At 41.1% G+C, this 60,948-nt stretch overlaps 3 protein-coding genes across 6 annotated transcripts in view; 2 read left to right on the forward strand and 1 right to left on the reverse strand.

Annotated features, from left to right (window-relative positions):
- LOC143280056 (sperm flagellar protein 2-like) overlaps nt 1–5,657 on the forward strand; it is a 79,374-nt gene extending 73,717 nt beyond the window's left edge. For both annotated transcript variants that reach the window (XM_076584545.1, XM_076584546.1), the window contains exons 40-42: nt 2,220–2,300; nt 3,572–3,700; nt 4,355–5,657. In XM_076584545.1, coding sequence (XP_076440660.1) covers nt 2,220–2,300; nt 3,572–3,700; nt 4,355–4,423 — 279 coding nt within the window. In that variant the 3' untranslated portion in view covers nt 4,424–5,657. The remainder of the gene's footprint in view (nt 1–2,219; nt 2,301–3,571; nt 3,701–4,354) is intronic.
- A 38-nt stretch (nt 5,658–5,695) lies between these two features.
- Nucleotides 5,696–25,000, reverse strand: LOC143280057 (putative histone deacetylase 1-B). Its single transcript, XM_076584547.1, has 15 exons — nt 24,769–25,000; nt 23,524–23,636; nt 22,309–22,432; nt 20,537–20,611; nt 20,182–20,320; nt 19,151–19,295; nt 17,136–17,228; nt 14,983–15,232; nt 13,376–13,487; nt 12,725–12,783; nt 12,039–12,110; nt 10,629–10,769; nt 9,990–10,031; nt 9,238–9,357; nt 5,696–7,230 (listed from the first exon to the last, which is right to left on the reverse strand). Exons 1-15 carry the CDS (start codon nt 24,815–24,817, stop codon nt 7,121–7,123), a joined length of 1,644 nt encoding a protein of 547 aa, XP_076440662.1. The 5' UTR covers nt 24,818–25,000; the 3' UTR covers nt 5,696–7,120.
- Nucleotides 25,001–28,544: 3,544 nt separating this feature from the next.
- LOC143280058 (L-threonine ammonia-lyase-like) lies at nt 28,545–57,835 on the forward strand. 3 transcript variants are annotated; one of them, XM_076584550.1, is made up of 14 exons: nt 28,545–28,671; nt 39,870–40,052; nt 40,944–41,014; nt 41,510–41,555; nt 41,964–42,149; nt 43,436–43,491; nt 43,937–44,099; nt 44,773–44,863; nt 46,167–46,190; nt 50,273–50,348; nt 50,929–51,054; nt 53,127–53,294; nt 54,102–54,159; nt 54,847–57,835. In XM_076584550.1, exons 2-14 carry the CDS (start codon nt 39,870–39,872, stop codon nt 54,967–54,969), a joined length of 1,371 nt encoding a protein of 456 aa, XP_076440665.1. In that variant the 5' UTR covers nt 28,545–28,671; the 3' UTR covers nt 54,970–57,835. The 3 variants fall into 3 exon arrangements, with proteins under 3 accessions (XP_076440665.1, XP_076440663.1, XP_076440664.1); XM_076584548.1 differs by lacking the exon at nt 28,545–28,671 and adding an exon at nt 37,684–37,799; XM_076584549.1 differs by lacking the exons at nt 28,545–28,671; nt 46,167–46,190 and adding an exon at nt 37,684–37,799.
- Nucleotides 57,836–60,948: the final 3,113 nt, after the last annotated feature.

Below are 60,948 nucleotides of genomic sequence, written 5' to 3' on the forward strand. Positions count from 1 at the left end.
GACACTCTCCCTCTCCACTTTAGATTTTGTACTCTATCTTTTCCACATTCTGTTTTCTCTCTCTGCCTGTCTGTCTGTCTCTCTCTTCCTTTCTTAGTCCCCTCCTCCTCAACCGCCCCCCTTTTCATTCAAATATACAGAAATGTCGATTTCTAATTAATAATAGCAATTATCATTATGATTGAAATGATAATAATCCAGATGATGATAATAATATCATTTATTTTCAGTCTAATATCATCATCTTAGATGACTATATATAAATAAACGAACGATAAACGAACGTTCCGTTCAGCTGCAGGCTTACAGCAGTGAGAGTCCCTGCAAACAAAGAGAGTCAGGGTGGAAGTGCCAGGAATGACCACTGCATTACAAAGAAAGGAGCATAGACAAAGAGGGAGTGGTGCTGTCAGCATGTGATGAGATGGTTGTTTACATACCTTGACCCGTGGTGCCAGAGTTATCTATAGAGTTGCTGCATTCACTTGTACTGGCTAAACTCCACAGTTAACGATGAAACGAAACTGGATCATTACAATGTTGCCAGTCAGTATGAATGACATACAGGTTTTCTTCCTCATTTGTGTTCAAGGCTTTTGAAAACGAGAGAAATTGCTACTTTATGAAATGAAAATATTGTATTCTGGTTCTGTTATTTATGCTTTTCTTGATTATTCATTTCATTGAGTTGTATTTTGGTCACATGATGCCCCTTTACTGAGACCTAATTGTGAACAAACCATCCTGATGTTCAGGCATTGACACAGAACATTGTAGTTGTATTATTATCATTATTATTATCATCATCATTATTGTTATTATTATCATTATCATCATCATTATTATTATTATTATCTTCTTCTTCTTCTTTTTTTTTTCTCAAGGCCTGACTAAGTGCGTTGGGTCACGCTGCTGGTCGGGCATCTGCTTGGCAGATGTGGTGTAGCGTATATGGATTTGTCCGAATGCAGTGACGCCTATTTGAGCTACTGATATTGATACTGATACTGTATTAGGCATCGTTAGAGACTCAGCATGGTTTGATAAGGCCTTTTTGACAATGGCAGTCTCTCCCACTTTGAGCAGACAAAGTCTGACACTGGTCTGTCTGTCAGACCCTGGGTCTTCCTTCTTTCTCTGCAATTTCATCTCTGCAGATGTTGTCATCAAAACACTGAGAGAGGGAGGGAGGTCTTTCTGCACTGTCTGCCTCTAATCCAGGATGATCATTCAGAGGCTACAGCTTCTCATCTGTCTGGATTGATGTCTAGGGTCTTCAGGTCTCTTTTTTTTTTGCAGACATCTTTGTGGCATGGTTTTTTGTTTGTTTTTTTTGGGGGGGGGGGTCTGCCTGCCGGGTGTTTTCCCTGAGCCAGGAGGACTCTGGATATTTGGCCTTTGTTCTTATGCATGAGGAAGAAGGTGGCAGAATGGTTAAGACGCTCAGCTGCCAATACAGAGAGTCCGTGAGGGTGTGGGTTCGAATCCCGCTCTCGCCCTTTCTCCTAAGTTTGACTGGAAAATCAAACTGAGCGTCTAGTCTTTCGGATGAGACGATAAACCGAGGTCCCGTGTGCAGCACGCACTTGGCGCACTGAAAAAGAACCCATGGCAACGAGAGTGTTGTCCTCTGGCGAAATTACGTAAAATGAAATCCACTTTCATAGGTACACAAATATGTAAGCATGCACTCAAGGCCTGACTAAGCGCGTTGGGTTATGCTGCTGGTCAGGCATCTGCTCAACAGATGTGGTGTAGCGTGTATGGATTTGTCCGAACGCAGTGACGCCTCCTTGAGAAAGTGAAACTGAAACGGATCTTATGCATGATGTGTCTGAGTCAGTGCATGCATCTTTCCTTCAGGTTGACATACTGTTGTTGTTGTTTTTTAAAGTGGTTCAGTTCATATCGCACACGTTTTGGCTTTAACGCAGAACTTTGGAAAATTATGGACAAAGCTTTTGCAGTTCTTGTATCTGTTATATTTGTTTTGTTGGAATGCATTGTCATAAAGCTTCCAGTGTTATGATGATTTCTTTACAGTGTTGTGTCTAAGGATTCTTGTGTCTAAAGGATTCTTGTTTTTTTGCAATCATTTCATGTCATGTTGTTTTGGTTTTAGTGTTTTGGATACTGTAATTTTCATGTGTTTAACTGATTATATGTGTTATTATCCATCTTGTTGACGCGTGACCTATTTTCTGTTTTTCCCTTTCAAGGTTTTCCATCACAGCGAAATATCCAGTGGAGACAGTCACCGTTTCAGTGTTTCTGTTGATCCAGAGGATGTCACGTCCAAGGTGATTCTTGTGTGCTTATCTCCCTTCCCTTGTTGTGTGTGTGTGTGTGTGTGTGTGTGTGTGTGTGTTTGTTTGTTTTGATCTGGGAAAACAGTGTCAGTGAACCTTCAGGCAAGAAGAAGAAAAAGATGTATGCAGAATTGTTGACCATATGCTGACGTTAAGTTTAGCAGTACCCTCATGGTAATGTGACTGACTAGAAGTATCCCAGGTTTAAGTCCCACCCATGGAAAAGGATGGGGTTTTTTTTTTACTCTCACCTTTGCTAGACCTTGAGTGGTGGTCTGGGTGCTAGTCATTCAGATGAGATGAGAAACGAGGCCCCATGTGCAGGGTGTACATGTACTTCGCACACATGTCATAGAACCCATGGCAACAAAATGGTTGTACCTGGCAAAGTTCTGTATAAAAACCCATTTGGATAGTAAAAAAAAAAACCCACAAAAATCTGGAGTGATACTGTACTGTGGTGACACACTATCTCCATGGACAGCAACCCAAAATTTTACACGGAGAAGTTTGTTGTGACTTAAAAAAAGTAAATTCCAATGCAATACAGCCACTGTCGCCCTATTGGACTCTTCTTCTTCTTCTTCTTCTTCGTTCGTGGGCTGCAACTCCCACATTCACTCGGATGTACACGAGTGGGCTTTTACGTGTATGGCCGTTTTTGCTCCGCCATGTAGGCAGCCATACTCCGATTTCGGGGGTAGACCCTTTTTCATTTGAGGAAAAAGCAAATATACAGATGGAGCGGCCACCTGAATGAAATGGAGATAATTTGTCTTGGTTCAATGATGCCATTCAGAAGGAAGTATGTTTAAGAAAAGCGTAAAAAGCGATTCTGGAATAACTTCTAAAAAATGCTCTGCATCTATCTAGGTTCTCAACATATTAGATTCAGTGTAGTGTAAAGCTGAGTGAGCAATAAGAAGCAATAAATTGTTCTCTGTTTTTGAAGTAGGAAATCATTCTTGTTTTTGATATTTTTTGCCCTCTAACATGTATTTGTTTTTGCCCAGTTTTTAGAGGGATATTTGTCTGGGCTTTTTTGTTGTTGTTGTTGTTGACATAAGTACTGAAGCAAGAATTTAAAAAGAAAGGGTTTTCATTTGTTTTGTTTTTAAAAAGGGTAAAAAACGTACATAAAATCATATATAAAATCTTCTTCTTTTTTTTTAAATACAGGAACTAAATCAAGCAATGGACGAGTGTTTTAACTGGAAATACCCTACCTAAAAATAAATCATAGTCATTTTCCCGATGTCCAGGAAAAGCTGGCGGCAGTGTACTTGGAGCTGAATGACGAAGAAAGCCTGAAGCCTGTGCTGTACAAAGTTCTGATCGAACATCCCCAGATCCAGGACATTGTGGTGGCCTGCAGGGTCTTCAAGGCTCTGGTGAGTCCTGCATCTTCCTGTAATAATGATAATAATAATAATAATGATAATGCTGTTGTTGTCGTTGTATGGTTTGTTCATTACATCCAGAGAACACTGTTTGTAATCTTTAACGTTCGCCGTACCTCTTGTGTGGTGTATGTGCATGGTGGTGGTGTGGTGTGAGTGTGTGTGTGTGTGCATGCATTGTACAAGTGTATGTTTGTGTACAACAGTACGTGTTTTGTGTGTGTATGTGCATGTGCACATGTGTGTGTGTGTGTAGGGGTGAGGGAGTGTGTGCGTGCATGTGTGTGTGCTTGTGAATATGCCCAAAATTAGTTGTGTGGAAGTTTATCAAGTTTTGTCCCTTCCGTAATTGTTTATACTTTGTTGAAAGGTTGAAAAACTATAGTGTAATGTATCAGGATTCGATGCCAAAGCAAAGAAAGAGGGAGTGAGGAAGACAGAGAGGGAGAGAAAAAGGAAGAAAGAGATCGAGCGAGAGAGAGATTGAGAGAGAGAAAACTTGACAATCAGCTGAAGGAGTTGGGGCAGGGGTGGGGGGTGCGTGAAAAGAATCATATGTTTCAAAGTAAGGCATGTAATCAGTACGACTGCAGCCAAATGTGACTGCCTGATAACTGATGTATTTTTTATCATGTTATTTCTCAGGACCTGAAGACCATTTTGTCCAACACCTCAGAGAACGCAGAGCTGAACAGCCTGAAAACAATGGACTGAGGTGGCTGAATGAGAGAACCTCTGTGATGTCCAGCACTCCTTGTCATCACCATCAAGTGCAAGGAAACATCAGAAGAGCGAGGGGCTTGCATTCTAACAAGACGCTAAAATAAGAAAGAAAACAAAAGAACAAATAAGAACAAAAGACTTCTGTTAGATTTGGATTTTTATCTCACCCACAATTTTTATATAAAGTTAAGTTTGTTAATTTTGAAAAAATAAAATGCAGTATATATTTTACTGTAATTTGTTATATGTTAGCTTTTCATAAAAACAGCAGATTTTCTTTTTTTTTTTTGGTTCTGTGAGAAGTGATATGAAGCAAGCGTTTTGTTTATGTGTCTGTCATGGGATGGAGTGGAGTGGATGGGCGAGCCTGAACCACACAGTAGATCTCTTTCAGCCAGCACACAGAACCTTGAAGCTGCTTTCCACCACTACAGGACAGTGTGGTAAACATCACACTACTGTACCGCTGTCATGTTCACACTGAATCCAGCGAAACCTCCAGCTCATTCAAGTTGAAAGAATTGTTTACTCGTGTTAGACATGTTTCTCCTTGTCCTTTCTCAACCTGTGTCTAACCCTCCACACCCCCCTTTTTTTCTTTTTAAACAGATTTTACACTATTCTTCCATCAGTTTATTGTCTGATTAAAATCAGTGTACTTACTTATACAATGATAATGCATGGCATTTATTGTGACTGAGATTCTGCTGATGTTTTGAAATGATGTTTCAGAAAATGACAGTGACAACCACAGCTCACATGACATACGAGTTGTTTTATGTTTTTTTTCAAAATGCTGGTGGTTGGAACAGTGCGACTGTCAGTGTGATCAGAACCTCAGCAGTGAACAAGAACATCACTGCCATTACAAACTCCACTCTGACAAGACCCTGTGAGAAATAGCATTCACTTGAAGGCAACATACTGTGCGAATGTCATTCTGTTGACCCCTGCCAATCCTTCAGTATGTATATGTGCATGAGGGAGATATTTCTTATGCGTACAACAAATATGATGATCTTCTGGCAGATATACAGAAATAACAGAATACACTGAGATCATTGATGTAATGGTCGATACATATTTATGTTAAGTGGGATACAAAACCCCTTCTAAGAATCACTTTGGTTGAGCCAGTGATAATTTCCTGTTGTTATTGAAAGTATGTTTCTGTTGTGGATATCTGTTGAAGATTGAAATGCATTGGAATAAAGTTGAGCTGCTATCACTTAAAGTGGAAGACGTTAAACTGAAGAAGTGTGTTCTGGAAGCAATGATATATCATAACACACTGCATTGACAGTTACCTCATGCATCCTGTTATAATCTAAGATAGAAAAGACTGGGAAAGACAGAAAACTCAAACAGCTCTAAAATACATGCACAAACATATGAACCATCCCAGGCAAGTAGACTTTCTTTTTCTTGCACACAAACCATCTCAGGCAAGTGGACTTTCTTTTTTTTCTTTTCTTATTTATTCTATTGCTTTAAAAATCAGTAAATCTCCTCAGGTCAGATGAATATACTTTCTTCTCTTCAAATAAAAAAAGGATAGATACTACTAAAATTATTGTGGTCACCATAAGGTATTGTAAGTCGTGTGTGTATATGTGTGTGTGTGTGTGTGCCCACCACAGACTATTTTCTTAAAAGAAGATACAGATGTACTGAACTGAAACTCTTCAGACAATTGTTTCAGGACCGGCACAGCAGTACACATTTACACAAACACTGGTGTGGTTATTGATCTGCTTCTCTGTTGTTCAGCAGAAACATTCATATAAAGACAAAGATGTTCATAATCTGTTACATCAAAGATTTTGAAACACATAGACAACCTTAAAACAAAAACAAAAGACACACACTGACATAATTTAAACAAAGAAAAAATATGATCACAGGCTAGAAAAAACACACAACTATTTCTTCTTTAGATTCTCCATAATATATCACTCAAAGTGGATTCAAAGTTGTGACACAGTCTGGGACAAGCAAGATTTGATGCTGAACAAACTGATGTCACTGAAAGAGACACCGCCCCTTGTATGTCTTCTCTAGTAAAAAGTTGCACTGATATGAACCATTCAATGGACATGAAAATATATACAGATCAGTCAGTTATCAGCAATGGACCTGGTGATGAAAACATAAAATACATTTGAAACTTAAAATTTTATGCAAATAATCCATCTGAAAGGATGGCTAGAAACCGAGCTTCAGAAAACCAAGTATTTGTTATCCAGGAAATGTTGTGGAGATCGTTAAAACCAATATGTTTAAAGGTAGCCACAGTATTCGTTATCCAGGAAATTTATTCAATAGAGTTAAACGCTGAAATCATTAAAAAGGCCACTATGTTTTTCAAACGGTATGCAAGAACAATACTGAGTGCATCCAGAGAGGTGAAAAACTTAATTTACACACTTCGTCTAAATTCTTCAAGAGCAACGTCTTGTAAAAAGGTTGAATGTAACTGAAATGAACATCAGTCAACATACAGTGAACCATTTTGTACATCAAGCACCATTGCAATGACAAGTGTGCCTGCTTTTCCTTTTTGAAGTGAAATGGTAGACAGCCTGTTTGTTACTTTTTAATGGAAGATTTAAACCTCTTTTTTTTTTCAAAGTTAAACTCTGTTGAAAGAAGCGTGTTTTACAGTCTCTCCCCTTTACTAGGCTCTGGTCAACTGAATGGTTGGGCTTTCTTGGGTGTAGAAGTGCAAGGGTATCGACCTCCATGATGTCCAGTTTCATCTTTTTCATCACCAACATATGTACTGCTCTCACCCTTCACTGAAAAATAAAAAGAAGATGATGATTTCAATTCCAGTTCCGCAATGACAAATCATGTCCTTTCATACAACAAACCATGCCAACATACGAAATACAATATAGTTGATTGAGGACACTGCACACACATGCTTGCACACAATGAGCAGTGAGTTATATTCAGAGCACAGGAAGGTGGGGCTCAATTCTCTCCTTATGCCATTTTAACCCTCACCTACCGATAACAAAACACAACAACATGCTGAGATGGGGCTTTGAACTCTGACCCCCAATCAACACTTGATCAGACGTCCAAATGCCTAACCAATTCTGACATGGTGCCTCTGACATGCACACACTAATAACTGCTAAATATTAGTCCACTGTCTACGTCTGATAAGTTATATGTACAACAATGTGCATTGCATTCATCTTTTTTTAATATTTTTTTAATCTTTTTTTTTTTCAAGTTTAAGTTTATAAAACAGAAGTCATTTAAACATGAAAAGAGGAACTTCACAATGACAAATTTTAGACAATGTATATATATATATATATATATATATATATATATAAAATAAAATTTTCTTCTCTTCAATTTCTATTCTTTTTCAGTTCGAAACAAGAGGTGTCCTTTAAATGTGAAAAGAGGAACATGGCAATTACACAATAAAAACAATTTCTATTTTGAATTTGTTCAAGTAAAAATATTCTTCCCTTTATAACATGTGCTAAATCCTGTCAGGGAACCACTCAACATCCCATTTGGGCCAGTCACACTCTCAGCATTTACATCACAGTTTCATTTCATGGAGTCGTCAAAGCATGTGGACTGATCATCGAGCTCCATAGGATGGAGGGGAAGAAGGGAGGCCGGCCGCACACCAGCAGGCCACCATCTTGCTGGAGGCTACTGCCTGCCGCAAATGCCTCTCCCTCTCCCTGTGAGTCTCTCTAAGCTGGCAATTCTGCTGTGGCTGGAAATTACCTTGGTTTTAATGTAGACAAACAACTGGACAAGAGAAAGAGAGGGAGACAGAAATTGGTTACTCAGCTGTAAAATGTTAACTGCGATGAAAACTTACAGGAGGGAGGGGGGCAAAGTACTTTTATATTCATTCACATTTTACAAATACTTATTCTTTATTTTTTCTTTTCTTTTTACCATTCACATAAACCTAGTACTTTACAGTACACATACAATGATTCGGCTCTTCCTCCTGTACATATCCTATCTGTCTAATATTTTTCAAAAATTATTTTTCTTATTTTATTTTATTTTATTTTATTTTATCTTATTTTTTTCTTCTCTTTTTTTTCCTCAAGGCCTGACTAAGCACGTTGGGGTTACACTGCTGGCAAGGCATCTGCTTTGACAGATTTGGTGTAGCGTGAGCAGATTTGTCAAAACACAGTAATGCCTTCTTGAGAAAGTGAAGTGAACTGAACTGAACTGCACTGCACTGCACTGCACTGCACTGAACTATACTGAACAAACTGAGCTGTACTGAATGAACTGACCTGGCCTGACCTGACCTGCCCTGCCCTGACCTGAACTGAGTTTCAGTTTCAGTAGCTCAAGGAGGCGTCACTGCGTTCGGACAAATCCATATACGCTACACCACGTCTGCCAAGCAGGTGCCTGACCAGCAGCGTAACCCAACGCACTTAGTCAGGCCTTGAGAAAAAAATAAAAATAAAAATAAGGGGTGAATAAATAACAGATAAATACATTAAAAAAAATAACTACTACCACTACTAATAATATGTATAAGGCGCAAAAACTTGATGAAGTCAACTATAAGCGTACATAAATAAATAAATAAACAAATAAATAAATATAATATAAAAAGTAGTAATAATAATAACAATAAGAAATAAATAAAAAAGACAACAATGATGATAAATAAGCAAATAAATGTAAAACACGGAGACACACATTCACACATACACCCACATATGCACCAAACATGCATAAGAAAGAAATAAAGAATACTACATTGGAACTGTACTGAACTGAACTGAACTGACCTCTCTGGGCTATGTCCTGAAAAGAAGGAAAGTGTTTGTATGCTTCGGGTGCAAAGTGACTGCAGTGCGCACTGTCAGAGTGTCCGGAGTTCCCTCCACCTTCATTCTCATTCCTCTTCACTGGTGCAAAAACAAAACAGTTTCAAAAGGTTCAAAGAATTTTTTTTTTTAATTGCTTTGCCCCCTTTTTGGGGCGTGGAGGATACACCAACAATATGTTTTCGCATTCAATCATGACCTCAGTTCAGCAATGTCAAATGTAATGAGCATAAGAATAGACCAAATAGTAGATTAAAACACACACGCACGTGTGAGCACACACACACACACACACACACACACACACACACACACACACACACACAATCAAACTTCAAATCTAAAACCTAATTTTTCCAATTTACATCTGTATAGCTTTTTTTTTTGTTTTGTTTTTTTGTGTGTCAAAATTATTCTCTTTCATGTATAAAACCATACTGACATAAATACAATGTGTAAAATAAGAACATTTACAGGTCTTAACACATGTGTGATGATACTTGCCCCCCCCCCCCCCCTGCACTTTCCCTCCCCTACTCTCTCTCTTTCTCTCTCTCTCTCTCTCTCACACACACACACACACACACACACACACACACAGCACATGAACAATGCTTGAGCAGACCTAACAAGCAGTCATACGGACGTACACTTATCTGCACATCTTGTTTCAGCAAAACTGTTATATAATTATCAGTAAACTCCAGTTTTACCTTCACCACCACCAAGAGATGTACTGCTCTCACCCCTCTTCACTGAAAAAAAAAAATCATACAACTCTCAAGAAATTCTGATTTTATTTACACATCAATTCATATTTCTGACATACCTAACACAAAGTAACAATTAGTACAGCTTTGCACACGTTTATATGCTCATGGAAGCACACATACTCATGCAAGCTGTAAATGTTTGTCAGAAAATGGATCTTGTGACAGCTCATATGTAAGATCAAACCCATGTCCTTGCTTCATATAAATCTAATGATGTTCTGTAAAAGCACACAAACAAACCTGCATTCCCTAAAAATGTTACACATAAAATGTTACACAGAAGCTGTCTGGAAGCTGGATCCATCTTTCCTGGCATGTTTTGATTTCAAAGTATAAAAAAAAATAACAAATGCAAGCAAATATCAGAATGGAATTCTTCTTAGGACTTTGTCCACACAGGACAGAGAAACCATGCTGACAGGAGCCGAGTCTGTCATTCTCAAAATATGACAACTGAATGTTTTCTCTAAATGATGTGAGATTAATGCACCAGTTCAAAGCAGGTGCATATGTAACTTTGTAAAAATATTTTTGAAGTTACCATTAAATTTTCCTACGTTCCTTGTTCACATTTCCCACCTCTCTTTTCTTGATTTTCATGTCTACATCCCGCTCTCTTCAGGCGAGGTTTAAAACTGGCATGATCACGCCGATTTCCATCTTCATCCTCACTGTCGGAGTATTCCCCATCATGAGCAATGCGACGGTCCCTGTCCTCTTCTGGATACCAAACAGACAAGGAAAAAGTGTTTGTTCATACACATGCATCAACTTTTCATTTTTCCGGTCTCCATGCATGACATGTGGAGTGATGGCCTAGAGGTAACGCGTCCGCCTAGGAAGCGAGAGAATCTGAGTGCGTTGGTTTGAATCACGGCTCGGCCGCCAATATTTTCTCCCCCTCCACTAGACCTTGAGTGGTGGTCTGGACGCTAGTCATTCGGATGAGACGATAAACCGAGGTCCTGTGAGCAGCATGCACTTAGCGCACGTAAAAGAACCCACGGCAACAAAAGGGTTGTTCCTGGCAAAATTCTGTAGAAAAATCCACTTGGATAGGAAAAACAAATAAAACTGCATGCAGGAAAAAATACAAAAAAATGGGTGGCGCTGTAGTGTAGTGACGCGCTCTCCCCGGGGAGAGCAGCCCAAATTACACACAGAGAAATCTGTTGTGATAAAAATAAATACAAATACAAATATTCCCCTGCAAAAGAACAATGATACATGTACAGTTTCAGTTTCTCAAGGAGGTGTCACTGTCTTGGAACAGCAGCATAACCCAACGTGCTGGTCAGGCTTTGAGTGCATGCATATGCATTTCTGTACCTGTCAGAGCGGATTTCTTCCTGTGAATTTTGCCAGAAGGCAACACTTTTTTTTTTTTTTTGCCATGGGTCTTTTTTTTTCAGTGTGCCAAGTACATGCTGTGCATGGAACATGAGTTCATCATCTTGTTGGAATGACTAGATGCTCGGTTTGATTTTCCAGTCAATCTTGGGACAAAGGGTGAGAGCAGAAACTGAAACCAGACCCTCATGGACGCTGTACTGGCAGATAAGCATCTGAACCTTTCTGCCACCTTCCTCCTGATGTATTTACATTGTGAGGTTGTTCCATGTCAACGTCTTTGGTGCCTTCTGATTTATGGAGGCTCAGAATGGGGATGACAAAGGGTGGTAACTCTGTGTCTGCATTTTGTAGTTTTAGCAATGTGAACAGATGGGAGAAGACACATATAATCCAATCATTACATGACAAATCACAAGAGGGGAACTAAACTTCATCAGATACCAAACGACAGTGCAATCCAGGATAAGTCTGAAAGATTAAATAGCAAAACAATACATTCTTTTTGAAGTATGAGAGATTAAACACTAGCAAAACAATTTTCTATTTGATTTTTCTTCTTTCACGGACTCAAGGTGGTTGTTTTATTCAGCACTGCTTTTCTGTAAACAATGTCTGCAGAATAACCAAGTCACTTACTTGAAATACGAACGTCTGGATTTTTCTTGTCTTCATCCTCGTTTCCAAACTCGATAGCATCCTCAGGTATAACTGCATATATTGACATTTTCATGGATTATTCAAATGTATTTAATGAATTACTGAAATGTACTACATAATAAAGTGGTCAATTTTACTAGCAATCAAACAATCAAATGATTACTACAGTAAGTTATTAATCAGAGGTAAGGCTTGCGGTGAACTCAGCCTTAACCTCATGTTTGAAAACAAACATATGAAAACTATTCCTGCCTTTCTTTTCAGCCTGTTATACTGACCTGATTATGGAACTTTATAGTATACTGCTAATCAGACAGCTGAAAATCCATTCTAAAAAAAAAAAAAAAACATAATGAAGATGTATGGTGCATGGCGCTCTTTCAATTGTTCACATTTTTGGTCTGTTGGTATGAGAAGCTTGTTACATATCTTTTTTAATATTCTGCTGAGATCCAGGTTGCAGTTGCACGTACAGAGCAGGAAACAGAGATGGTGAGCGAAAGAAGTAAATGTGGGAACATTGTGACTGCGTTACCTGATTTACTGGTGGGTTCCCAGGCTGAAACACACACTCCAATGAAATAATAAAGAAGAAAGTCTAACTATAGTGCTTCCATGCTGTTAACAGGACTGGAGACCCAAATTTCCAGAAAAAAAGTTCATACCTTGCATCTGGACCCCTGGTGCATGGGGTATTTCTTTAAGATTTTGATACAGTTTACATCTGAAAACAATTAAAAGTTAGATTCATTCAGTAATCAGTATCAGTCACAATATGTGAGCTCATTTATAAATGTATGCATATGCATTTATATGAAATAACAGATTCCTTCTATACACATGATCAAATACAACAGATTCCCAGTATACGAAATATCAGATCTGCACACGAAATATGCCATAATCTATATCTGTGTTCAACTAGGGATTAAAACATGAAATTACACTCCCTTAAAATTGGAGCATTGCTACTCAGATACTACGGTAAAACAAACACAAAAAAAGCCAAGCATGTAACAATTAAATAAAAAGACAAGCACAAAACAATCGCAGTCTAAGCTTATATGCCACAAAGCAAGGAAGCTCTGGCTCCAACTGGTGTTAGTGGTGCTTTGTAAATGCTTGCCAATTTTTTAAAAAATTTTTATATCATACCAAAGCTTTTGTACTGTGCCCTATCAGACATGCGACCTGCATCCCCCTTCATTATTATTTTTTTTCTCCAAACTTTCACCAAGCTAAAATGCCTGTCAATGCACGATATCAAGCCTGAATGGTTATGGTGAAAATGTATAAAAGTGAAGCAGCAGTCTTACTTGATTCCCTCCAAATATCCAGGTGTGTTCCAGTTTTGCACATGTGGCGAAGGCTCAATATGAAGTTTGTAGTATGGTGCAAAATATTCAAAGTAGTCAGTGAATGGCAGATCTGTAAACAGTAAAACAGGTAAACAAACAAACAAAACAAATTAATCAATCAAGTAATTAACTGACTGACTGATTGATTAAAACCAAAAAAATAAACAATGTTTTGGGGCTTCAAAAGCACACAACTTCTGGTTTTTTCTATTCTTTTGCATGTCTTCTGTTTTGGGAGAAAATAATAAGGTGGTAAAATAATCTATTTCTGTTCCATTCAGCATTTCATTTTGTCTCCGTTACTTGGATGGGCGCAATAGCCGAGTGGTTAAAGCGTTGGACTGTCAATCTGAGGGTCCCGGGTTCGAATCGCGGTGACGGCGCCTGGTGGGTGAAGGGTGGAGATTTTTACGATCTCCCAGGTCAACATATATGCAGACCTGCTAGTGCCTGAACCCCCTTCGTGTGTATACGCAAACAGAAGATCAAATATGCACGTTAAAGATCCTGTAATCCATGTCAGCATTTGGTGGGTTATGGAAACAAGAACATACCCAGCATACACCCCCCCGAAAATGGAGTATGGCTGCCTACATGGCGGGGTAAAAACGGTCATACATGTAAAAGCCCACTCGTGTGCATACGAGTGAACGTGGGAGTTGCAGCCCACGAATGCAGAAGAAGAAGAAGAAGTCTCCGTTACATGAAATGGTTGAAAGGCCTATGAGATGGAGTGACAGACAGTGAAATATTATCATTGTTGCTTCAGACCCAACTGACTACAGAGGGCCATATCAGGGCCAAAACACCATCAGTACTGATCCCAAAGAAGCTGAAAAAAAAACAAACCCACACACATGAAAAAACAAACAACTGGAAATGAATACCAAGCACAAGTACAGTCATGTTCATGTACATAAACATTGGACATGCCTCTGACATTTACCATTTCATCAATTTTCCTCCAGAGGATTAAAAAAAAAAGTACCTGAACACAAAGATAATCATACATAATGCACAATATCACATATAAAATCAAATCAAATAAAAAAAACTATAAAAAAAAACGCCAATGGGTAACTCACACTTTATACAGAAAAAAAAAAGAAGAAAAAAACAAACACATTTTAAGAACGACCAACTATCAAGTCCAGAAAAAAAATCCAAATAAAATACATATCCATGGCTTTCCAGAAAAAATACATATGTGAACAGACACACACACACACACACACACACACACACACTTGTCTAATATCACTTAACAGTGAAAAGGTGTTAAACTAAAAAAAGAAAGAAAAAAAAACACACAGACGCAGATACAGACACACACACACACGCACACACACTTATCCACATTATCTAAAACATGCACACACACACACACACACACACACACACCAATACACCTGTCCTCAAGCTCCCATACACATGACCATGCATGTGCAAGGTGAAATCAAGCATGTATACACAGAAATTTCCAGTCAAATACAGACTCATCCAGGTACACAAACACATAGCTAGGCAAAAACAAAAAAAAACTAAACAAACGAAAAGAAACTGACCATCTGATAAATCCATTCCAACAGCGATAGAGGTCTCGTATGTCCAGCATCGGGCAACATTCTTGGGGTTGTAGCCTCCACCTCCAAGGAGCAGCAGTGGCACGTTCAATGATTTCATGAACTCCACACACTTGCCATGGCCTTTCAAGGTCAGATTGAAGCAACCGATGCGGTCGTAAGCGAGGGAGTCTGCGCCACACTGCAAAACGACTGCTTCTGGCTGGTAGCTTTCCATCACTTTCTGTATGACCTGTATGAACCATCATTAACAACCCTAACTCAACACACTCAAAACGCATGATGGGCTGGGTGGAAAAAAGCTTATCTCATTATCCTGGTAAAATAATTTCATTTCATTTCCGTTTCGTTTTGTTTCATGCTTAAAAACTTCAGTATTTTTTTTCTGTGCTATAAAAACAACATCATCATTTTTCTGCTAGAAAAAAAGAAACCATCGTCCTGTAACATTTACATTGGTGACATATATATTACATGCTGCACATGTTAAACATAAATAAAAAAACAACAGTTTGAACGGGCGACACACAGAGAAAACACTGTATCCCTACTGAACATTACCCACAGGTCATTCAGAAGCCATACTTGTAGCCTCTAGGTCTGTGATTAGTCATATTTCAGACCATACCTTGACTGCCTGCAATGTTGAAGTCAACTTTCAAACATTTTTTTCAGAAACCCAGGTGCATATTTTGATTCAGCTCTGTCAATGTATGATCATGTAATTTATGTAAAGCTGCAACATTTCAATAAAAGCCTGTACCATTCTGACTGCATCTGACTGTTGAAGCAACCACTCAGCTTGTCTGTCTCTTGATCGTCAGTCACATTGACCACTGCAATTCACTACTTTCTGGTTTGCCTTCTGATCTGACATCATGCCTTCAGATGATCTTGAACAATGCTGCATGATGAGAGTTATTTACAAAAAAGAAAAAGAAAAAAAGAGCATGTTACCTCTATCGTGTGTCAAATTCATTGGCTGCCCATCCAGTTCGGAAGTGAGTATAAAATTGGCATATTGGCTCATCGCCATTTTGGAGGTTCACTCCCATCTTACTTATCTTCTGTCCTTCATATTTACACCCCTTCCTGCTCACTTCTGGAGAAAAGCTCCTTTGAGTCCCCAACGTCTCTTCAAAGACATTAATTTGGTTAAAGGGCCTTTCAGTATCAAGCACCTTCTGTCTGGAATTCTCTTTTTCTGGATCTCCATTACTCACCAACTGACCTCTTTCAAATCAAAATTAAAAACCTACCTGTTCAAAATGGCCTTTGGATGTGATGAAGCATAGTAATTTGTCTGTCTCACCCCACCCTCTAAAGCCTCCTTGACAGAACACTCAATTTTATTCAGCATTACAAAAAGGCAAGAACAACAAAAAAGAAAAGAAGGAGAAAAAAGAAAAAAAAATTGCCCAGCATAATTATAGCGAACACACAGCTGTTGTCAACTGGAAAGTTATAAACAGCTCTTCTTACACTGGGAAGTATACTGCTCTTGCTTTTCAGCTTTTTCCTCCAAGTTTCTTTCTTTTTTTTTCTTTTTTTTTTAATGCAGGAGAATAGACTGTTATACTGATTCTCTTATGGGTTCTCATTGAGAATTCAGTTCTTGATGAGTAGAGTACATTTTATAGAAGAATGGAGTTGGTGTAAGACTCTTACCCCTAAAATCATACATTCTGACAGTTATGGTGGATATGGGGGGAGGGCTGAATCAAAGCAACCCACCACCACATTGCATAATAATAATAATAATGGTACTTATATAGCTGCTGAATCTTGTGCATAGACAAATCTAAGTGCTTTCGCACCAGTCATTCTCACGCACGCATAACTCTAAAACTGGAGAAACTAAAGACAAGGAAGAGGCAGGGAAGGGAGGCTATTTTGGGAAGAGGTGGGTTTTAAGGCCAGACTTGAAAGAGCTGAGTGTGGAGACTTGACGAAGTGAAAGAGGAAGTTCATTCCAATTGCAAGGTCCAGAGACAGAGAAAGAACGGCGGCCAACAGTCGAGAGTTTGAATCTGGGTATGCGTAAGTGGAGTGGATCCGAAGCTGATCGTAGTGAGCGAGATGGAGTGTAGAGGTGCATCATTAAAAAAAAAACCCCAAGAACTCTCAATACTCACAGGCTTGAAAACAAATTCATAAGACGCGTCGTCCATTCCTTCACGAAGTGGGAAGTTCAGTGTATAGTGTTTGCCCTTTTCTGAGCCAGTCGCCTGGTCATGTACAAAAATAAAACAATGACACTCTTTCAACAACAAAAAAATCTTTCTCAAACAATATACTGTGTTATAAATTTTCTCGACATAAGTGCCCGACTCCTCCAAGCCGAAGAGAAAGGCAAGTAAAGAAACCAAAATACAGACTTCACAATGAGTTAAGGACCAATACATTCAAGCAGGTATGTTTTCATGGAAAAATTCTTTTTAAAGCATCACAAGATGACTCAAATCATGCAGGCTGCACATGGTCTACCACTGGTGTCTCACTGAATACACAAACAGCTGTTTCAGGAACATGTACACTAAGGGTAGCTTGGAAAATATGTTTGAAAAATCAATGTTTCAGCCATAAACTGACAGTTTTTCACTTTGATTTTTCATTATAAAAAAAAATAAATAAAAAAAAGGAAGAAAGGTTATGAGTGGTGCTTATCACACTGGCTGCATGTACCACTGGTCGCCAGAACTCCTGCATCATTTCACCATTCCCCTGATTTTTTTTTTTGTTTTTTTTTTTTGTTTAAATACTGAGCAAGTTCCTAGGTGGTCCTTAACATTTTGTGAACCCTTTAGATAACACGACACTACTGTTGACTGTCACAAATATCAATCAGTCCACCCCATTCTGCAGTCTTGTTAGCTTTCACGTCAAGTCTTTAGGCGACATTATTTTCATTTCTCTCATGCTTCTTCAAACTCTTGATTCATCACGTCCAAACCAAGCATCAGCTGATTCACATGACTTTTCAGAGAATCTCTGATTCAGGCAGAAAGCGCCTTCAGTCTGGCCCCATTATCTATCATTGTTAGATACCCATCCAGCTGATGACACAGGGCCATGTCAGGGCTGACAAAGTATAATGTACGTGTGGTAGTCAATCGTGTCTGACTATGACCATCAGACAGCAACAGCGAAGGCAATTGTTGTCCCCACTATCTGGACTAGAATTTGATTATAAGGAGAGAGTGTCTTGCCCAAGTTACATCCCCACTCTCTCAGGCCAGCTCTGGGATCAGTCCCAAAGGCCAGCTGGCCCCCAAGGCTGCAGCACTAAGAGCCAGTGCAATCTTGCCTCTAGTTTGAGAGTCACAGTCCTTCACAAAAGACAAAGCTGTAAATGACTTTCCACTGCAATGCAGAAGCCATTGCTTATACAGGCCTCACTTTGCTGTTGGCCCAACTGTAAGCTTACGTCAATCTGTGATATCAGTCCATTGCAACCTTGAAAAGAAAATCAGGCACAAGTACAGTCACATTCATGCCTCATAAACCTAGAACATGCCTCTGGTGTTGAACATTCTGTTGATTTTTCATCAAAGAAAAAACAACAACAAACAAACAAACAAAAAATGAACATAAAAGTGATGGGACTTTTACCCTTTTACAATTTTTTTTATTTATATATGGACAGGCATCCATCAGTCTCAGGAGACTATGGAGTTGCACACTGGATGATACAGTATCAGGTGTGGCTAAACAGGCTGATACTGGGGTGACAGTCCCTTCTACACACACACACACACACACACACAGGTGAAGTCTGATGGACGCTGGCCTGTCTGTCTAGATTTGGGCTATTCTCCTATCTATGCAGATAGACATATAGATAGATAGATAGATAGATAGAGAGAGAGAGAGAGAGAGAGAGAGAGAGAGAGAGAGGGAGAGGGAGAGGGTGAGAGAAAGGGAGAGAGAGATGCATTAAAATACCCAGCCTAAACTTGATGCAAGAAGACAAGCTAAGTTTTAGAGGAAACAATACAGAGGCAGAGTAAGAGACAGACAGAGAGAGGAACAGATAGAAAAAGAGAGAGACAGAGAGAAAGAGAGACAGACAGAGAAGGAGAGAAAGACACAAAGAGAGAGAAAGAGATAGAGAGAGGAAGAATGAGGAGTCTAATGACAAACGACTCACTGAGAGCGCCCCAGTGCCGGGGAAGAAGAAGCCATCATAGTTGTGAAAGGAGACGGTCATGACCCGGTCCGTGGTATAGAAAGCTTCCTCCACACCGTCACCATGATGGATGTCAATGTCGATATACAGCACACGGCTATGTTTTCTGCAAAAAAGGTTTATGGTCCCATAGCCCATGTCAACATACAGCACACGGCTATGTCTTCTGCAGAAAGGTTTATGGTCCCATAGCCCATGTCAACATACAGCACACGGCTATGTCTTCTGCAAAAAAGGGTTTATGGTCCCTTAGCCCATGTCAACATACAGCACACAGCTATGTCTTCTGCAGAAAGGTTTATGGTCCCATAGCTCTTGTTGACATACAGCACACAGCTATGTCTTCTGCAGAAAGGTTTATGGTCCCATAGCTCTTGTTGACATACAGGACATTGCTATTTCTTCTGCAGAAAGGTTCATGGTCCCATAGCTCTTGTTGACATACAGCACATTGCTATGTCTTCTGCTAAAAAAAAGGTTTATGGTCCCTTAGCCCATGTCAACATACAGCACACGGCTATGTCTTCTGCTAAAAAAGGTTTATGGTCCCATAGCCTATGTCAACATACAGCACACGGCTATTTCTTCTGCAGAAAGGTTCATGGTCCAATAGCTCTTGTTCACATACAGCACATTGCTATGTCTTCTGCAAAAAAGGGTTTATGGTCCCATAGCCTATGTTAACATACAGCACACGGCTATGTCTTCTGCAAAAAAAGGTTTATGGTCCCATAGCCTATGTCAACATACAGCACACGGCTATGTCTTCTGCAGAAAGGTTTATGGTCCCATAGCCTATGTTAACATACAGCACACAGCTATGTCTTCTGCAAAAAAAGGTTTATGGTCCCATAGCCTATGTCAACATACAGCACACGGCTATGTCTTCTGCAGAAAGGTCAAGCGGAAGACAAAGAAAGAGATGGACGGACAACATCACTGAGTGGGCGAGAAGGGACACAAATCTCATCAAAGAAAAATGAACCACTCACTTAAGCAGTTCCAGAATGGCCAGCACAGCATCATTCACATAACAGAAACCAGAAGCTTCAGACTTCTTGGCGTGGTGAAGTCCACCTGACCAGTTGATGCAAATGTCAGCTTTCTTGTGGTTAAGCTTGACCGCACTGGCTGAAAATTGATGATCACAATACAGAAACAACATGAATTTGTATAAAATCAAACATATACAACATGAATACAGGCAGGTTGCATGCATACATGCTTGCACACATGCGCACACAAACACACACACACTCCCCCCAGTGAGTGTGTGTGTGTGTGTGTGTGTGTGTATGTACATGTATGCGTACATGTGTGTGCATTCATGTTAAAAAGTGATCTCACCTATTGACCCCCCTGTGGTCAGCGTGCAAAAGTCATACAGGTTCCCAAATACTGGACAGTCATCTTTCAGGTGGTCTGGAAAAAAAAAGACAGTTCAGAGTCTGTTTTGTCTGCTTCAAGACATAAATACACACACACACACACATTGTTACATTGTTGTAGGTTAATACTTGTTGATATGCATATACATATTCTCCTTCCCATGACAACTCATTCAATACACACCACAACCTCTTTAGACTTTTTCTTATAATATACTTTTCCTTTGAACATAACATGAACTTACTTCTTTTTTTTTAAACACTAATATTCACATGCACTCCCTTTCCTTTATACACTACTTTACTCCTTTCTGTCTAAAAACACTTATAGTGAATAGACGTTAAACTGAAGAAAACACACACACACTTCACAGTCTGTTTTGTCTCCTTCAAGATATAAACACACACACACACACACACACACACACACACACACACACACAAATTACTTCACTGAAATACCTGGTATCTGTCAGGATATTAATGTTATTGTACCCTAAAAACTGTGTGTGGGTGGACGGGTTTGGGGTGAGGGTAGGAATCAAGTGTGCTAAGTGTTTATTCTCTCCCTGTCCGTCAAGCTCAGTGTTCCCATCTTTCTTCATCCATCTTCTTCTCCATGGTTCAGTGGGGCTTGTTATGCAAGATTTAACTGAGTATTTTTTTTCCAAAGCACACATGCAATCCCTTACCTCCAGTTCACCCATATTTTTCAATCAACAGGGGAGATCACACACGTTTCAGATTTTTAAGCGACAGGGGAGATCACTAATAAGACGAACTATGTTGAGCAGACTGCGGATGTGAATAGTACATCAATAATTATGTTGATATGCCCAAAAGCAGTAACTGCCAACAGGCTGTGGTTTTGTACAGTATCAGTAATGGAAAAGACAGCCTGTGTGCGTTACTGGTGTCAAACAGGAAGCAAGCCATGTTGATATGTTCATCACAAATGTGTCTGTTCTCCTTAATGTCCTGGGGAGTGAGTGGGATGAGAGGAGGGACTGGGGTTATTTTGATGAATGTGTGTGTATTCTTGTCCTCTAACAACAAATTACGAGTGACAATGGTTCCAGGATTCTAACTAACAGTAGCAGAAAATTGTCCAAACCTGTTGAAAGCCTTACACCTAGGAACACGTAATAATGTTAACCAACGCCTATGAAACCAGATTAACAGAACTTTGTGTGTACCATTGTAATAACCACCACACATTTCCAAACTGTATGTATTATTATGCATGTTGCATATCAATGAAATTCACTTGAGCATTGTGGTCAGTTAACAGAAAGAATGCATACCAACGAAGTGCACATACATTGAACTATAAGTAATAAGTACGCACATTAGGGAAATACAATTACACACTCTGAACAATAAGCGATAACTCAAACATGCATATTGATGAAGTGGACTTAAAAACTCTGAACTATAATAGGCAAAAAGTATGCATAATAATGAAATACACTTACACACTCTGAAATATAAGCAATATAATAACTTAAACATGCATATTAATGAAGCGTACTTACACACTCTGAACTACAGGCAAAAAGTTTGCAAAATAACTAAATGCACTTACATACTCTGAACCATAGGCAACAAGTTCACAAAATCCATGTGCACACTCTGAAACCTAAGCAATCAGGTAACGAAATGCACTTACACACTCTTGAGTTTAACACTGGGCGGTAAGTATGCATATTAATGAAACATAATTATACTCACACTCATCCAATTTGGGCATGATGCGTCTGTCACGTATGTCAAAAGGAGTAACAGCCTTCAGAAAGCGGATGTAATCCTCTGAGTGAAAACGGGTCAAGTCTTGCACACTGGATGGTTGTGGGCGCTGCACACACAATCATAGGGGCAACGTCCACATTTCTTCCCCTGCACTATTTCGTTTATAGGACGGAAAAAAGTTGTGAATTGGTTAACAACATTAAACTATAAATTATACTCTACAGTTCTTCCCCTCCACTCTTTGACTAGCCTTCTTTACATGTCATTCGACATGGGAAGAAATGCAGAGTATATATATATATATAACAATGTTATATAAACAACTTTACAATTTTTCCGTCTCCAAAATGAAACTGAATGGAAAGAACACAGGGGAAGAAATGTGGATATTGTCAACATATGGTGTACAAGGAAGATACATCAGTGTGTAATGGATCTCAGTGTTACATCGTTCCACTCTGTGTGATATCAGACCTTGATCAAGTTGGGGTGTGTGCGTGCGTGCGTGCGTGCATGCGTGCGTGCGTGCGTGTGTGTGTGTGTGTGTTTGTGTGTGTGTGTGTGTGTGTGTGTGTGTGTGTTTGTGTTTGTGTGTGTGTGTTTGTGTGTGTGTGTGATTGTGCGTGTGGTGATGATGATGATGATGTTCAATTAACATCTTCCTACTAAAAGTGATAAAATACAAAATTATGTGTATGTGTTCATATGTGTGTATATGTGTGCGTCTCTGTGTGCACACATGTGTATTTGTGTGTTTTTTGTATTGTGCACATATGTGTATGCAGGTTACTGAATGTGAGTGTGTGTGGTTATGCAACAATTAAACGTTCATATCCAAGTCTGCTTCTGTGCATGTAAGTGCATCTGCTTTCATTTCAACGCATAAGTGTTTTTGCTCATGTGCATGTCTGTTTGGATATGTTAACTCTCTCCATACGAACAGCGAAAGAGACGACATTAACAGCGTTTCACCCCAATTACCATCATCAAAATATTGCAAGCGGAAGGCTCTTATACTGAAGACGTGAATGTTGACAAAGAATACCACAATTCTGAAGACGGAAGCTAAAGGTTGGGTCTTTCAGACACCCACTGGACATCCGAGGGGTCTGTGTAGAAGAGAAGAGAGGACTGGCCGTACTGAGTGAGTTAATCTATGTCACATTGTGTAATAGATGTTAAAATGACAAAACTCACACAAATTTCCAGTTTTTCAAACAGCCGATAATTGTTGATAAGCGCATGGGCCAATCGTATCCTGTGTGGCTTCATTGGATGGCCTGGGCCATAGTAAATACAGCCCACTCTTTCTGCACATACACACAAATAATTCAATGTCCTCTGTCTGTCTCACTTCATGTTCACACACAGACACAAACACACAAGACAGAAAGGGAAATGGGACACAGTGAGAGAGCCAAAAAGAGACAGAGTAGACAGACAGACAGACCGACAGATCGACAGAGAGAGAGAGAGAGAGAGAGAGAGAGAGAGAGAGAGAAATAACGCTTGAATAAGCAATGCAGCAGGAATGTAATTAAAAAAAATGTCTCAGATCGATTCATGGAACAGTAAGGATTACTTTCTGACCCCCATCTCTTCTCCCCCTCCTCTCTCCCCGCCCCTCAGCCCCCCCACCCCCACACCCCTCCCCCGCCCTCGCGCTCTCCCTGTCTCTCCTCAGCACACCCCCCACGACCCTTCCGTCTTTTCTTCCAGTTTAAATTCCGAGCGTAAACAGGCAAACATATTGTCTACGGGCAATCACAGAGGCAGAAAACCACAGAGTTAAGATTCCGAACAAAAGTGAGTGGGGATGAAAAAATAAGACTGAATATCGTCTTCAACATCATCACCGCTACAACAGAAAAGTTCCGAGTCCCTGACAATCGCTTCATCATGACTGTTGAATGCCCGTGCATTCACACACCGAGTTAGAAAACCACACAGCTAAGTTCCGAACAAAAAAGAGGGGGGGGGGACAACAACAGAAGAAGATCGTCTTCAACGCCATCACAATATCGTATATTCGAATCCCTGGCAATCGCTTCATCATAACTCAGTGTTGAATGCCCGTGCATGCATCGTGCAACATGCCCAAGCTGCTTATTCGTCAAGTTGTGACAAGGACGCGATCGGACTGTGGGTTCAAGGCAACTGAAGAAATAACTCCCTGAAAAGGGGGAGAGATTATCTAGGTGGTGAGAAGAGGGGGTTTCAGAATCTCTAGATTTCCATCCACACCCCTTCATAGCCACCATGCTTATCGGTCAAACTTATCTCTACTATCTCTACCCCCTTATCGTTCAAACTAATCTCTACTATCAAAATGATCAGAACATGAACATGAAATGTCATTGTTAAATAAATGAGAAAAGCATTATGTTAAGTTGGATATGAGCACCAGAGGTAGACATCAAAGAAAGCTATGTTCGTAAATACCGTCATAGTAGTAGCAAACTCTCTTCTTGTATCCTGGATTGGATGCCATGGTTTGGTATCATTTCCGACCGTGCCTCAGTTCAATGACTGGTTATGAAAACTCTACGTCTGTCGTGTGAATGAATACACTGTGTGCGCCGAATCTCCCCAAGTAAAACCTTGAACATGAGCTGATGGTCAGTGACTGAACTGGAACTGGTTCAGAACCCAGCCTGGTTGTACGTTCCTTGCACACTTCTTTTTCATCCGATCGCCAGTGAACTGGGCCACTGAACTTGACTTCGACTGATTCCGTCGACTGTGCCAGCGGCGAACCGACATAACTCGGTCGAGTGTCAGGCTTGGTGACGTCAGGCTTTGAACTCATGTTGGACGTGTTTCTTTTCACGCGGCATTCAGTCATATCGTGTGATGATCAGATAAGATCGGCCGACATGATAACATCCAACTGTATTGTATGTTGATTTACATACCATTAACATATATTTGTCCTTTGGCTCAAGTACATGAAACACTAGACACATAATGTTTATAACTGGTCTATAGTTTTTCAGATTTTCGGGATCAAGACTAGCTTTCATCAAAAGGAGACACACCAGGGCATGCTTGAAGGATTGTGGGGCAACACCTGAGGTCAAGGATATATTCATGATATTGGTTATAGTTGGTAGTAATTCTTCTAAGCATTGGTAAAATGTAGAATGTGGAATAGGATCGAGACTGCATGATTTCTTTGGCATTTGAATTGAGGATGACATTTTTGACCTGTTCCTTGGTAACTGTCTGGAATGTAGTGAACTGTGTACCATTAAAAGTTTTATGAATTGTGTTTTTATAACATTATAACATTAATGATTCTGTTTTTATCTTTCTACTACTTTTTTTTAATATGCTTTCTTATTTCACTTTAGGTACCGGATTGTAAAGCGCTTAGAGCTTGCTTATGCTTGAATTATAGCGCTATATAAAAATAAATTATTATTAATATTATTAAAGCAATCTTATATAATCTTACCCCCAGCCCCGAAAACAGAGTATGACTGCCTACACTGGCGGGGGTAGTAAAAATGGTTACTGATACACGTAAAAGCTCACTCGTACGAACGTCGGAGCGGCAGCCCACGAACAATGAAGATCTAATCCCTGTTATCTTGTCCACGCACTCAGTGAAATACTTCACAGCTTATAGGCTGATAATACACTTGGATAGTTTAAAGTGTTCATGAATAATTAATGTCAGTTTATAACCGTGCACGACGCTGATGATGTGGCTACAGGCCTAGCTCAACAAGAAGCTTTCATACGTGGAAAGATGAAATCTTCTATCGACTACTGATAACCACCGACCAAAATTTTAAACCGTTTTTTATTTTCTTTTTTCCCCCTTTTTTTTCAACAATAGGGTAACTTATGTCAGGGAAGTGCAGGTAGTTTGAGCGTGTTGGAAACACGAGCACCCCGTTGTTCCAGCTACTCAATAGCATTTGTCGTACTTTGATGGACAGAGCAGGAATGTACTTCATCAAGTGTTCAGTGTTCCCCGTCAGAAAATTCCAGTCGATTCTTTGGGGGGGAAGTATACCTTCATGTTCCCATGTTTCATGAATTTCACCTTCTCTTAAATATGTGAAATCTAGTCATCAGAATAGTTGAGGCCTTCGCTGCATAAGGGAAATTAGTGGGGAACAATTGTTACCCACTAACAAAGCAATCTTTTATCAATCCAAGAAGCCAGCTGTTCAGTGCCAAAAGCACCTGCCATTTTCGTGGTATGACGAAACACAGAAAAAGAACACTGACGGATGTTAACTTGGGCACACTGTTGTTTGTAACTTGAGAAGGGTGTTCAAGTTTGCATGTAAGCGTGTTTGTGCGTCCGAGTTTTTGTCTGTGTGTACACGATATTATATGACAGACGATAACAACAAGTCAGTTATAGTCTCCCTGACATACCGAGACTATTTATAGCGGGTGATGTTTTCCGGTTTTTGGTTTTCTGGCTACGTACGTGTGTTGATGTATTCATGTAGCCACATCCCACTGTGTCGCCTGCATGTCTATTGTGGGGATGGCACGCACGCATTTATGTCATGTGTTATATATGTCTATGATCCCGGGTTCGAATCACGGTGACGGCGCCTGGTGGGTAAAGGGTGGAGATTTTTACGATCTCCCAGGTCAACACATGTGCAGACCTGCTAGTGCCTGAACCCCCTTCGTGTGTATATGCAAGCAGAAGATCAAATACGCACGTTAAAGATCCTGTAATCCATGTCAGCGTTCGGTGGGTTATGGAAACAAGAACATACCCAGCATGCACACCCCCGAAAACGGAGTATGGCTGCCTACATGGCGGGGTAAAAACGGTCATACACGTAAAAGCCCACTCGTGTGCATACGAGTGAACGCAGAAGAAGAATATGTCTATGAGACGGCGACACACGTACAACATTTATATGTTTTTTTCTGGTTTTTTTAAAGGGTGTTGTTTTCTCTCTCTCTCTCTCTCTCTCTCTCTCTCTCTCTCTCGTGTGTCTCTGTGTGTGTGCGCGCGCTACGTATGTGTGTTAGAATAGTTGGCTGTTGGGGATAGCACACAATATGTTGGGAGACAGACTGTGTAATGACGTCATAACAAGATCGTCACAGTGACATGACCTCAAAATGACGCCGCCTCTCACACCACGTTTTCTATCTTCAAGGGAGCCAAGTCATTTACAGTGCTGAAAATGTTGCTTCTTGATTTAGTGGTATCATTATAAATTTAAAAACTGCAAAATGTTTAGGATCTTAATTATGATAAAAGTTAACTTGAAGACTGCGTGGTGTCGCCTATCTATAAGTGTGTGTGTGTGTGTGTGTGTGTGTGTGTGTGTTCTCCACCTTCTAGCAGAACGGACTTCGTGTACATTTTAAAAACTAAACTCATCACTGAGTTGTTTGGACAACACCCCCCCCCCCCCTGTGTGTGTGTGTGTGTGTGTGTGTGTGAGTGTGTGTGTGTGTGTCGGCTCGTGACAAGCTCGTGTTTCTGCGCGTGATGCTGGGATGAAATCGCTGGACCGAAACATACGCTGAAAATGAAGACTGCATGCGTGCGACACTCCAGTTGACACCTCAGGTGGGTTGGCTTGGAAAAGAGCTGACAGGTGGTTTTACGGCTGAGTTCTAATGGCGTGTCCATGTCCTTGAGAGCAGAGATACAGCCGGTGTGTGTGTGTGTGTGTGTGTGTGTGTGTGTGCGCGCGTAGGTGCGTGCGTGCGTTTGTCAGTGTGCCACTGAGTGTGTGTTTGTGCGTGCGTATGTGTAGTGTGTGTGCGTGGCAGTGTGCGTAGGTGTGTGTGTGTGTGTGGAGAGATCAAGAGATAGAAAGGGGTGCAGGTGGAACACAAGCGTGAAGGTGTGTGTGTGTGTGTGTGCAAATAACATGACGAGGATTTGTACGAGGTCAGGTGACAGGGTTATTCCATGTTTGCCCGATTGTATAACATCATTTGCCAGCTCGTTGATAAGTAAATAAAATAAAATTGGACTGCAATTATCTCCTTGTGTGTGTGTGTGTGTGTGTGTGTGTGTGTGGAGAGAGAGAGAGAGAGAGAGAGAGAGAGAGAAAGGGGGTGCAGGGGGAACAAAAGCGTGAAGGTGTGGCGATGTTGAATTATGTTCAGAGAGTCGATCAGCTTAGTTGATAACGTTGGCACAGATACTGGCCAACCACAGCTGTCTGCGCAGTTTAAAGCGTTCGACATTTAGGCTACCTGTGGAGGACACGAAACTTGTACAGACGGTGTTAGATATAAACTCGAGCAGACCGGAAAAACAGAGAAAGGAAAAAAGAAGAAGAAGAAGAAAGGAACTGAGAGGAAAGAAGATAACCAGGATAGCGCGAGAAGACTTTGAAAGTGAGTAAGCATATAATGTAGTCTCGGTGGTCTAGAAAGGGCATTGTTGCGTTGGCCAGGGTTTTTATCTACTTTTTTAAATTTTTTATTTTATTTTTATTTTTTAGTTGATTGTTTTTCTTTCACATTTACCGTTTTTGTGTCTGCTTGCCAGTGAAATGAAAAATGATCGAGAAGAATATTAATTTATTTCATTTTCTTTTACTGTATGCCTGTGAAAACTATACTGCCATACTGACACTGCGAAAGATGTATATGGAAAGGATATATAGGTTACGTGTCATGTGAACAGCAACCAAATGTCACCATTATGCAATGGAATTGTCAAGTGTTAACTGTATGCAGGTATACATTTTTTCAGATGTGGCTGTTTAGTTTGACTCTATTGTGAATATTGTGGGACTGGTGAGGCGGGTGGCTAGACACCCTTATGGAGATCCATAAAAGGGCGTCGGCTCAGGAGAGCCACCGACGGCCATCTAGCTCCACTGTGCTGTGTGCATGCCACACGCAGTTGGCCTCCGGGGTGTGTCTACCCATGTATGCGAAGTCTGGATCCGGCAGAATCTGCGGAAGAAACCTATCGGTTCAACGGAGAGGAAGTAGATTACAGCAACGCACTGTGGAGTGCAGAGAGCAAGATGAGACACCGAAAGGATATCTTGGTCATCCACTGCATCCGTGCTCATCCTCCAGTCGTCTCGACTTAGTCTTGCCACTGGAAATTGGTGGACCCGGACGAGAGAGTGAGGTCGACGTTGCGCAACTCCTCTTCACTTTAAACAAACTCATCGCGCAAGTCATCAGTCATCCAAAATGACCTTTCATCCTTCATCATTTCATCACCCCCAATTCCTGTGGCGACAGGCGAGCGACGAAACGACAGGTGTGGGTACACTGGCAGTTGCAGCCGCAGACCTGCACGCAGGCGGCTCAGGCCATAGGGTCGTTCTTCGTCGACAGGAGCAGCGATGGAGCTCGGCAGCCGTCTGAGCGTCTGAGCAGCCCTCTTTAGGAATGCACTGCTCACCTCCCTGGCATGAGGAAGGGGCTAGAAAAGGTGCCCTAAAAATTGCCTGCTCCATATCACCCTGGCCAGCATACCGCGGCTGGTGGGGACCCTACATCAGCGGTCGAAACAAAGAGAAAGAAAAGAAAAAAACAAGGATCGTTCCTCTCACCATTGGTGCTTGGAACATAAGGACTCTCCTGGACAGAGATAACGCGGACAGACCCCAAAGAAGAACAGCACTAGTTGCATCTGAACTCGCCAGATACAACATCGACATCGCAGCCTTGAGTGAGACTCGGCTTGCAGGCGAAGGCGAGCTCTGTGAACGGGGATCTGGTTACACCTTCTGGAGTGGACGAGGAAGCGAAGAGCGACGTGAGGCTGGCGTTGGTTTTGCAGTAAAAACAGCACTTGTCAGCAAGCTAGCTGGAATCCCAAAGGGAGTCAACGATAGGCTTATCACCATGAAACTCCCACTGGCATCTGGCCAGAAGCACCTCACCATTGTCAGTGCCTACGCCCCAACCATGACCAACCCAGATGAAGTGAAGGCGAAGTTCTACGAGGACCTTCACTCTGTCATTGCTGCCATCCCTAAAGCAGACAAGCTCATCATTCTTGGGGACTTCAATGCTAGAGTTGGCTCTGACTACATCTCCTGGGATGGAGTGATTGGAAAGCACGGTGTGGGCCACTGCAACCCAAATGGATTGCTTTTGCTTCAGACCTGTGCAGAGCACGAACTGCTGATAACCAACACAGTTTTCTGCCTCCCTACCCGTAACAGGACGTCATGGATGCACCCTCGCTCAAAGCATTGGCATCTCATCGATTATGTCATCGTCAGGAAAAGGGATAGGCGAGATGTACGTGTAACAAAGACCATGTGCGGCGCCGAGTGTTGGACAGACCATCGCCTTGTAGTCTCGAAGCTGAATATTCGAATCCAACCCAAGAGACGCCCCCAAGGCCAGAAGGCTCCAAAACGGCTCAACATCGCTAAGCTGAAAAGCATCACCATCAAACAGTCCTTTGTGGAGCTGCTGGAAGATCGTCTGGAATCCGCCTCTCTGGACAACCAGAATGTGGAGTCTGACTGGAGGACCCTGCGTGAGCTGATCTGTAGTACAGCTTCAGAGACCCTGGGACCCATGACCAGAAAGCACAAAGACTGGTTTGATGAAAACTGTGATGAAATCAAGCAGCTTCTGGATGAGAAACGCCGTCTGCATCAAGCCCACCTGAGCAACCCAAAGTCCACATCAAAAAAGGATGCGTACAATGCCATCCGCAGGACTGTTCAGCAAAAGTTACGCCAGATGCAGGATAAGTGGCTGAATGACAAAGCTGATGAGATCCAGGGATATGCTGACAGGCACGATATGAAGAGGTTCTATGATGCCTTAAAAGAAGTCTACGGCCCCACATCCTCAGGATCATCCCCCCTCCTCAGTGCAGATGGGAATACCTTGATCACCGAGAAGGAGAACATTCTCGAACGATGGGCTGAGCACTTCAACAGTGTCTTAAATCGCCCTTCCTCCATAAATGATGAAGCCATAGACCGTCTCCCACAAGTCCCCACCAACGAAGCACTGGACGATCCGCCAACACTTCTTGAGACTCAGAAAGCAATCCGTCTGCTATCCAGTGGCACAGCACCTGGCTCAGACTCCATACCAGCAGAGGTCTACAAGGATGGAGGCACTGTGCTGACTGAGAAGCTTCATCAGCTGTACTCACTCATGTGGAAAGAAGAGACGATCCCCCAGGATTTCAAAGATGCATCTATCATTCACTTGTACAAGCAAAAGGGGAACCGGCAAGCCTGCGATAACCATCGGGGCATTTCCTTGCTCTCCATCGCAGGCAAGATACTTGCCAGGATCCTACTTAACCGCCTCACAGCACACCTTGACCAAGGTCATTTGCCTGAGAACCAATGTGGATTCCGGAAAGAGCGCGGAACCACTGACATGGTGTTTGCTGCAAGGCAGCTGCAAGAGAAATGTCAGGAGCAAAATGCTGATCTGTTCTCCACCTATGTCGACCTCACTAAGGCCTTCGACACCGTGAGTAGAGAGGGACTGTGGAAGATCATGGCCAAGTACGGATGCCCTCGGAAATTTATTTCCTTGGTCAGCCAGTTCCATGAAGGCATGCAGGCTCGAGTCCAGGACAATGGTGAAACATCTGCTCCTTTTGCTGTCACAAATGGTGTCAAGCAAGGCTGCGTCCTGGCTCCAACGCTGTTCAGCCTCATGTTCTCTGCAATGCTTACTGATGCCTTCAGAGATGGCGATGTTGGAATCGGCCTAAAGTACCGAACAGATGGCAAGCTGTTTAACCTCAGAAGGCTTCAAGCAAAAACGAAGGTCATGACAGACATCATCAGAGACTTTTTGTTTGCTGATGATTGTGCCCTCAACGCTGGATCTGAAGCTGACATGCAACTCGGCGTCGACAAGTTTGCCACTGCCAGCAGGAACTTCGGCCTTACCATCAGCACGAGGAAAACTGAAGTTCTCCATCAGCCAGCCCCAGGGAAACCCTACGTTGAGCCCAACATCACAGTCAACGGTCAGAGACTCAGTGCGGTGGAGCGGTTCACATACCTTGGCAGCACACTGTCACGAAATGCGACCATCGACGATGAAGTGAACGTCAGGATTGCAAGAGCAAGCGCAACTTTTGGTAGACTCAATGCAAATGTCTGGAACAGAAGAGGCATTAGTCTTGAGACCAAGCTAAAGGTCTACAGAGCAGTAGTTCTCCCCACACTACTGTACGCCTGCGAAACTTGGACAGTGTACCAACGACATGCCAAGAAGCTGAACCACTTCCACACAACATGCCTCAGGAAGCTACTGAACATCAAGTGGCAAGACAAGACCCCAGACACAGAGGTGCTCGCAAAAGCCACCCTTCCCAGCATCTTCACCATCCTGATGCAGTCCCAGCTTCGCTGGGCTGGACACGTGGCACGCATGCCAGACCATCGGCTGCCCAAAAGGCTCTTCTATGGCGAGCTGCAACAAGGGAAGAGATCACACGGAGGTCAGAAGAAGCGCTTCAGAGATACTCTGAAAGTCTCTCTGAAAGCGTTTGATATCAACCCTGACTCCTGGGAGGAATCTGCAGTGGACCGTGACAAATGGCGCGCTGCTGTGCACAAAGGCGCCAAGTTGTGCGAGGCCAACAGGACTGCTGCAGCTGTTGAGAAGAGGCAGGCCAGAAAGTCACGGGCAAACAAGCTCCCTGACAATGATATGCCCGTCTTTGTCTGCCCCAACTGTCAGCGAACATTTCGTGCGCAGATTGGACTATTCAGCCATCTGCGCACTCACAGATAGATTCATGAGCATCCTTCCCCCCACCACACCACCACCCTCCCCCCATCCCCCATCCCCCATCTGGATGACAACGATGGTCATCATCGATCTCGATGGACACACCACCATTGTGAATAACGGCCGCTAACTCAGCTTAACTGGTTGTTGCACAGTCCAAAATTAATCGGCAATGAAGCTGGAAGCTTCTTTTTTGTTTTGTTTCGCTCTCTCTGTATGTGCGCATGCAATCTTTATGAAAACGAGATTTTTTAAAAAAAAGTGATTCAAGTCGTTCTCTGAGAAACTGAGCAGGTTTTTGTCAGAACTTGATGTGAAATGCTAATTATTTAAAGCTACATCTTTATTCAGTCGACAAAGGGACTGATTCCCAACTGAGTGCTGTCTTGCAAGTTGGTCAAGTTTTGCAACTACTGATTTGGTAGGTAGTTATCATTTATCATGATTTTGCTGACCGTACATTTTCGCCGCGGTCGAAATACTTTGTTTTGTCGGTCCTTTGTCTACTTTGTTTTGTCGGTCCTTTGTCCCAGCTGGGAAATGACACACAAAGAACACCGGCACGACATAGAATGCTATCATGAACAACAGCAACATTAACGAACAGTAAGTATCATCGCCTTTTCTGCGGAAAGGTGCCTCAGTTCAGCGAAGTCTCTGATAATACTATTAATAGCCGCGTTATCATGTGATGGTTCCACTTGTAAATAGGCTATTGGTTTGTTCATATAAACCCAAATACTTATGGCTCTTTGAATTCAGCGAAGTCTCCATAACGACTACATTACACTGCATGGTCGCCTGTGCCGTGCGTCAGGCCTGCTCTTCCTCTGACTTTTGAGCTAATTTACATTAATATTCTAACAAAATGTCTTCAGTCACCGTGTGACGGGACATTAAACAAAATTCTTCTTCCTCCTCCTTTTGACCTAAAATCATTACTGATGATGTTGTGGACACTGAGACCGCGTTAGCCTGAACATGAAGAACGAATTCGGTAGTTTTGTTCAACTACAGGCAGTGAGCTGAATGAGTTAAAATACTCTGCGACACTCGTGGTGGTTCCGAGTTCACACACACACACACACACACACACACACGAATCCTTGAACACGGTCCAACACAGGATTATAACCTATACTGAACAACGTGACCTCATACGAACTTGATCGATACAATCTGCAAACACTACATGTATACTTACCGCGGTGTAACGATCGATGGTATTCATGGTATGAACGATTCCCAACTGGTATAATATCACGGTCGAAGTCCTTGAAGCATAATGAATTTATTCATTTATTTATTGCGCTGACGTGGACGGTATTACATACAGTAATTTGAAACACGTGTGCATTTGTGTGTGCGACTGACGAGCGCACAACCATTCCTCCACCCCACTCGACACAAACACGTACTAGCTAAATGTGTGCCAATTTCTCAATATAGTTTCGTTTTTTTTAATTTGAAATAACAAACAGTAAGGAGATTTCTTATCAGTGTTGCGATTGTTTTACAGTTTTGGCACAACTGTTTACTGATGAAAATCGTGGCAAGATTTGTACTTGAAAGACGTCTTTAGGTTAGCAAACGTGGGAAAATTACCCCACAGCATAATTCATTCAGTTCGCACTATTGATGTGCATGTGTGTGTGTGTGTGTGTGTGGGAGGGGGGGGAGTGCAGGGTGGGGGGAATGGGTGTGTGTGTGTGTGTGTGTGTGTGTCCGTCGGTGTGTGTGCGCGCGCTTAAAAGAATGAAAAAAGAAGAGGATGACTGAGGAGGACACATGGAGGAGGAAGATGAGAGAAAGAGGACGGAGGAAGAATTGAGAAGAAGGAGATAGTAATAAAGATAAGAAGAGGACTGAAAAAAGAAAAGAGGAAGAACTTCGATCGGTAAGAGGAAGAGGACTAAGAAGAAGGGGAAGAACTTCGGAAGACGGCTAAGAGAAGGGGAAGAAGAAGGAGAAGAGGAGGACTGAGGAGGAAGAAGAAGAATACTAAGGAGAAGAAGTCCTAGGAGAAGAGGAGGAACTCGGCTGCGGTAAGAAAGGGAGTAAGAAGAGGAGGAAGAAGAAGAGGACAAACTTGAGTGAGGAGAAGAGGAAGAAGAAGAGGACAAACTTGAGTGAGGAGAAGAGGAAGAAGAAGAGGGCTGACTTGAGTGAGGAGAAGAGGAAGAAGAAGAGGGCTGACTTGAGTGAGGAGAAGAGGAAGAAGAAGAGGGCTGACTTGAGTGAGGAGAAGAGGAAGAAGAAGAGGACAAACTTGAGTGAGGAGAAGAGGAAGAAGAAGAGGGCTGACTTGAGTGAGGAGAAGAGGAAGAAGAAGAGGACAAACTTGAGTGAGGAGAAGAGGAAGAAGAAGAGGGCTGACTTGAGTGAGGAGAAGAGGAAGAAGAAGAGGGCTGACTTGAGTGAGGAGAAGAGGAAGAAGAAGAGGACAAACTTGAGTGAGGAGAAGAGGAAGAAGAAGAGGGCTGACTTGAGTGAGGAGAAGAGGAAGAAGAAGAGGGCTGACTTGAGTGAGGAGAAGAGGAAGAAGAAGAGGACAAACTTGAGTGAGGAGAAGAGGAAGAAGAAGAGGGCTGACTTGAGTGAGGAGAAGAGGAAGAAGAAGAGGGCTGACTTGAGTGAGGAGAGGAGGAAGAAGAAGAGGACAAACTTGAGTGAGGAGAAGAGGAAGAAGAAGAGGGCTGACTTGAGTGAGGAGAAGAGGAAGAAGAAGAGGGCTGACTTGAGTGAGGAGAAGAGGAAGAAGAAGAGGACAAACTTGAGTGAGGAGAAGAGGAAGAAGAAGAGGGCTGACTTGAGTGAGGAGAAGAGGAAGAAGAAGAGGGCTGACTTGAGTGAGGAGAAGAGGAAGAAGAAGAGGACAAACTTGAGTGAGGAGAAGAGGAAGAAGAAGAGGGCTGACTTGAGTGAGGAGAAGAGGAAGAAGAAGAGGGCTGACTTGAGTGAGGAGAAGAGGAAGAAGAGGGCTGACTTGAGTGAGGAGAAGAGGAAGAAGAAGAGGGCTGACTTGAGTGAGGAGAAGAGGAAGAAGAAGAGGGCTGACTTGAGGAGAACTTGAAAGGAAGAACTTCGGGGAAGAGGATTATGAGAAGAGGAAGAAGAAGAGGACCGTGGCTAAGGAGAAGAGAGAGAACTTCGGAAGAGGACTAAGGCGAAGAGGAAGAACTTCGGAAGAGGACCAAGGCGAAGAAGACTACTAGTAAGGAGAAGAGGAATAAGAAAAGGTGGCTATTCAGAGGGGAAGAGGAGGAGGAAGAAGAAGACGACGAAAATAGAAGAGGAGGAAGAAGAAGATCGACTGAGGAAATGAAGAAGAAGAGAACCAAGAAGAAAGAGAAGGACTAAGGACGGAGAAGAACATGAAGCCAGTCCATGACTCATCAGCAACTTCACCACCTCGACTGTCGCTTCCAAATGCTGCACCAAGACTGAATGCATACACACACACACACACCCACACACACACACACACACACACACACACGGTACACACACACACACACGGTACACACACACACACACACACACACACACACACACACACACACACACGGTACACACACACACACACACACACACACACACACACACACGGTACACACACACACACGCGCGCGCGCACGCACACACACACACACACACACACACACACACACACACACTGACACACACACACACACGAGCGCGCGCGCACGCACAGAGAGACTGTTGAGAGAGAGAGAGAGAGAGAGAGAGAAGAGTACCAAACATTATACATACGGCAGATTTTTTTTTCGTTTATTATTATTGTTAAGCTTGTAATAAGCCATGGATATATATCATAATGTTCCCTAGTACGCCATCCATGGATAATCCATGTGGTTGTAGTTTTAAATCCTTTGCTCAAGAACATGATCAAAACGTGCGTAATTTTCAACCACACAATTGCTGACTACGTGTAGGCTACTCCGCTAGTTTTCTTTGTGTACTCCACAGAATGTTTCTCAGTATTCACAGAATCAAATGCTTTTTTGAAGTCTACGAATGCTACGTATAGCTTAGTCTTGTGTAAAAGATGATTTTGGACTAAAGCGTATATAGTGAATATATTGTCAACAGTGCTATAACCTGTTCTAAAGCCCGCCTGTTCCTCTATATTTTTTTTTCTTCTATTTCTAGTCATCGTTTTCTTAATCTGTAATTTAAACTGATGATGTGTGTATACACTTTACTAATTGCACTCGTCAAGGCTACTCCCCTGTAATTGTCCGGGTTGTTTGTGTCTCCCTTTTTATGTATAGGCACAATAATGAATTTGATCAGAGAGAGAGAGAGAGAGAGAGAGAGAGAGCACAAAATAGGCTATACAGATTACAATTGTCACAGTGCGCACTGCCACGCACTTCGCGACACTCCATTAAAAAAACAAAACAAAACAAAAACAAACAAACAAACAAACAAAAAATGACCGCCTGTGCGTGTTGCGCTTTTTTCTTCTCCCACTCCCCATTCTGTACTTTTTGCACACACACACACGTTACAAACTTTTACAATGGAACAGGAGAACTAAAGCACCTAGAGGCCGGGAACCGTCCTTTAATCTTGACAAAAACGTGGAATGACGTCAAGTGTTCCAATCGACCAATGAAACTTTAGCCAACTCTCATGTGACGTCCAATATAAGCCAAACCAGTTTGCTCCAGCTGATAAGTCGCCCCAAAAACAACAGGCAGTTGAACAGAATGGAGAACAGCATGGAGTCCAGCGTTGAGGTAAATCTGTACTTTATCAGTTGAATGTGTTTTGACTTTGTTTGAATATATCCTACTGGCTGTGTAACATAGTAAAACATTCAGTTGTAATTATCATCCAAAAAAACCACAGCTGAATATTTCATGTCATGAACCATATATGCATGCGGTGTGACTGAAACTGACGAGAGAAAGTAAAGTGTAAAATCTATTAATGAGCTAGCTAGGACCATCCAAGGAAAAATAAAATAAACCCAAAACAAAACCGTTTCTTGGTGGGGGAAAGGGGGAAGGGGGAATAACAAACAATGAATAATTACGACAAGTTTTATTTTTCAGAACATGAAACTTAAACACGTCTCAGTCTGAAAACACCGATTCCTAAAAATAAAGGATATATATTAGACGGTGATCGAAACTATGGAGGACTCGTCTTAAATTCTGATCCTTAAACTGCAGGATTTACAAAAGAAGTGCTTCAAATCTACTCAATGGATTTTTATCAACACAGTTATCTGTAACAACAACTTTTTATTTTTCGCCATGTGCGCGTGTTAGTGCCCTTGTATGTTCAGCCGAAAGTAGGGCAAGACATTGAAAGTCATTGGTTCAGTTGAGACACACCTCCTTGGAGGTGACCTTCACCTTTGGTGGGATTTACGAGTCCGAGTTTGTCGTAAAAGCGGTGAACAGCAGTTGCTGATTTTCACAAGGTTGATAAGAAAACAGGATTTATCTCCGTAAAAAGAGAGAAAGAAACACTACTTTACCTACTTTTCTGTTTTTTCTTCTTTTATTCGTACCACTCTTCCACCCCCAAGGCACCGAGTTCAGCTTTGGTGACCCAACATGAGCACATGCACCCAGCGGTGACCTTTTCTGTGTCTTCTGGCTGTTCGGTGTAAAAACTGTCAGGCCTGAATGTTGAAGCCAGCCCTCGACCTCCTATCACCAGCACATATACCCGCTCCCTTTCCCCAACCTCCCAGGCCCATTCCCTCCCTTGATTTGATCCCATTCTCCCACACATACATACACGTTTGCTTTAAAAAAATTTTTTTTTTTTTTTACTCTCTCTGTCTCTCTCTGTCTGTCTCTCTCTCATACACACACATCAGTACACACATGCCAACACACACACACACACACACACACACACACACACACACACACACACACACAGTGCAGCACAGCGCAGCACGTACAGGTTGTTTTTTTTTCGTGTTCATTATCTGAGTTCTGTTCGCTGACACAAATTTTATCCACAGTATTCATTGCATGTCCCATGATGTATGGGTCATAATTTTCCATAGATAAGTGAATTACTTTTTGTTATCTTGGCTGACTCATCATGTGGCATTTGACACAAACTGTAGTGTGTTAATAATTATTGCTCAATAGTATCACTTGTCTTTTTTGCATTGAGAGCAGTCATTTACACAAATGGTTTTTACTGGAGTATCCTTTTGGACCAGAGACATTGCTTCGCTCTGTATTCTGATTTCATGACACTACATAATGTATGGTTTGCCACGTGAAGTATTAAGAACTGTATTGATTTATGTATTGTTGGAAGAGATGGCATGCATGGTTCACCATGCCTTCTTCTGTCATTGTTTTAGGATAAGAAACCTCTTTTGCTTATTGAGTGTCATGTTTTTTACTTACTTCCATTACTGACAGAGGTGAGCATCCTGCAGTAGCTTATTATTTCTGACTGATGTTGGTTGTCAGCTTAAAAAAATGATTTATGTTTTGTCAGATAAGTTTTATGGTTCATTGACTTGTAGTTATAACAGTAAGTATGCACATGCATGTGTTGGGTTTTGTTTGATAGAAGACCTGTATTCTGAGTCACCACAGAGACTGCCAAGGTATTTTATCCCTGTGTATATGTGTGTGGTGTGTGTGTGTGTGTGTGTGTGTGGTGTATCTGTGTGCGTGCGTGCGTCATGCATGCATGTGAGCATGCACGCACATGTGTGCTTATGTGCGTGTGTGTGCTTCCATTACAGAGTTTGAATGAAATGTTTTCAATAATTCATATACAGTTGAATAATTAATCATTTTTCAATGCTTGTGTTGTTTCAGATGTTGAGTGCGGTGTCCACTAACACCAGTGAAGAAACTGAAGAAGATGAGGGGGTGGAAATACCAGATCAGTTGTTGAAAGATGAATTTTGTGATCCCGAAAATCCAGTGGCTATACACTTCAGGGATGTCAGTGCTGCTGCATACAAAATTAAAGATGGAGTTCAGCAGACACCCTGCTCTGTAAGTATCTACAGAAATGACGTTTTGTGTAATTTTGTAAAACTGCAGTCACTTTTCTCCTCTGTTCTGGTGAGATGCAGTTCTCTCGTTCACTTCATAAGTGGGCCATTATGGATACAACCTTTCACACCCCACTGTTATTGGCAGACATATTCCATTTTTGAGGGTGTGCATGCTGGGTGTGTTTGTGTTTCCATGACCAACTGACACTGATTGCAGGATCTTTAACATGACAATTTGATTTTCTGCGTGTGTTCACACATGAAGGGGATTGGGGCACTGGCAGGTTTGGACATGCTGATATGGTTGTTCCAGAAAAAAACAATCTTTATTCATAACAGATCAGTCACCAGTCACCGGATTGAACCCAGGGTCCTCAGATTGAAAAAGTCCAACGTTCTAAGCACTCAGAAGTTACACCTGTCATGGTGATTTTTGTCTGAAAATATGTTGTTACCAGTCATTTTGAAACTGAACTTTGAAGATTGGGGAGAGGGGTATGCTGACTGGTTGTAGGTAAATATCATTATTTATTTATAGATTTACAGTAACAAAGTTGTCTTTTTGAAATTTACGGGGGTCCACTATCTAGATATCTTAAGGAGTCATTGGATTCCACAATTTGCTTCTGTTTATCTGTGTTAAGAAAAACAAAAATGAGAGTGAACAAGAGAGAGAGAGAGAGAGAGAGAGAGAGTGTGTGTGTGTGTGTGCGCGCGCGCGTGTATGCGTGCGTGCGTCTGTGCCTGCATGCATTGGTGTGTGTGTAAATGTGTGAATGAATGAGTTAGAGCAACTGTACTTTGCAGTTATAAATATGTGTCAGTTTGTTGTATTGTGACCAGGAGATTGCTTAGCAACTATAATTGTATGGATGTTTGTTTTCTCCAGCTGTCCATGATGTCAAAAACCTATGGCATGGACATTTATTTCAAGAAAGAATTTCTGCATTTCACAGGGAGGTAAGCATTATCACAAGTTTGTACTAAATGTACTATATGTGTGTGGGGATGGGGGTGCTTAGTGGGTGGGTGAGAATGTGAGTGTACAAAGTGTACACATATATGAGCAAACTGGAAATCATTTTAAACATTGTTTCACTCTCTCCTCCCACCCATTATAGACTTTAGTCTTTTTTGTTTTGCTTTTGAGTATGATATTTTAGCTGCATACTAATCTAGGTCATGGAAACTTTTGTCATGAAAATGACAATTTTGTGCTTGTTTTTTAATGCATTTTCTTTCTTTTAGATTACTGACGGATAATGATCTGCATGCATTATTACTTTTTTGGAAGCAGTCCTTTGTGATGTGATTCCACGTGGAGTTCTTTCTTTGTGTATAATTCTCCTTTCTTCTTCCTTCCTCTGTGTCAAAAAAAATTGTTCTTACTGACTCTCAATCCTGAAATGATATTTGACTCTGTGTGTGTGTGTGTGTGTGTGTGTGTATTTGCAGTTTCAAGGAACGAGGTGCCCGATATACACTTTTACAGTTGACAAAGGTTTGATATGTGGCTGTTTTACTCTGTTTATTTCCGTTTGGTACTGAAATTATGTGACTGTTCACTGACTCAGAGAGGGTGTGTGTGTGTGCGTGTTCTAGTGTGTGTTCCTGTATATGTCCATATACACAGAAAATTACTTGAGGCAAAATTTCTCAGTTAGAAAATTGTGTGTCTGCCTTTAATTGAATGTCTTTCTTTCCTCTCTTTAAGCGATATCAGATTCTAATATATAGTATAAGTGATTTTCTTGTTTTTCATTCTAAACACTGAAACTGTATTCACCAACTATTTACAAGGAAAAAAGCTTTTGTTTTTGAGCTTTCTGCTGTGGTGTCCAAAAAAAAAAAAGTAGCTATATAGAGAGGTAGAGTAAACATCTCCCCACACCTATTTCTACACTGACAGGAGCAGCAGAGGAAAGGGGTGATTGCAGCCAGCGCCGGGAACCACGCTCTGGCCCTGTCGTATCACGGGCAGTCCCTGGGGATCCCCGTCACCGTGGTCATGCCCATCATAGCGCCGCTCATGAAGGTGGAGTCGTGCCGGCATCATCAAGCCACCGTCATCATCAAGGGCAACGACATAGGGGAGGTGAGTGGGTAGCAGCGGTGCTGTTGGTTTGTTGGACAACAGCGTAACAGTGTACTACAGTGGTGTGTATGGTAGTCAGTCGTGTCCCTCTATGACCATAAGAACAACAGAGGAAGCAACTGCTGTCCCAACTATCTGGGCCATAATTTGATTTTTTGTGGAGAGTGTCTTGCCCAAGTTACATCCCCACTCTCTCGGCCAAGAGGGTTTTAGGACAGTCGGTGTTGGAATGGTTCCCAAAGGCCAACTAGCCCCCAAGGCTTTAGCACTAAGAGTCAGTGCAATCTTGCCTCCTAGTTTGAGAGCGATAGTCCTTCACAAAAGACTAAGCTGTAAATGACTTCCCATTGGGATGAAGAAAGTGGTACAATCTAACAATGCATTGATAATAAATTGTGACATTGAACATGATAAGCTTCTCTTACAGCAGGCTTACCAGGCTTTACAATAAAATCAAAACAGAGTGGAAGTCTAAGATACGCCAAACATAAAAGAAGTTCAGCTTACCAGTCACTTTTCACAGATTCATCCTGATAAAAGAGATGTTCAGTCATTTGTTCTTTTTGATCAGAAAATGGTGTGCAACATATGGCTTTCAGTAACGGTGCATATGGAAAAAAAGTGGTCTGGTATCTAATAAGAGAAGTTAAAAAACAACAACAATGAATCAGCAAATAAATCTGAAACCATTACATCGTTGAAGTCACATTTGGCGAAGATCTGAACACAGTTGAGTAATTTATGATCATCCTTTCTTTTTCAGATTCTCTTTTTGACTTTCTGCATTCATTATCAGTTGTTTCGCTTGTCAGTTTAATGACTTCTCTTTTATGAAGTCCTTTAAGTAATTTCCTGTAATTGTATTTAGAAATTTTTTTCAAATTTCACCCTCATTTCACCCTCATTTGCCCAGTTTCCCCCAACCCTCCATTCATTTACATCTCCCACCCTTCTAACCGATAATACTCAAATGTATTCATAAATGCTTTAACAAAATGTCTTCCATCACAGATATGTGTGACGGGACATTAAACAAAATTCCTCCCTCCTTTCATATTCTGTTTCTAGTTTACACTTTTGTTATTGCCACCTCCACCCTCCCTCCACAAAATAAAGAAAAAAGTAGTTGCTTATTTAGTAGACTGACTCAGGGATAGCATGTTTCTGCATCATTACAAAAAAAGAAAAAAAGAAAAGAAAAAAGAATTGGTCAGATGTGTGTCATTTATATCTTTAGTTCCTTGCCTTCAGATCGTGATATGTACTGATGTGGTTTTCATTTTCAGTCAAAGAAGTATGCACTGAGAATCGCCAAGAAGCAAGGACTTACATACATCAATGGGTATGTTGCGTATTGGACACATTAATCCAGTTTTTTTTGTTTTGTCATGTTTGATTATCTTGGTCATAGAATATAGTTCAGCATGTGCTTTCTCAAAGGGGAGGGAGATGTAAAGTGTGCAGTTGTTTTTTTTGTTGAATTTTGCTTAATGTTCATGAATCAGTGTGTAGGTGTAACTATTCACATATACATTTTGTTTTGTAGATATATCTTGTTTTAAAAATATGTGTATGGTTTAATAATATAATAACATAATGTTGTTTAAAAGAAAGAACAAAATAAGTGCTGGAAATGAGAATGTGTGTGTGTGCATGTGTTCATGTATGTGTGCATGTGTGTGTTTGCGTCTGTGTGTGTGTGTGTTTTTCCAGTTATGACCACCCCAACATCCTGTGTGTGTTTTTCCAGTTATGACCACCCCAACATCCTGTGTGTGTTTTTCCAGTTATGACCACCCCAACATCCTTGCAGGCCAGGGCACAATGGGTCTGGAGATACTGTCGCAGGTGCCGGACATGGATGCCTGCATCATCCCTGTCGGGGGCGGGGGCCTGATTGCTGGAGTAGCTCTGGCCATCAAAAGTCTGAAACCCAGTGTACAGATCTATGTAAGTTTTTTAAAATATTTTTTCTTATCTGTATTTTTGTCTCACTGGTGAAGAAAGAAGCAGCCATAATAAGAAAGATTAATCATTCCCTTCAGTCAAGAAGAAAAAGCACACACATTATATGCACACAAGCACGTCCCATGCAGACACACATGACTGTAGCAGGACAGTAGAGTCTCCCTTATGATTGCAAATTCAGAATCATGAAACTTTTTTTTCTTCTTTCGGATAGTTGATGTTGAGAGAGAGCGGTATAACAAACTATGTTTTCAGCTACAACAGATGAAATGCTATTATTATTATTGTATCTGTCATTTGCGTGCAGGGAAGTAATATCTTTTAATTTGCATAGTGTACAAACCTTCAGAGAGGGAAAAAGACACCGAGAGAAAATGTAAGAGTCAACGTGAATTGTTTGATATTGCATGAAACTGTGGAAACTTCTTAAATTTTTTTTTTTTTTGTGGAATCAGAGGTGTGCCGCTGAACCATGACCTATTTTTGTTTTTAGGGTGTGAAATCAGAAAAGTGTGTCGCTAAACCTTAACCCATTTTTCTGCCTTTAGGGTGCGGAATCGGAGAAGTGTGCCACGAAACCATGACCTATTTTTCTGCCATGAGGGTTTGGAATCAGAAGTGTGCTGCTAAACTGGGACCCATTTTCTGTTTTTAGGGTGTGGAATCAGAGAAGTGTGCAAGTTTTTCAGCATCACTGCAAGCAGGTCACCCCATGTACACAAAGAGCCAATCCACTTTGGCCGACGGTATGTACTGAGCATCTTTTGTTGTGCCTTTCCTTTGGTGTAGCTTTCCCACAGTGATTTGTTTGTGTGATGTGTGTGTGTGTGTGTGTCTGTGTGTCTGTGTGTGTCTGTCTGTGTGTGTCAGCCAGATTGCAAATAACAAGCCCTAATAGCGCATGTTGATAAAACATTTAATCAAGAAAAGATTTTTTGTTTTCTCGAAACATACACAACATAAATTGTGGCTTAGCACACTCATGAATACTGAGAACTGAAAGAATAAAAAATATAACTGACAACAAGGAAGCCCAGGAAATCTGAAGAAATTCAATAAAATCGGTAAATAAACTGTACAGAATCATCTATGGTAGGGTCTGACTTTCTTTTCAGCTGCAGCTGATTTTCACATTACGATATTGAAAACCTTATATCTTTTTAACATCTGATCCAAAATCCTTGCTGTTTTGCGAGAAACGATAACTTAAATCATAGTAATTTAAAAGAAGCAGTACAGTTATGGTACAGAATCATGCATAGTCAAAGTAAATAGGAATATATATATATGATGACTGCATAGTTCACAATGTAAACTGTCAAATGGTCCAGGGTCACACACGCACATGTGCATATACACACATGCAGACACACATGCATGCATGCACATACTCTCACTCTCACTCATTCACCTGCTAGTACAGTGCCTTCATTTTCTGACAAATAATCAAAATAATTTATCAGTAAGTAAAGAAAGTAACACATTCTTCTTCATCTGAGGGCTGCAACTCCCACGTTCACTTGTATGTACACAAGTGGACTTTTATGTGTATAACCATTTTTACCTTGCCATGTAGGCAGCCATACTCCATTTTCAGGGATGGGCATGCTAGGTATGTTCTTGTTTCCATAACTCACCAAACACTGACATGGATTACAGGATCTTTCTTGTGCGTATTTGATCTGCTTGCATATACACATGAAGGGGGTTCAGGCACGCGCAAGTCTGCACATATGTTGACCTGGGAGATTGGAAAAATCTCCACCCATTACTCACCAGGCACTGTTACCGAGATTCGAACCTGGGACCTTCAGATTGAAAGTCCAACGCTTTAACCATTTGGCAATTACGCCTGTCGAAAGTACAGATAAAATAAAACTTAAAACAATAATCAAATAATATATACACATAATGCGAAGCATGCATATCTGTTAATGCCCTCCATCCACACACACATATCACACACACACACACATACACTTAAATAGATGAATGAATAAATGAATACATAAAATAAATCTAAATACTTGTTGTACTTTCAACCTTTAGAAGCCAGTCTCCAGGCACCTAAGGGTAATCCATTTACACATTTCCTAACCAAACAAATCACAGCTTCACGCGCCCCCCCCCACCCCCCGCCCCCCAATCCCCCTGCCCCCCACTGCCCCCATCCTCTGACTTTGAGTGACGGCTGCCAGGGGTGTCAGTTGACCAGCGCGTTGTCCAGTTTGCTTTTTTGTACTCTCTCCCCTTGCGACAGTCACATGCTCTGCATGCTGCTTTTTTCTTCTTCAACAGTTTAACCCCTAGGCTGGCTATATGACGAGATAACTCGTCATCGAAATATTCTGACTTTTCCCTGCTTTGCATTCAGTTCGTTGACAAAAATGCTGGTAGCTTTAGCTTGGGGAATCTTTCTAGATTCTGTTCATAGCTAGAAACACCATCTGCATCATAAGGCAGTCCTTTATTTGAATGTTTTGGTTGGGTTACTGGCCGCAGTCTTTGCCTGGCTCCTCTCCTCGCTTGCTCAACAAAATGTCGGACTGACTCCGTGCTCAAGACATGCGCTCTTGGCGAACTAAATCAACCAAGATTACTTTCTTTAGCTGATGCTGAGAAAGAATTGGAGCATAAATTTGAAGGAGAAGACAGTGGTGAACATTTATAGGATGATTTGACAGAAAATAAAGGGAGCAATCAAGAGAGTGGCCAAGATACGACTATCAGTGAGTGATGCCGGCTGTTCAGCTCTAGCAGATGACAGGTCACCGAATTTTTAGCAGGACACCGTATGAGCTATTTCCTTGGCACTCAGCCAACGCAGTCTGATGAGAACTGGATGAAGTGACCCTGTGAGAGGGGTGAAGAGGAGGGGGGTGGAGACTGAGGGGGCGTGGCCTCACATCCATATTATCACTTGCTAAAGTCACAATGCATCTATTTCTTTTTCAGTTTTTTTTTATATTGTGGTTGTTCTAGTATGATTTTGTGTGTGCAGATATCCATTTGTCCAGAAAATGATATTTTTGTGCAAATTACCTGACTAATGTTTGTAATGAACAAGTTGAAAATGTGACAAAAAACAAAACACTGATTTCAAAACAACAGCATGTCACTTAAAATATATAAAATGGGAAAACATCATGTGTTTTGTATTCTTTATTCATTTCCCTTTCAGAAAATATATACTTTTATGGGTCTTTCTCCAATAACAAAGAGCACAGAATTTTTTGAAAATTTATACCCGTTTTTTGTGAAAAAACCCTGGCAAATAGATTTCACTTAAATCTTATTTTCCTGGCAGCGAAAGGGTTAACTGACACTCAAAGTCAAACTGGAATCAAGATGACTTGGCTTGACACACCTATGAATGAGTGGCACAGGCTTATCAATTACTGTCACTGTCCTTGAACCATAGCTGGAATGTTCCTCGTCCCAATATGGGTCAGTGCCAGCTAACAGTCCCAGATGCTCAAGACTGTTTCATTTGTCATTGTACGGTGTGCCCTACCACTCGAAGTCCTTGGCTCTGCCATGCTTGAGAAAAATCAGCCAGAAATTGATGCCAAAAAACGATGACAGAAAAGTGCAGAATGGCTTCATTTACAAGGTCAAGATGGCAGATATGTAAAGTTGAGGAATCATGTGATTATCACATGATGTGTCGATGTTGGCTAATTCAAAACAAAAAAGTGATGGCAAGTGACATTAACTACTCTGTTTTTCACGGTATTGTGAGATTGGTGGTTGAGGAATCATGTGATTATCACATGATGTGAGGATGTTGGCTCTTTACAAACAAAAGAGTGATGACGAGTGACATCATCTGCTCTATTTTTGTCACATTATTGCGAGATCAGCGGTATACCAAGCACTCATATCTATGTGAAGATGGTGGTGTAAGGGTTAAGTTCCCTCCACACAGGAAAGCAGAATGGTGAGCCGAACCAGGTCAGCCTCATCTTTACTCCTTCCACACACCCTCTGTTCCACCCCCACCCCAGCCCCCTTCTTCCCACCCAAATCCAGCCTGGTTCTATCCTGCTGCCTTCATGAACCTAGCCTATCATACTGTAACCAGCGTGTGTGTGTGTGAATAGAATAGAATAGAATAGAATAGAATAGAATAGAATACTTTTTATTGTCATAAAACCTTAAAGTTTATAAGACACAATGAAACATAAGCATGAGCATATTAAGAAGAGAAACATTCATGAACAAATTTCGCCAGCCTTGGCTGTATTTCTGTTGGAAGGATCAATTCACTAGGCTTTGCATTTGGACGACATATATCGATTAGGAATCTGTGTCTGTAAGTATTGTACTTTACACAATTGTCTAAAAGGTGAATCTCATCTCCTAAACTGTTACAAGTATCACACAGTCTTTGTTCTTTCGGTGTATTTTTATATCTTCCCTCTTCGATTTGTAAGTCATGGGCGCTGATTCGTAACATGGTCAGTGCTTTCCTGTGTTGTGTATTTGCTGTATTCTTTAAATACGGTTCAATTTTATAATTTGTCACAGCGTTCTTGTAAAATGCTAATTTAGATGAACTGTCATGTTTCTGTTTCCAAAATTTTATATATTCATTTTCAAGCTTATTGGATACAGCATGCTTTAACCTTTTAACACTAAAAGTGAACTGATTTTTCCAAACATGATCTAATCCAGTGCTAGTTAATACATTTCTTATGAAAAGTAGCCACTGAACATTTTCATTTGTTTGACGATACATGCAGTTATATGTTGTGTATACAAGTGAATTTTGAGGAAGCTCTAATATGTGTATCCAATAGCCAATAGCTTGACATATTATTTTTAGGCTAATAGAAAATCTTCCTAATTCTCCTAAAATGGGGAGAACCATTGCTCTTTTATGTACACCAAGTAACTGCTTACAAAACTTGACATGAAGTCTTTCATGTGGAAATTTGTTGAAAAGACAATTACTGAATAATTCGAATAAATTAAACGATACATTTCCTGTAACATCATATGGGAACCAAGCTTCTGCTCCATATGTTGAAATAGGCGTTATCAAAGTATCATATAACTGACACATGATATCTATATTCATATTTGTATTACGAAATGTTCTGAGTAGCACATGTAAAGCCTTATTTGCTTGATTTTTAAGATGACCTTGTGCTCGACTTAAGTTGCCATTTCTATGAAATATAACCCCTAAATATTTATATTCTTCTGCTGTTTCAATTATGTCCTCTCCACATTTAAAATGTAGGGGTATTTTAGGGACAGTTTTTGAAAAAACGATTACTTTTGTCTTTTCTCTATTCAAACGTAAGCCCCATTGACTGCAGTAAGAGTGTAAAATGTTAAGCTTTTGTTGCAAGCCGTCTTTAGATAATGATAAAATAACTAAATCATCTGCATATAAAAGACATGGGATTCTAGTAGATGAAGTGTTGTGAATTGTAGTGTGTGTGGAATTTTCTTGAATAAAGACAATGAGAAATTAGTTTCACTTGGGGAAGAAAAAGTGAATGCCAGATTTCTAAAGTTTAACAACCAATTGGTGTTGTTTTCATAATCTTCAGAGTTTGATTTGAGTAAACATAGTCATTGTGATTTTAACAGACCAACTGTCCTCATAAATTAATCACCTGGTTATAAATTGATCATCTGTGTCAGTGTGTCTTTGCTTTTCAGAGCATTGGTCAGTTATGACAGGAAAAAACTAGCTGTGCTTATGAAAGGGTAATGTCAGATTTTGAGATTTAAATCTTTTTGACATTTAATGTTTGGAACATGTTTCTTAAAGTCAACATGTTTAGCTTTTTTCTTTTGTACTTATACATTCCACCAATGTATCATTCACCAATATATCTAGAATGCAATCCATGTGTCACATGATGGTGGACTGAAATAGTGGATCAGGTTTTGGTCATATATCTATTGCTTTCACTTGCTTGATACTGTGTTCAGAATGTCACTTCAGACTGGTGACTTAAATTATAACCATAACATTTTGGTTGCATGCTAAAGAATTTTCTTTCACCGTATTGCACTGTGGATGTGTTTTTACTGCCTAAGATATAGCCAGACAAATATTGGCTTAGGTGTGTTAGCTTCTGAGTCCTTAGCATCTGATTATGGTGCATCAGCCAAAGACAAAGATTGTTTTTCAGGTTTGGCAGTTCCACTAGTGGGCGTCAATGCTTTTGAGACGGCCAAGAATCTTATTGACAAAATGGTCATTGTCAAGTGAGTATATTCACATACTCTTGAATAGTTTGTTATGAAAGTGTCATTTCTGATTTACTTAAACTAATGAAAGTGTCATTTCTGATTTACTTAAACTGATGAACAAGTGTATACACGAACCAATAAACCTGCTTTGTGACTTGAAGGTGCGTACACACTTTAGTGTTCCTGCTTTGCATATACCCATACAAGTGTTTTCAAAAATGTTAGCATGCATGTGCATATACGCACTTGTGCATGCACACACACACACACACACAGACACACAGACACACATAAATACACACTGTACACTTGCACAGTCATGTGCCTCACTAGCATGCATGCAGATATGTAAACTTGAGCACACACACACACATACACACACACACACACGGACACACACACAAACACATGCAAGCAAGATATTTTTGTTGTTGCTAAAATCACGTTAGATAAATAACCAAAACACAGAGAGGCACACAATATGCAACAAAACACACATCACACACCTTACACATCACCGGGCACCGCACACACATGCCTTGCATGTATCTGTGACGAGTGAGTGAGTGTGACACTCCATGCGGTGTTGGTGCAGGGAGGAGAACATTGCCATGTCCATCCTGCGGCTGATAGAGCAGGAGAAGGCGGTGGTGGAGGGGGCGGGGGCCACAGGGCTGGCGGCCATCATTGAGGGACTGGTGCCAGAACTGAAGGGGAAAAAGTGAGCGTGGCATGTTGTAACTTCTTTTTATTGGTAATACGACAATCTGAAGGGTAACTGGTAATATGACAGATTGAAGGGGAAAGAGTGATTGTGCCATGTCATAAGTTCATAAGGTGGTGGAAGGTGAATAAGAAAAGAAAGGGAGTGAGTTCACTCTGGTATTTCTTATTATGTGTATTTGTTTTAACCCCTAGGCTGCCTGCATGACGAGATAACTCGTCACGGCAAGCATGTATGCTTCGCTGCCTGCATGACGAGATAACTCGTCATCGAAATATTCTGACTTTTCCCTGGTTTGCATTCACTTCCTTGGCAAAAATAGTGGTAGCTTTAGCCTGGGGAATCTCTCTAGATTCTATTCATAGCTAGAAACCCCATCTACGTCATGAAGCAGTCCTTTATTTGAACGTTTTGGTTGGGTCACTGTCCAAGTGTTTGCCTGACTTCTCTCCTCGCTCGCTCAACAAAATGTCGGACTGACGCCGTGCTCAAGACATGCGATCGTGACGAACTAAATCAACCATGATTTCTTTCTTTAGCTGATGCTCAGAAAGAATTGAAGAGTAAATTCGAAGGAGAAGATAGAGATGAACATTTATAGGACAAAAAGAACATTTATAGGACAATCTGATAGAAAATAAATGAATAATGGAGAGAGTGGCCACGATGCGACTGTCAGTGAGTGATGCCGGCTGTACAGATGTTAGCAGACGACAGATGACCGAATTAGCAGCAGAGCGATATTCTTGGCACGCAGCCAACGTGGTCTGATGAGAACTGAATCAAGTGACCGTGTGAGAGGGGTGAGGAGGAGGGGGGTGGAGATTGAGGGGGCGTGGCCTCACATCCATCTTATCACTTGGAGAAGTCACAATGTATTGTGTATCTATCTCTTAAAAAAAAATATATATATATATTGTGGTTGTTCTAGTATGATTTTGTGTTTGCAGATATCCATTTGTCCAGAAAATGATATTTTTGTGCAAATTACCTGACTAATGTTTGTAATGAACAAGTTGAAAATGTGACAAAAAACAAAACACTGATTTCAAAACAACAGCATGTCACTAAAAATATATAAAATGGGAAAACAGCATGTGTTTTGTATTCTTTATTCATTTACCTTTCAGAAAATATATACTTTTATGGGTCTTTCTCCAATAACAAAGAGCACAGAATTTTTTGAAAATTTATACCCGTTTTTTGTGAAAAAACCCTGGCAAATAGATTTCACTTAAATCTTATTTTCCTGGCAGCGAAAGGGTTAAATGTGTGTAAATGTTTCATGTTCTCTCTGCAGCTGAAAAACAGTTTTCCATCTTTTTCATGGACAATTAAAGAGGGTAGAGGGCCAGTTTGTTGGATGGTTGAAGGGACATTGGAAAAGGATGAATGAGTTCAATCTGGTGTATCTTATCATGCCTGTTGGTTTTAAATGTGTATGTTTTATGTTCTGCGTGCAGCTGAAAGACACTTTTCAATGTTTTGGACAGTTAAAAATGTATCCTGTGAAGAACGGGCGCAATAGCCGAGTGGTTAAAGCGTTGGACTGTCAATCTGAGGGTCCCGGGTTCGAATCACGGTGACGGCGCCTGGTGGGTAAAGGGTGGAGATTTTTACGATCTCCCAGGTCAACATATGTGCAGACCTGCTAGTGCCTGAACCCCCTTCGTGTGTATATGCAAGCAGAAGATCAAATACACACGTTAAAGATCCTGTAATCCATGTCAGCGTTCGGTGGGTTATGGAAACAAGAACATACTCAGCATGCACCCCCCCGAAAACGGAGTATGGCTGCCTACATGGGGGGGGGGGGTGGTGGTGGTAAAAACAGTCATACACGTAAAAGCCCACTCGTGTGCATACAAGTGAACGCAGAAGAAGAAGAAGTATCCTGTGAAGGAAATAAGAAAAGGAAGAATGAATCCAGTTTGTTATTTATCATGTCTGGTTGTTTCGAATGTATATATTTTATGTTCTAAGTGCAGCTGAAGGATACTTTTCAGTGTTTTGGACTGGAAGGTTAGAAATGTATCCCATGTCTTGTTACAGCACTGCACTGTGTGCAGGGTGGTGGTGGTGCTGTGTGGTGGTAACATCGACACCACAGCGTTGGGGCGTGTGCTGGAGAGGGGTCTGGCTGCAGAGGGTCGCCTGGTTCGTTTCGTGGTGACGGTGTCCGACCGACCTGGAGGGATCGCTGAGCTCACCCGCATGATCGCTGATCTGGGAATAAGGTGAGGAATGGTGGTGAGGACAGTGTTTGTGAGGCATTGAGATGGGGCTGATCCATGACCCTGATTCTATCTTATTTCCGTGGGCTGACCTTTGGTGACACGGGGATAGCTGTCCTGTTTATTCTGTGTTTAATATTATCTATATGTGTTATTTTGTATATGCATGTGCATCAAAAATCCTACTGTACTTGTGCTTGTATTTGATTTCCGATCCATGTTTATATCCATGATGTTTTATGCCCCCAACACTACCTTGCCAGTATTCCTTGTGACTCTGGTACACTTAGTTATAAAGACATTCTATTTTTATTCTAATGGTTAGGAAAATTGCCCCTGTAGGTGAAAAACAAACATCATATCCAATCACGCATACCGTACTGCGACCCATGGGAGCTTACTGAAGCCGGGGTCTTGATTCCTATCCTGTGCAAAATACTGCACCACTCATGCAGAGAAATTGAAGAGCTGCAGTTCCAGAATTTTCTGACCATAAGATGGTAATTTTTTTTAACCACATCCTTGACTCCTGTAGCCTGAGACACAAGTGCCTTTTTGGTAAGATAAAATAGAGTGATTTGGGATTTTCTAGCACATATAGAATAACACAAGCTAAAAAAAAAAAAAAAAAAAAGCAACAACAAAAACCAACAAGCACTGTGGATCGTGCTCATGGTTTGTGAATGTGGCAGTATTGTTAGGAGATGTAGAACTCTTCATTCAGAGGCATGCAAAACATAAGAACGTTTTGAATGCATTGATACATTATTTCCTTTATGATCACTGTTGTTTTTTTGTGTTTTTTTTCAGCATCAAGGACATACTGCATGAAAGAGCATGGCTCAAGTCTGATGTATTTTCAGTTCAAGTAAGAATATTTTTCTTTTTAGTGGATTAATATTTCGACTTGCATGAGAAAACAAAGTGATTCTGCATTAATGCTGTGTGTGTGTGTGTGTGTGTGTGTGTGTGTGTGTGTGTGTGCGTGTGTGTGTGTGTGTGTGTGTGTGTGTGTGTGCATGATAATGTTCATTCAGTGTAGGGCAGGTTTACTTGATAGAATATTGTGTGAAGAACCAGAATCGGTCCTTTGTGAATGGCTGGGTTATGAATGACAGGATGTGAAAATGATTATGTCACAATGGCACGTTTACATTGTGCTATACTATAGTGATACTATAGTGCATTTACGATAGTACATTCATGTAGCGCTATGATATTTACGATAGTACATTTATACAGTGCAATGATACAATAGTACATTTATATAGTGCTTTCAAACCTATCAGAGTGCTTTGCAATAACATATCAGTCAGGCACACAGCACACATGAACACACACACACACACACACACGCACGCACACACACACACATGCACACACACACACACACACATGCACATGCACACACACATGCACACACACATGCACATGCACACACACACACACCCACATGCATGCCGTCACAAACATGCGTGAAAGAAATAATTGTGGGTCCATAGAATACAGATAATGAATGGAGTGCCTTAAAGGTGTGATGATGTGGTGCCCACAGGTGAAGTGTGTCGTGGAGACGCGCGACATGGAGCACAGCAGACAGCTGGAAGGTAAACTTCGGGAAATGTACTCCTCTGTCATATGGGGACCCGGACACCAGTCCTCTGTTGACGTGGACTGAACGGGATGTGCAGGGACAATTTTGAATGCCCGCAACAGTCTGGTCTGATGCAGAGTTTGGCTGAACACTCCAAAAACGGACACTTTGCAAAAGGAAAGATGACTGGGACTTGATGTGCATGAATGTGAAATGTCCCACTTGAATGGTCAGTTGTGTATGGCACAAGTGAATCATGGAAAATCTGATTTTTTTGTGTGTGTTAGGGGGTCCAAACTTTGATTGGCACAAGTGAATGACATGTACATGATTTTCTTGGGGTAGGGGAGAGGTCTAAACTCTGACTGGCACAATTGAATGACATGTAGATCTGATTTTTTTGTGTGTTGGGGAGGGGTCTAAACTCTGACTGGCACAAGTGAATGACATGAAGATCTGATTTTTTTGTGTGTTGGGGAGGGGTCTAAACTCTGACTGGCACAAGCGAATGACATGTAGATCTGATTTTGTGTGTTGGGGAGGGGTCTAAACTCTGACTGGCACAAGCGAATGACATGTAGATCTGATTTTGTGTGTTGGGGAGGGGTCTAAACTCTGACTGGCACAAGTGAATGACATGTAGATCTGATTTTGTGTGTTGGGGAGGGGTCTTAACTCTGACTGGCACAAGTGAATGACATGTAGATATGATTTTTGGGTGTGTTGGGGAGGGGTCTAAACTCTGACTGGCACAAGTGAATGACATGTAGATCTGATTTTTGTGTGTGTTGGGGAGGGGTCTAAACTCTGACTGGCACAAGTGAATTACATGTAGATCTGATTTTGTGTGTGTTAGGAGTCCAAACTTTGATTGGCACAAGTGAATGACATGCAGATGATTTTGGGGGGTGTTTGGAAGGGGTATAAACCTTGAATGACATGAGTATTGTATTGTATTGTATTGTTTTACTCTTGTCACAGCATATTTTTCTGTGTGAAATTTGAGCTGCTCTCCCCAGGGAGAGCACGTTGCTGCACTGAGAGTGCCACCCATTTTTTTTTGTATTATTTTCCTGCTTGCAATGTTATTTGTTTTCCTATTGAAGAGGATTTTTCAACATAAATTTGCCAGGGACAATCCTTTTGTTGTAGGTTGTTTTTTTGTTTACATGAGCAAAGTGTATGCTGCACATAGGACCTTGGTTTATTTTCTCATCCAAATTACTACATTGGCTATGTGGATCTGATTTTTTTTAATTTTTAGGGGAGGGGTCTACACTTTGATGGCACAAATAACATGTACAGATATGATCTTTGGGGTGTGGGGAAGGGTCTAAACTTTGAATGGCAAAAATACTGACACATACAAGATATCCACAATGACCATTCCAAGGTACTTTTATACACATTGAATATGAGAATGTTCAAGTTTGGGAGTACTTTTTTCAAATTACAAATAATAAGTAGATCTAATTTTGTTATTTAAACAAATTGCATAATATTTTATTTACAGATGTCACCAGTTCATGTGAACAGACTATGAATGAATCCTATTAAATCTTGTTCATGATTCCCCTGTGGGGATGCTGGGGATCTTTCAGTATAACAGCAACCCCACCTTCTGGAAATTCTATTATAGAAAATTTCCTATTTTCTATTGCTCTCTTTATTTCTGCCTTTTTTCTTCCTTCTTTGTTGTCTACTTTTTTTGCCTTCCCACTCCATTCCCATTTCTTTTTTCAAGCAAGCCTTGACACTTTTTTTTTGTATTTTCCGCAGTCTATGATGTCCTATCTGCTGTTTTGCTCTGGTGATTAGGTAGTGAAATTTTAAATACTGGGATGGACACTAGCTGTCCAGTCTGTTGTGTTATTTGCTATAATGGCTTTTTAAACATATTTTTTGTTTGAATTTGAAGGTTTAAAAAAAAAAAAAATTATTTTTTATAAATTTTACGTTTTGTAATCTGGGGATGATAAATTACGCGGAAGGGCTGACGTCCTCAGCTTGGCCTAGTCTTATTTGCCCAAAGGAGTTAAATGGTTAGGATAATGTGTCATGAACTGTGTTTTGTAGGCTTGTCTTGGTGATTTTTTTGTTTGTAGATGTGACAATTTTGTGTTGATGCGGTTGAGCATTTGTACGGTTTGACAGTCCTGATATGTCCCTGTGTGGTCGGCTGGACTATGTGCATTGTAACCAGTCTTGTACATGTTGCATGACAGTATTATTTCCCTACTCACCAGACCCAATCCAGTCAGAGTCTGATCATATTTGGTCCAGTATTATGAAGTGAGGGCACACATCGATTGTGACTTCGTTGCATCTGATTTGGATTGATTGTGTTGCATCTCAGTTGGGACATTTGTTGTGTCACATTTGGATCTGGGAATTTGATACATGCACCTAAAATGCTGGGATGACTTGCTGTTGATGTGTGTGCTGATATGATGATGTTAATGATTGCAATGCAGTTGTTTGCTGATAATTATGTGTATAGAAAAACTCACACAAGAGTGCCATTGATACTGTGTGTTTTTTTGTTTCTATGAATTTATCATGGAAGCCACACACTGGAGTGCCAATAACACATGTTTTATGAGTCAGCCCCATGATACGATAATAAATTGTAGGTATGGTGAACTCAATTTGAAGAGCTTTCTTTTTCTCATTTTATTCATTTCTAAAATATGAATAATCAAGAGTTTTAAGCTTGCATTGTTTGGAATTTTGTCACTAACAATATGCAGTGTAACATACGGTTTCCTTTTATCTTCATGTGTTTTACCTACACAGTTCTTCTTCTTTGCATGTTTATTCATCTAGATATATACTTTGGTTTCAAGGAAATAACTCACTTTTGTATTTGAAAGTTAGAAGAGAACTGGGGAAGCACTGAATCATTACTATGGGAGTTTACTTGTTCTAGAATAAACTTCTAATTACTCTCCTAAGTTTGATGTCTTTCTTTTTGTCAAGGATACAGACTGTATTTGGTGATTACTGAAGGGTGTGTGGTAGCTGAACTGTTAACTCACTCGGTACGGCCAGTCCTCTCTTCTCCTCTACACAGACCCCTCGGATGTCCAGTGGGTGTCTGAATGACCCAACCTTTAGCTTTCGTCGTCAGAATTGTGGTATTCTTTGTCAACATTCACTTCTTCAGTACAAGAGCTTTCCGCTTGCAAAATTTTGATGATGGCAATTGGGGTGAAACACTGTTAACTTCGTCTCTTTCGCCGTTCGTATGGAGAGAGTTAAGAGTGCTTGAGAAGAAAGATACATGTCTAAATGATGGAGTCTCCTGTCAGACCGATGGATGAGTAGGCAGGCAGGCTTATCTGTCGGTGTGTGTCCTCATATCGGAGAAGAGGCCGATTCTGGATGCGCAGCACTTCCCACAGGTGTTGCAAGGGAAAACGTCTTCAGAAGTTGAGCCCTGCTTCCTTTGCTCATGCTTCTCCTTAATGGCCAGCGTTCTCTTGTTTTCAAACGTCTTTATGCCACTAAGGCACAGCATCCTCCAGTGAAAGCGGTCAATGGCATCAGTTTCCCAGGATGCAATGTCTATGTCACAGGCTTTGAGGTTTGTCTTCAAGGTGTCCTTGAAGTGCTTGCAGGGTCTTCCAAGTTCGTGGTGGCTTTCCTTCAGCTGGCCATACAGTAGCATCTTCGGGATCCTGCTGTCTGTCATGCAGACAATGTGTCCTGTCCAGCGTAGCTGGCACTGGATCAGCAGGCTTTCGATGCTGGGCAGGTGGCTCCTCTCTAGGAGGTTGGAGACCCTGTCTTGCCACTTTATGCCAAGGATCTTTCGTAGGCATCTCTGGTGAAGCTGCTCAAGTTGTTGAGTGTGACGGCGATACATCGTCCATATTTCACAGCAGTACAAGGTGGTCAGCACAACAGCTCTGTAGGTTTTGTAGCTGCTCACAACAGTTAAAACATGATATTCCACTCAATGACAAGATCTTTCAAGGTGAGATATTTGAAGGCCAAGTTATTCAAATTTATTAGACCACATCGTTTCAAAATTATCAGTATTCAAATGTGCATCGTGAGGCTGAAATAATGACTATACAGTTTGTTTCCACGTTTTAAGTGAATTCATAAACAATACTTTGGTGTCATATACTGTACCATGTCAAACTGATGCAAACTAGGCCTATTGGTTTGCTCTGCCCAAACCTCCTATTAACATTACAATAACATGAAAATCAGATAATGCCAACCCACAACCAAACCATCCTTTCCAGAAAAGATGCCTGAGCTTTATTACCAATCTCAAGTTTATTACGGTAACAGACTTCAAGGTGACAAACAATTTATTACGCTCACTTCATACTAAAAAAAAAAAAAAAAAAAAAAAGAAGAGAAAAAAAAAACCAGAGAAGGAAAAGAAAAAAAACAAGAAAAATATATAGACAAAACATAATGCTGCTCTATGATCAGGTCACACTAAGAAAATGTTTGAGTATGCTGTTTCAAACATTCTTAACCCCACCCCCTCCCCCCAAAAAAAACAAACAAAAATTGTCCCACCTGTAAACACAGCTGTAATATCATTAACACTCCACAGATTTTTTTTTTTTTAAAGAAAAACTAGAATACATTGTATTAACTCTGCAAAACACATATTTTAAGTTTATAAAAGCAGACATAATTTCAAGCTTTCCATAGGTACATGAATGAAGTTGGAGCTTTCCCTCTCTTTTTGTTTTTGAAAGTTGTTTCTCTGTACCCCTTACTAACCTGTATACCAGCTGACAGGTAGTGCAACCAGCAATGGTTTGGAATCTGTGTCTTTGTCTTATAAAGATTAACCTCCAACTTTGTTTAATACTTCTCTTTGTAAGGTTAGGCATCTGCTTCTTTTTTGATTTTTACTTATGAGCAGATGTGCTGTAGCATATAAGATCATATCTGCATGCTTTGATACCTTGAAACTGAAACCAAACTTCTCAACACTCTTTTTCCCAGTCACAAGAAAAACAACCAATCTCAAGAGATTTTCTCTGTAGTTGGCAACCTGATATCACAAGTCTGAATAGTCCCCCAAAAGACAAAACAACCAGCGCTTGCTTCGACTGCAATCACAAACATAACTTCCTGGGTTTGTTTCTCTCAACTGCTTGTTTACCTCCATGCAAACTGATGGTGGTTTAAAGTCCCACAGCCTTATATGGCCAATGGGTCAGTGAATTCGTATCAACTGTGTCAAGGGCTCGGCATAGAAAGCAACGCCCAGTTCTCACCTTCTGCTGTTAAAACATTTACCCAACTGAAGTCGGGTACCCATTCACACCTTGGTGGAGTGAGGAAAATTATTGTGCCTTTCCAATGGGTGTTGTACCAGGCTGAAACGGAGCCTCAAACTCTGATCACTGTTGAACACTGAACCATACCCATTCCAACCCTGGAAGAGGAAAACTAAAGTACCTTTCCAGTGGGTGTTGTACCAGGCTGAAACGGAGCCTCAAACTCGGATCACTGTTGAACACTGAACCATACCCATTCCAACCCTGGAAGAGGAAAACTAAAGTACCTTTCCAGTGGGTGTTGTACCAGGCTGAAACGGAGCCTCAAACTCGGATCACTGTTGAACACTGAACCATACCCATTCCAACCCTGGAAGAGGAAAACTAAAGTACCTTTCCAGTGGGTGTTGTACCAGGCTGAAACGGAGCCTCAAACTCGGATCACTGTTGAACACTGAACCATACCCATTCCAACCCTGGAAGAGGAAAACTAAAGTACCTTTCCAGTGGGTGTTGTACCAGGCTGAAACGGGGCCTTGAACTCGGATCACTGTTGAACACTGAACCATACCCATTCCAACCCTGGAAGAGGAAAACTAAAGCGCCTTTCCAGTGGGTGTTGTACCAGGCTGAAACGGGGCCTTGAACTCGGATCACTGTTGAACACTGAACCATACCCATTCCAACCCTGGTGGAGGAAAACTAAAGCGCCTTTCCAGTGGGTGTTGTACCAGGCTGAAACGGAGCCTCAAACTCTGATCACCATTGAACACTGAACCATACCCATTCCAACCCTGGTGGAGGA

The sequence above is a fragment of the Babylonia areolata genome, chromosome 3, assembly GCF_041734735.1.
Source record: "Babylonia areolata isolate BAREFJ2019XMU chromosome 3, ASM4173473v1, whole genome shotgun sequence".
NCBI classification, from domain to species: Eukaryota; Metazoa; Mollusca; class Gastropoda; order Neogastropoda; family Buccinidae; genus Babylonia; species Babylonia areolata.

Bases quoted from the DNA above. Each gene is read 5' to 3' on its own strand.
- LOC143280058 (XM_076584548.1), top strand. From the start codon at position 37,770: ATGGAGAACAGCATGGAGTCCAGCGTTGAG. The intron at 43,492-43,936 runs GTATGTTGCGTA...GTGTTTTTCCAG, and splicing joins GGACTTACATACATCAATGG to TTATGACCACCCCAACATCC. The intron at 51,055-53,126 runs GTGAGCGTGGCA...CACTGTGTGCAG, and splicing joins CCAGAACTGAAGGGGAAAAA to GGTGGTGGTGGTGCTGTGTG.
- LOC143280057 (XM_076584547.1), bottom strand. From the start codon at position 24,817: ATGGCATCCAATCCAGGATACAAGAAGAGAGTTTGCTACTACTATGAC. The intron at 22,433-23,523 runs GTGAGTTTTGTC...TTGTGTGTGCAG, and splicing joins TTGAAAAACTGGAAATTTGT to CGCCCACAACCATCCAGTGT. The intron at 9,358-9,989 runs GTAAAACTGGAG...TTTTTGCACCAG, and splicing joins ATCTCTTGGTGGTGGTGAAG to TGAAGAGGAATGAGAATGAA.